This window comes from Phragmites australis, chromosome 8 (genome assembly GCF_958298935.1).
Source record: "Phragmites australis chromosome 8, lpPhrAust1.1, whole genome shotgun sequence".
NCBI lineage: Eukaryota > Viridiplantae > Streptophyta > Magnoliopsida > Poales > Poaceae > Phragmites > Phragmites australis.
In genome coordinates, this window is record NC_084928.1 from 27,815,364 (window position 1) to 27,887,452 (window position 72,089).

A 72,089-nucleotide genomic window follows, 5' to 3' on the forward strand; every position below is an offset into this window, starting at 1 on the left:
GCTTCCTTATGGACTCATGGACATGCATTACAAGTACTAGATTTGAGTAGGGGTGGTTAAAGTTTAGTTTTTCTCTCTGTCACCGGAATATCTGAGTTGAATCCGGAAGTTCCGGTTAAGGTTGGAAATTCCGGTATCAGGTCGGAACTTCTAGTTTTACTAATTTCCGCTGCAAGTTTAAAATTTCAGATAAACGCTTATTCATCCCCCTCTAGGCGACATCAAGGGTCTTTCAGCAGGTCTGTGTTCACATGCATGATCCTTAGGAACCGCATCTCATTGCGGTGAAGTGCATCCTCTGGTATCACCATGGCACCCTTAACCACGACCTCCTACTTCATCAGGCTCCACTGACGGATCTTGTCATCTACTCCGACGTTGTTTGGGCAGGTTGCCCGCACATGAGCAAGTCCACTTTGGGATACACTGTGTTCCTTGGTGATAATCAGAGATGCGGTTCCTAGGCACCTAGAACACTATCTCCCGCTCTAGTGCAACGGCTGAGTACAGGGTTGTTGCCAACGCCGTCGTTTAAGCCTGCTAGTTACACCAGCTTCTTCAGGAGCTTCACAATCCTCTTCACCGAGCCACCATTGTCTAGTAGCTAAGAGGTTGTCACAACCCAAATTCCGAACCTAAAAGAAATAAAAAAAAGATATTTTTAGAAAGAATAAAAAACTTTTGCAAAACTAAATAAGTCCTAAGTATATGTATGTGTATACATGCATATGTACATATATATAGTTATGTATATATGTGTATAAACATATATGTATGGAAGGAGCTATTTTTATTTTATGAGTGTGTGTGCATGTATATCTCTACTATCTTAGAATTTTGAGTTGGTGGTGGTGATGGTGGTGGTCCGTCTCCCCTCCCCTTCATTTTGGCACCGACATGTGGGCCACCCAACCAAGCTAGCACCCCACCCCCTTTGCCATCTCCATCCGCATCTCTCTTGACCAAAAAAAAAGATAGATCTCACTCAATCTCCTTTGGTGGCACTTGACTCCCTCCCTCACGGCACCCCTCAAGCTCTCCTCCTTGGCGAGGTTCTGCCTCCGTGAAGCAAGGGCCTTGGTTCCTCGACGGCCTGCGCACAAGCGGCTACATCTAGATCCAGCGGATGGGGTGAGGCGTTTGGGTGGGGAGCCGCTCGCAAGCAGTGAGGTGACATAGGCTCCTGTCGGTTGTGCGCGAAGCGAGGGGAGGCTATGTGGGCTCTACTTCTTGCCTGTTGTCGCACGTGAAGCGAGGGGAGGTGGCGGGGGCTCAGCTTCTTGCTTGTTGTCGTGCACGAATGGGGAGCGATGGGGAGGTGGTGGTGATGGTTGTCCATCATTATTCGTCCCTGAGAGGAGGCGCGCCGATAGGTGGGCCCTGTAGCCCTCTGAACCCACCCGCTCTTCAGCCCACATGAGTTGCGCTTGCCCTTCGTCTTCCGCTCCTCCTTCCCAAGTTGCCTCGGGCTCCTCCTATGCGACACCGCCTGCAAATCGAGATCTCCGTGTCTCCCTTGCTCATCTTCAAGACGTCATCACCTCGAATTGCTCTCTGCCATTTTCACGTTGATGTTGCCTGCCTGAAATCACTGGTGCTCAACGTTATCAGCTAGATCCCGCATGTGCCACTAGTACCGGCACTGCATGTTCGGGATTAGACTTTTCCTAGCCGCCGCCGCCGCTGGGTCACCCGATGTATGCCACCACTAACCTCCCCCTGCTTGTTGGATCTCCTGGAGGAGTTGGCTTGGATCCCCATGATAGAGAGTAGATTGGGAGCTTGAATCAACTTAAGTACAGTGAATGGATTTGTTGTTTTCTCCCCCCATCTCTACTCTCCCTTCCAAGAGAAGGAGTTCGATTCGGATATGGATTTGAGAGAACTTGAGGCTAGAGTTGAGGATTTGATGGGAAAAAGGTGGTGGCGGTGTTGCCGTTCTTTTGAGAGAGAGCATGATGGAGGAAGGATATCAATGGGGAACAATACAATATGGTTGGGGATTTTTTTTATTGTTTGTAGGTCCCATGTTGCAGTAGGCATCGATGCCGAACACTACTACGACCAAGACGCAATTCTAGCTTCGAGGTGACATGGCGGAGGAGAAATTTTCAAGCATCAACTACTCTGTGGATAGGGTCCACTCCAAAGGGACAGACCTTAGTGTGCTCTGATTTTTAATTTGAATGTACTTAAAGTCGCCTAGAGGGGGGGGGGGGGTAAATAGGTGTTTCTGAAAATTAAAACTCAGTAGCGGATTATTCAGAGCCCGAATACTCCAGTGAAGGTCGGATACTCTGGTAGTCCGGACTATCTGGTCTTGTCCGGATTATCCGGGTTATACAGGATTTCAAAATCAAAATGAATCTAAGCAAGCTTATTAGAATCTAAGAGATACCACAAGTTCTACTAGGAGTAAAATACTTAAACAATAATACCTTGCAGTAAGATTCTCACGAATAATAGAATTTGGGAAAAATCCCAAAACTACAATAATTAGTAAAGCTTGCACAAAAATAAGGAGACAAGAATTTATCTCGAAGTTCGGCCACCTCACAAAGAAGCACCTACGTCTCCGTTGAGGAGCTCACAAAGAGTCGGATCTTTTTCAATCCTATCCTCTCCTAGCGACCACAAAGATCAAGCTAGGTTTTCTTACTTAAATTGATGGCGATTACAAACTTCCCGTGGCACTCTAGAATTCTTGGGTGCTCTACGGGCGACGTCTTGTCGTCTAGGAGCACGATGCTCCAAGAGAGATCACAAGTGAATGCTTGATGACGAACTCAATGCTCAACAACTCAAATTACTCTTCCAAACTTAATCTCTCAATTTTGTAGCAAACTAAACACTAGAGAGGTTTGGAGGGCCCTTGAATGATCTTAGGAGGCTTTGTGAAAGTGTAGCTTATCAGCAACAACAAGCATTTAATGCAAGGAGGTGTGGGGGTATATATAGCTGACCCTAAAAAACTAGCCGTTACTGTTCTGGTTCACCTAACCCGGAGTATCCGGCCATAAATCCAAAACGGGCTCAGAACAGTGTCAAAACTAGTCGTTACGATATTGTTGAACTGCCTGGAGTATCCGGTGAACACCGGAGACTCCGGGTGGCACTTAGTCACCACAGAGAAAAAGCTCGGAGACTTGCTGGACTCTCCGGCCTCTCCAGGTACCGGAGTATCCGGTGAACACCGGAGATGCCAGACAATTAAAATTAAATGCTAACCGAGACTCTCTGGCGGAGTCTCACTCGGAGACTCCGGCCTAAAACACTAAGTATCGGAGTATCCGGTAAACACCGGAGACTCCGGTCATTTTAAAATAAATGCTAACCGAGGCTCTCTGCCGGAGACTTTCTCGGAGACTCCGGCCAAAATTCACCAAGCACCGGAGTATCCGGTGAACACCGGAGACTCTGGACAATTAAAATTAATTCGGAACCGAGACTCTCTGGCAGAGTCTCACCCGGAGACTCCGGCCTAAACACTGAGTACCGGAGTATCCGGTAAACACCGGAGACTCCAGACTCAGAACACTTTGCCTATTTCTTGGTGTCCGTGGGTGAATGTTTCTCTCAACATTTAGTTCTAATAGGTTACTTTGAGCATTGAGATACCATCAAAACTAACAATTGCATCCCTCTTGATAGTACGGCTTTCCTAGACTCAATTTCAAAGATAAAATCAAATTGAATCCTATTGAGTACTATAAACCGCTTCTCTTTTCTTTTCGAGGGACGTCAATGTCGTATATTTTCACCAATGAGGCTAAAACCTATTCATAGCTTCAATAAACTCATTAGTCCCTTAATCATTTTGTCATCAATAAACCAAAATCCACTTAGAGGGCCTAGATGCACTTTCATAATTGGACCACTGTTATTGACTGTGATGGAAAAGTTAGGTTAGTTGGATTAAAATCAAAGATATTACTATTCACTTCAACTTCATGTCTTTGTGTTCCAAACACATATTTCCCCTACGTAATTCCTTTTTTTATATGATAACTATTCATGTCTTTATCGTATTCCTACATTCCAAAGAGATTCTTATAAATGAACTGCTCAGTATTGACATGCATCAGAGATGAACCAATCGAATATATTTCCATGTAATGTCATCATTAAGCTACCTGGAGTATTGATCAAGAGTCGAGGGCTTTTTGTAAATGTAGGAATAAGAAACACGACAATAGGAAAAATCTTAGAAATAGAATGTCACATAACGTGGAATCACACATGATTTTAAAACATATTAATATTAGAGGGGATAGTGTTTAGAGTTTTGGAAGAAACATTAAGAGAGACAGTAGCGGAGAATTGGAGGCATAAGTAATTATTCCAAATAAGCTTAATAGGAAAAACTGACTAGGATTGAACTTACTTATTTGCCACTGCTTTTAATTTTCATTCCTTCATGATTTATTCATATCTCCTGATTTATTCATCAAAATTCTGCGTTCAAAAACTGTATGGAAGCATCAAATTTTTTTTGCACAACTTATAGCACATCACATTCTATGATTCGGTCTCTAAATAGCCCTAAATTTTGATTAACTGTTGGTGGCTCCCTAAGGGTAAATATATCTCTTTTCTCGGTAAAATGCGAAGAAGGAATGGAAATTAGAAGCAGTGGTAAATAAGGACGTTCATTTTTTGCAGTGGCAAATAGGGCACCACAGTATCTTCTAGTGGCAATAGGCAATTCTCTCATAAATATACGGCCAAGGACCTCTCCGAGGGCATCCCAATCTATTTCCCCACATCATTGTCTTGAGTTTGGTTGTAGAACCTCACCTACATCGAGCTCTGAAAGCCGCCAACACACCTCGCCACCGCCAGCCCTCTATGCAGCCTGTCGTTGCCCACATGTAGATCAAACGGACTCGTCAGGACCCAAGGATCATCTTCCGCCAGCGATGGACTAGCACCGAAACTTGGTTTCCAACGAGCTCTAGCCGTGCGCCGCCGTGGTAGAGAGGTGCCCCGCTATTCTTCACATCGGAGCAGAGAGGGGTAAGTCCACCACAGTCCGATCTGTTCTTGATGGCTGAGATTAGATCGGTAGATACCCCTTCGCGATTTTAGATCCAAACCATCCGATCCATCATCAGTCGCCCAGATTTAATGAGCTTGACAGCGCCGTCTATCGGCTACTAACACTGTTTAGTCACCACATCAGATAGCTGCGTCAGCATGCCACATCGGCTAGATTGCTAAGCTGTCGGGCAATGTCGGAATTAGATACGGAGTTAGCGGGCCAGTCAGTATTTCTTTTTCTTTTTAATTGTTTTCGGTTCTGATGGCGCCATATATACCAATAATGACATAATATGTAGGTTTTAATAATCGGTTTAATTTGGTTAATGATTTAAGTAACGTTTTCTTTAGTAAACTAATTCTAAAAATAAGAATATATTAGAAATAAATTTAATAAATGTTTAATAATGTTTTAATAGTTTTGTTTTTTTATTGTTTTATATATTTTTATAACTCAAATAAATGCTAGAAAAATACAAACAATTCTTAGAAAATCCTAAAAATCATAGACGACTTCAAAAAATTCTAGAAAAATTCATAATCATATAATTTCATATGTAGTTAATCTTTTTTCGTTCTATTTTCATCTTTAGTAAGCTATAACTTGTTAATTGTAGCTCCGTTTTGACATATTCTTTCGCTGGATTGTCCGAAAAAGTGCGACCTTGTGTGTGATGATATTTGTTGTGTGATATTTGGTTCTTTTTACATCTTGGTGTTTATGCGTTGCCTTTTCATTTATGTTTGTGAGTAGATGCAACGTTCCAGGGGAGCTAGAAGGACTTCAGGATCAAGACTTTGAAGATCTAACTGAGTACAGTGATGGCAAGTTGTGTTCTTGAATATATTTGTCCTAGTTTTTTTAAAATTGTTTTTTTTTACAAACATGAATGCTAGTAACTTTGTTGGAATTCCAAGAGTTAGGCTTTGCTCTAGTTTTCTCCTTATCATCCTTATAGCCATGGTATGGTTTTGGGCTATGGAAGGGTAAATGATACTTAGCTTTGCTTTAGGATGGTGATCATGATAATGGCTCTACAAAATACGATAATGATCCTACGGAACAATGATAAAAGATGATGATCTAATTTTTGTAGCAACATGATATAGAGGTTTGAGCAATGGTTTGACGAGACTGGCACAGGTTGTACGGTTGGGACGTGGTAGTATTGCTCAAATCTAAGGATTGGTTCGTGGAGTTATCTTTCTGTGTTAACAGTACAATCACAATTCTGGAATGGACAGACCTAGCCAATTAATTTGCATACCCTCAGCATTGTGTAGATCATCAAATTATGTGGAATGGAAGGGTGTACTTGCATGGTGTTCCATTGGTGTAAGAGGGGGCTTCCATTGATGAAGTATATTCACACGGTAGTGAAACCTTAGTGGGTATGCACGTGCTGAGAGGGGCATTGTAAAAGCTTTTTGTAGTCAACTCAGCGCACACCTTGTGAGTGTCTAAGGTACGGATGAGTACCAGCAAAAGAGTGTGATCATGACTTATGGGTAAAGTATGTAACCTATATAGAGTTAAAACTAAATATTTAGTCGTATTCATAGTTACGAAAGTGCCAAGGAAAACCTCACATGATTAGAACATGATGGTTTGGTTGGTTTGGCCAATCATAGGGGTAGGAATTATAATTGAGGTGTTGTTCAACTTTGGTAGTGAGAACCTTGATTGAGGTGTTGGAAGGTTGGTTAAGTCAAGATGGTTAAAATCTTGAGGTGATTGTTTATTTACAATTATTCACTTAATTATTTTTGCTTTTCAAATACTTTTACTTAAATATTGTTTTATGAAAAAGAGTTATATTGCCATATTACGACATGTGCTCACTCTTGCTACCACCAAACACTCAGTTGGAGAAGAAACTGAAGAGTTCATTGAAGATGAATCATTCTAAAATGCTTTCTACATCTGTCCTATTGAGTATCAGAAAGTATAAAAAAGATATAGGTGAGTATAGCAAGCTCAGACACTGATATCATTGGTCTTAACAATTCCGCATCAGTCCCACTATATTGAAAAAAGGTATCAATCAATTCAAAATGTTGAGCATTCCACAATCGTCTAGCACTAAATTAATGCACAAGGATGAAATTTAGTATTAGCTTGGACCAGATGGTATCCACAGAAAGAGCAAAATACCACAGGACAAAAATACCCAAGTAGCATTATCGGAGGGTGAACTCCTAAAGCAGGGATCCGGAGGGACCCCCTTTGAGATTCGGCCGGGGGGATGATTCTGAATCTGTTTGGGGGAGAAATAAATGGGTGTAAATACGATGGCAGGTGGGATAGAATGATCTAATGCAGAATGCAGTAAATGCACTGGAGGTTTTTAGACAGGTTCGGGCCGCACTGAGCGTAATACCCTACTCTTGTGTGGATGCTATAAATGCCCTGAGAATGTCCCTCAGGGATGTTGCTGGTTACAAGAATGTTTGTCTATCCTAGAGCTTCGGGCTCCTTATTCTTCGGTGGTCTCAGCTTCTGTGCTTGTACTGAACCTTTGTCTTGGATCTTCGTCCGAGAGCGAGAGAGTGTCTCAGCGTTTGTTCGTCTCTTAGTCTCTCAGAATCTTAGCGTCCGTCCTTGTCTGTGCCCACCGGCTCTCTTAAATACCCGCCGGTGGTAGCGTGCCCCGAAAGGGAGGGTCGAGTTTCAAGGCGCCATAAATGGAAAAGCAGCCATCATGGGCTGCTGCGTGAAGTGACGGGGGGGGGGGGTTGAAAACGCATCCCCCACCAGGTTTCGGTCGTCATGATGCGCTCTGCAACGGGCACCGTGGAGAGGGCCCACCGGGCAGCCACAGAGCGGCCCGGCGTGCCAGCCTGGTCTTGTACGCCTGACACAGCAGGGCGGCAGGCGGGGCGCCTTGGGCCTTGGGATACTATCCCGAGGCGCGCCGGATGAAGCGGGATGGGACCCGTGCATTAAATATCCCCACGCCCTTCTGCCAGGATGTGGCAGGAACTGACACCGAGCGTGATTGGAGCAGTTGGAAGTGACAGGCCACGTGCCCTCTTAAATGCGGCATCGGGCCTTTCACTGGCTGACACCTCACCGCTGGACCCCTGTGGGGGCCATTGGCGAAGGACTTCTTGGGCCGTCGGGGAACCGAGTGCTCGGGGGTCACTGTTCACATCCCCGAGCACTCTCTCCCGGAAACGCCCTTTCTTGGTCCTCGGGAAACCGAGTGCTCGGGGGTCACTGTTCACAGCCCCGAGCACCCTCTCCCGGGATTGACTGTTCAGATCCTCGGGGAACCGAGTGCTTGGGGGCTGCTGCTTGCAACCCCGAGCACTCTCTCCCGGAATTACCTTCCTTGGGTCCTCGAGGTACTCGGGTGCTCGGAGGCCACTGTTTGTAGCCCCGAGCACAACCTTCCCGTTACTCGGCTTTTCGGGCCGTCGGGGGACTTGGGTGCTCGGGGGCCACTGTTCATGGCCCCGAGCACTCTCTTCCTGGCACTTGGTCTTCGTAGATCATCGGGGAACTCGGGTACTCAGGGACCACTGTTCATGGCCCCGATCACCCCCTCCCGGGACTTAGTCTTTTCGTACCTCACGGAGATGATCCCCGCGGTAGGGCGCCACGTGGCAAACTGCTGATCTGGCCTCAGGATTCGGGGACCCCTGGTTCTTGATTCACCGACAAGCATGTTATGCATTTCCATGCCAACTAATCATAAAGAACTGAAACGATTTTCAGATACAAATGATAAACAGCCTGCATTGTGCACAGCTGAGATGTGTGCACTGTAAATTCAGCATGACTAAAGAAGTTTGATAGGTAAATTGACAATTGGGAAGAGTAGTAAATGAATTATCAGCCAGCCATTGCCTAACATGAAGGATTGAAACGACAAACTAGACTAGTGCTGACACCAGATTGCAATAGTTGACAAAATAATACTTTGACATCCCAGTTGGCAACTTAGCTCGCCGGTTCATGGAATCTGCATTTTGACTATGCTTTGGTAACAATGTTGAATAACAAAAAATTTTAACAGGCGTCGGAGGGCGAGCTGACGAGGAGGGTAGTGGCAAAGGGCACGCTAACTAGAGAGTAGTGATGGGCAAGGGGGAGGTTGCGGATGCGCCAGTGACAGGGGGTTGGAGGTGGCGGCAGTGCATCTAGGAGGTTCTGGCAGCTAGGGCTCGCCATGCATGCGATGCCCTCCTCTGTTACAACCGGCCGTCCTCCACCGTTCTACACGCAAAGAAACGAGCCGCCAATCTTCACGCAAAACAGGGCACCTCCTACATACGCTTCGATCCACGATGCTGACACACTGCAATCGCGCGCCGTAGCTCCCCATGCTACAAGAAACCAGCGACGATTCCCTACATAGGGCACCTCCTACGTATGCTTCGATCCACGATGCTGACACGTTGCAATCGCCCACCACCGATGTGCTGCAATCGCCCGCTGTCGTTCCCCATGCTAGAAGGCGGGCCGCCGCCGACGGAGATGGGCTCCGCGGCGGCCCCGCAGAGCCCCTCGCCGAAGAGGAGGAGGGCAGACTGTGGGCCGAAGCCGTCGGGCCCGGAGTTGAAGATCCCAGAATCGCGATGGCAATACCGTGGACCAAAGTTAGCGTAAGTTTTCTTTTTCCCCGAGCACGTTTCACCCGAAGTAAGTTCGGGCACTAACCTGTTTTTGCTTTTAGGCCGCCCAAAGACACCGCCGGAGACCAGAGGCGACCGGAAGCGCCAAGGCCAGCTCTCGCCCCTGAGCCGAGCGCGCCGGCCGAGCCAGAGCCGCAGGCGCCGCCGTGCCCTGAGTCGAGGGCAGCGGCCGCGCCCGAGCCGCCGGCGCCAACCGAGCCCGCCCCGAGTACTTTGAGGGCAGGGCAAATGGCCGCGGCGAGGGTAGCGCCGACATGGCAGCAATCGGGGACCCCGAGCGCCTCTGCAGAGAGGGCTCGCAGGGGACCCAGCGCCCGACCGCTGTCCAACCAGGCCGCGGAACCCCTCCCGGACGTGCTAGGAAGCGCCCGGGAGGTGATCGAGCGGCTGGAGGTGGCCGTGGCAGGGGAACGAGCATAGCTCGAGGTAGAGCGCGCCACCCTCGTAGAGGAGAGGGGGCGGTTGGAGGAGGTCGGCTGACTTTTGGAGGCCCGCATCGCCTCGACCCGCGCCGCCAATGAGAGGGAGAGGCGCGCGGTGGCTGAGGAGCGAGAGGCCCTGGATGAAGTGCGCGAGGAGGCTGTCGCCGCGCAAGAGGAAGCCACCTGCTTGGGTGAGATATCACGGCGGCGGGCTGCAGAGCTGCTCACCAGGGAGCAGCTGGTGCGCGCTCGGGAGGAGGCCATCGCGCCGCGCGAGAAGGCTGTGGAGGCCTCCCGGGCGGACTTAGCCCGACGGAACGACAAGCTCGAGCGGAGTCGCGCCGAAGTCCACCGTCGGGAGGAGGAGGTGGCGGTCCGCGAGACCGACGTCGGAATCAAGGCGACGGCTCTGGATGCCCACGAGGAGCAGTTAACTCACCGTGAAGCAGAGGCCGCCTCGGCGTCGGCGGCCCTAACTGCTCGGGAGGATCAGGCCGCCAAGTGGGAGGCCGAGTTGACCGCCTGGGAGCAAGCCCTTGCTGCCCTCGCCGAGCAGGTGAAGCGGGGGCAAGCCGAAGCCCCGGCGACCAGCGCCGTCTTGACCAGCGCGGCCGAGGAGATAACCCTTGAGGAGCGGCTGCAGATCGCGAAGGACGAGCTCGAGACCGTCGTCGCCGAGCGAGCCAACATCAAGCTGATGATGCGAGACATTCTTCGGCAAGCACGGAGGTCCGTGAGGGTGGCCGGGCTCGGGCGAGTCAACGTGGGTGAGAAGGGGATGGATCGAGAGACCATCGGCCACATCGCCCTCGGCTTCGAGGATATTAGTCGGCGACTGAAGGCGCTTCTCCGGGGAACCGAGTGCTGGGGGGCCACTGTTCACGGCCCCGAGCACTCTCTCCCGGAACTACCTTCCTTGGGTCCTCGGGGTACTCGGGTGCTCGGGGGCCACTTTTCGTAGCCCCGAGCACACCCTTCCTGGTACTCGGCTTTTTGGGCCGTCGGAGGACTTGGGTGCTCGGGGGCCACTGTTCATGGCCCCGAGCACTCTCTTCCCGGTACTTGGTCTTCGCAGATCATCGGGGAACTCGGGTACTCGGGGACCACTGTTCATAGCCCCGAGCACCCCCTCCCGGGACTTAGTCTTTTCGTACCTCGCGGAGATAATCTCCGCGGGAGGGCGCCACGTGGCAAACTGCTGACCTGACCTCAGGATTCGGGGACCCCTGGTTCTTAATTCACCGACAAGCATGTTATGCATTTCCATGCCAACTAATCATAAAGAACTGAAACAATTTTCAGATACGAATGATAAACAGCCTGCATTGTGCACAGCTGAGATGTGTGCATTGTAAATTCATCATGATTAAAGAAGTTTGACAGGTAAATTGACAATTGGGAAGAGTAGTAAATGAATTATCAGCCAGCCATTGCCTAACATGAAGGATTGAAACGACAAACTAGACTAGTGCTGACACAAGATTGCAATAGTTGACAAAATAATACTTTGACATCCCAGTTGGCAACTTAGCTCGCCGGTTCATGGAATCTGCATTTTGACTATGCTTTGGTAACAATGTTGAATAACAAAATTTTTTAACAGGCGTCGGAGGGCGAGCTGACGAGGAGGGTAGTGGCAAAGGGCACGCTGACTAGAGAGTAGTGATGGGCAAGGGGAAGGTTGCGGATGCGCCAGTGACAGGGGGTTGGAGGTGGCGGCAGTGCATCTAGGAGGTTCTGGCAGCTAGGGCTCGCCATGCATGCGATGCCCTCCTCTGTTACAACCGGCAGTCCTCCACCGTTCTACACGCAAAGAAACGAGCCGCCAATCTTCACGCAAAACAGGGCACCTCCTACATACGCTTCGATCCACGATGCTGACACACTGCAATCGCCCGCCGTCGCTCCCCATGCTACAAGAAACCAACGACGATTCCCTACACGGGGCACCTCCTACGTACGCTTCGATCCACGATGCCGACACGCTGCAATCGCCCGCCACCGACGTGCTGCAATCGCTCACCGTCGTACCCCATGCTAGAAGCAAGAGCGGGCTGTGTCGTTTTGATCGGAAACACATCGTTGAAATGGATCTGGATCCCCTGACTTTACTAGCGTGAAGTCAGGGGGCGCACAATAAATTAGAAGGTGTGGTACAGTATACTGACATCAAACACTGTAGCATTAGATAAGTTCCATCCGTATCCGACGACTCACAGCTGAGTCAGTCAACTGACTTCACTCTCTCCATCCCGTTGGAATAGGGCTAGGCAGGGGTGGGCACATCTTAAAAATCTAATAATTAGTTTAAATAATTACGTGGCTGCTTTAGGATTCGTGTTAATTTTAAGGAAGGGAGTACCGGAGCACTTCTCGGTAGTTGGCTGGCTCATGAACCACGAGAAGTATATGAGATCGGGCAAGATCCATGGTTGAGCTCTCTCCACGATATGGTCGATCTAGAACATAAATACATGTGCAATTTGATGTCCTTTCCTTCTAGAAGAACAGTACTGTATTTTCATCTCAATTTATTTCTTCGCCCCACTGGACGTCGGCTTGATTTTTAATTTCCACATGTCTATCACAGATTTTTGCAGTGTGACCACATCACATTATTCAGTGTCTGCTACCGCGTTATGCATTTGTGACGCAACAGATACTTTTGTACTAGACAAACCATTTTTTTGGTTGCCACTTTGACTGTTAATTTCAGTATAAGTAGCTTGTTCAATATTTCACACCAGACCAAAGACATATCCTGTAAATACATAAATTTAGTTTACTGCTCATTGCTAAACAAATTGCATTTAGATAATTCTGCGGTGTTCGAAACCCTGAATTGTGACTTGTGAGTTGTGAAATTGGATTCTACTGAAGACCTCAAGCGAGCAAAGCATTCCCATTTTTCATGGACAATCACATGCTGAGTACTTGGATTACTAGAAAAAGATTATTTTTGAAGCTGAATATCCAACCACAGATAAAGATAATTAGGAGTGGAATTTCAAGTTAGCATGCATTTTCCGCGGCTATCCATCAGGCAAAGAAAAAAAAAATACTATCGAACATTCACATTCAGCAATGTTGGATGTTTTGCATTATACAAATCCATCTAGTTTTTCTCTTGAAATCCACTTCGCCTTGGACTCATATTGAGTATACATATAGTAGGATCATTTCCTATCGTTTTCCTTAAAGAACACTTGAAAGGAACATTGATCAGACAGTATTCAGACATTTCATAATTTTGTTCAGAGTATCCTAGTATCATAGCAACAGCCAAAAAGAAAAGGACAATCTTGCACGACATATCGATTGGTAACAAATTTGCGAGTCAGATGACTGAATCTCTGATGCAGACGGACATCAGGCGGAGAGAGAGAGAGAGAGAGAGAGAGAGAGAGAGAGTGAGAAGGCTGGCATCAGCCATGATCGAAGCTGCACATGCATGGCACCTGCAGATCGCTGCAAGAAATTAAAGAATAAACTGGCTGCCCTATAACTATCACAGATCAAGGTCTACGTTTGTCACGACTTGCCTAAACAAGCCAAGATGGTATTGGCTTTGATAATTGGTAATTTGTGACAAAGATACTGTCGTCCGAGAGTAATAAGAAGTCCGTGGCTGGTAGTGCAATATTCTGTTGTGGAAATGCTTGCTTGCTTCAATGGCGTCATGTATTTCTAAACATTGTCAAGTGCATTTTTTTTATATACTCTCATTTTTGTTCGTTACCAGAAGACATAGTATAAGCCGTTGGGCATGCACATCATATCTATTTATCTACCTATATATATATATATATTATACCTATACTAATCACAAAACTCTAAAAAATTAGTCCCTACATTAATTAATCAGAGCAAAAGGAAAAACACAACCGTGTTTCCACCGTGGGAATGAGTTATAAAAATTATATCTAGCCAATATTTCTGAGTTATAAACCAGGTAGCATCTAAATCCAACGTTTGAGTGGAATTTCAGCTCATATAATCCATGTGTATTAGTATATTTCCGTAAATCAATTCTATGCACATGCTCCTTTCGTGTTGGACGAGGACACAAGTCCAACTAAATTAAGGCACTCTCTTTGATTTGAATTATGAATTCATGTCTTGGTAGAATCTTCAAGTACTCCTTCCAGTCATAAATACTTATCATTTTTAACTTTTCACGATATTTGATATGCAATTTTGATCATTATTTTTATTAAAATATAATAATAATATCTAATAAAAATATAATATTATGAAAATATTTTTCAAGATAAATGTACCAGCGTTATTTTTATGATTCCAAACTAAATATTTTAAGAGTTATTAATGATTAAAATTTTAAAAATTTAAATGGATGTTAGTCAAAGTGATACGTATTTATGACTGGAGTGAGTATATGTTTATTTGTCCTGATGCTTTTAAGTGCGTAGTACTCAAACAAGGACTTCGTGTGTGTGCTTATTGGTTGATGCTTCGATTAATCTGCACAAGAGTACGAATGCATGTTCTCTAGGGAAGATCGAATACAGGTAGGACACGTGAATATGCATGAATACGTGTGGAACCCGGTTTGTCCACGACAAGGATCTTAATTTCGAGATCTTTTTGTACGGCTTTATTTATCAAATCAGAACCAACAGACTGTGTTTTGCTTTGGACCAGACAAACCCCTTTCCAATTTGGGCACCTGACAGCAGAAAGACTCATTGATCCATGTATTTCATTGTAGGCACTAGAATTATATAACAAAACTTTTAACCACACAAGTTAGAATGGTTTAAACGAAACGACGATTCTGAAATCTAGTTCGACTATTCAGCTAGTGCATATAATGATTGTCTGTTTGAATAACTAGTAGTAACGGTAGCCCTTAAAAAATTTAAAATGATTCAAGTTAGAGATTTTTAATGTCGCAGTCATGAAAATATTTGGGTTGACACGTGATTAGTTTAGACGTGAACAAGTCAGCATGAATGTACAGTCCTACCAACTTTAGACGTGATTTTTCATTTATTTGGTGTCTGGAACAAAAAAAATGGAGGGAAAATCATGGAGGATTGAACACTACAAAGGGTATTTTTTTCTACAAGGGAGTTTACTATGTAGGTTTGCTTCAAAGAAATTCTCCACACATTTTACTATTCCTTTTTTCCATTTCCTGCATTAAACTAAATAACATAAATTCGATGGGGGCACGACCGTCTTACAAAATCAGAGGACCAGTCCAGACCAAAACCTGCATCAAGAAACGATTATAGTAGTATATTCTATGTAATCACATAGTCGATGAGAGGTGGGCCCCACCCGTTAAATGTGTTTTACATCCCGATGATTAACGAAGGTTTGTTTAGGCATTTTATATATTATAAATAGTTCCACCTCGATCGAGTGCCAACACCCATCTGAGATTCCATTGGGACTGACAAGTTTGTAATGAAACAGGGTTTTCGTTTACGCATGATCCGATCCTGACTATTCAAAGAGCCCATGCATGCATGATCTAATCTGAAGCGATGCCAACCACAGCCGACTTGACTTTGTGTCGGCTCTTGGTTGGTCTAGCCAATGGCGAGACCTACCACTGCTACTCTCATCGTTTTAAAATATATAACATTTTAGAGTTACATAAGTACTAACGTGAAAAGATAAAATAATTTGTTATGAAATTAATTTATTTGGTTCATGTTAAACTGAATTCCTGGTTTCGCCACCGGTAGGTACCTGTAACGAAGTAGCAAAGTGATCGACCGGTACGAGTTGTTGGAGGAAATGGCGCTGCTTTACCTCTCTGGGTCAGCGTGCCTCATTCATATAGATGTTTGGGAATCAACCAATCAAAGGAAAGATTACATGCGTGGCTCATGGCTCACGGCAATAGGAGACGCAGCTCCAATCAAGGGATTAGCTCCTGCTAAATATACATGATGCGCATATAGCCCTTGCTAAATATAGATGATACACTTCTATGTTTAACACCCCCCCTCAATCTGGACGGTGGAACACCAGGTTCAGATTGCGCCGAATATTACAGTATGGAGTAGTCGGCAGTGGCTTGGTCATGATATCGGCGACTTGGTCCTTGGATGAAATGAATCGAACATCCAGTTGGCGAGAAGCAACACGTTCCCGAACGAAATGATAATCAACCTCCACATGCTTTGTGCGCCGATGAAAGATTGGATTGGCGGAGAGGTAGGTGGCACCAATATTGTCACACCATAGGGAGGGAGGACGCGGTTGGGAAATCCCAAGTTCGCGCAGCAGGACTTGGATCCATATAACTTCCGCGGTAGCATTTGCGACCGCCTTGTACTCAGCTTCTGTGCTTGATCTTGAAACAGTTGGCTGTTTGCGCGAGCTCCAGGATACAAGATTGCCTCCAAAGAAAATGGCATATCCTCCTGTACTGCGTCGGTCATCAGGATTGCCGGCCCAGTCGGCATCAGAGAACGCACTCAATAGTGAGGACCCGGTCTTGGTGATGCATAGCCCCATGTCCAAAGTAGAATGAAGATAACGCAAGATGCGTTTAACCGCCGCCCAATGAATTGTTGTTGGTGCGGATAAAAATTGGCACACTCTATTAACAGAGAACGAGATATCCGGCCGAGTCAAGGACAAATATTGGAGAGCTCCAACAACACTGCGATAGCGTGTAGTGTCTTCACTTGATAGGGGATCACCACTCTTGAGAAATAATTTTTCATTAGGAAGCATAGGAGTTGGAACATCATTGCAGGAGGACATGTTTGTGCGCTGTAGCAATTCTTGAATATATTTGCGTTGTGTCAAGACGAGGCTGGTGGAGGTGTGATGTACCTCAATACCAAGAAAATATCCAAGATTACCAAGATCTTTTACTGCAAAATCAGTCTCAAGTTGAGTGAGAAGGCGATCCGTAGCCGATGACGAAGAGCTCATAATAATGATATCATCGACATAGATGAGAATATACATCTTAACACCGCCTTTGTTGAAGAAAAATAGAGAAACATCGGCCTTGGAAGCATAAAACCCCAGCTGTAATAATTTGCCGCTCAGGCGAGAAAACCAGGCACGAGGGGCCTGTTTGAGACCATATAATGATTTATCAAGCTTGCATATATAAGTTGGATGAGCGGAATCAACAAAACCAGGTGGCTGCTTCATATATACATCTTCTTTAAGATGGCCATGTAAAAAGGCATTCTGAATGTCAATCTGGCGAAGAGACCAGCCACGAGAGACTGCAAGGGATAATAGCAACCGGATGGTGGTGGGTTTGACAACCGGGCTGAATGTATCATCATAATCAACTCCATATTGTTGCTTAAATCCCTTGGCTACCAGTCGGGCTTTATAACGATCAATAGAACCATCAGCTTTGTGCTTGAGTTTGAAAATCCACTTGCAATCAATTATATTGAGACCGGGACGTGGGGGTATCAAATGCCAAGTCTTGTTCTTGATAAGAGCCTGGAATTCCTTATTCATTGCTGACTGCCATAGGGGATTTGCTAGAGCGGTGACATGTGATGTGGGAACTGCATCAGTAGTTCGGACTGCAGAATAGGTAACTGTACCATCAGTGCGTATTTTTGGTTGCCGGAGATTATGACTTAATCTTGTGCGGTGGGGATGTGCAGGAGGATTGTGTGGAGCTGCTTCCAATTCTGCAACAGGCTGAGGCGCGACATTTGGCGTAGGGCCCGCCTGGTCTGCTGACGCGGGGCCCGCCTGATCTGCTGACGCGTCGGGTGGCTGTGCCGCAGGGGACACGGGCGGGGAGCGCGGGGAGCGCTGGCCAGCCTGGTGCGCGTCCGCGGGCGAAGACTGCGGAAGCGGTTGTTGGCGCGGGGTACCAGGCACGGCAGTGGTCGGTGCTTCCATCAAAATAGCTCCGGGATTTTCAGCTGCATGCATAAAATTTCCAGGGAATATATGTATATGGTTAGTGTTCAAATTAACGCTGCTACTGTCCATGTTGGGTGCAACGTTGGATGAAGGAATATTGGAGAAGGGAAATTTTGTCTCATCAAATATGACGTCGCGCGAGATGTAGATGCGACCCGAATCCATGTCAAGACATTTGTATCCCTTATGAAGACCACTATAGCCCAAAAACACACAAGCTTTGGATCGAAAGGACAGTTTGTGTTGATTATAGGGTCGTAGATGTGGCCAGCATGCGCAACCAAAAATTCGTAGCATAGAATAATTTGGTGGGGTTTTGAAGAGGCGTTCTAGCGGACACAGGTTGTCAAGGACTCGGGTGGGTAAACGATTGATGAGATATGTGGCAGTGAGAAAAGCTTCATCCCAAAATTTTATTGGAACCGATGCATGAGCAAGGAGAGCAAGCCCAGTTTCCACAATGTGACGATGCTTTCGTTCGGCCGACCCATTTTGTTGATGTGTATGCGGACAAGAAACATGATGGGCTATACCAAGATTTTTAAAAAATTGGTTATGAAGTTTTTGATATTCTCCCCCCCAGTCAGATTGAACACGTTTGATTTTAGTGTCAAGGAGACGCTCAACATGGGCTTGAAACTGTAGAAAAATGCGTTGAGCCTCAGTTCTATCATGCATCAAATATATCCAGGTAAACTTAGTAAAGTCATCAATGAAACTTATATAATATTTGTAGCCACCAACAGATACTGGAGCAGGGCCCCAGACATCAGAAAAAATGAGTTCTAAGGGAGCAGTAGAACGATGAACAGCATGTGTATAAGGAAGTTGATGACTTTTGCCTAATTGACACGCATTACAAACTGAGGAATTGGACTCCTTGACATGGGGAAGTTTATTCAAATGTAAAATGGATCGCACGACGGGGGTGGAAGGGTGGCCAAACCGAGCATGCCACTGTTCAGACGACACCTTGGCAGTAAGGAGGGCTTGCTTGAAGAACTCAACATCGGAGGGCTTGATGGGGTAGAGACCGGATTCAGATCTTCCTTCCAGAAGAACTTGCTTCGTTGCCTTGTCCTTTATAAGAAAATGATAAGGATGGAATTCAAAGAATATATTATTATCACGAGCAAGTTTATGAACAGAAAGAAGATGTTTGGATATATCAGGAACATGAAGCACATTATTTAGGGCAATAGGACGTGTAGCAGTATTAAACGAACAAGAACCAATATGCATAATATTCAAACCTGTCCCGTTGCCAATTTGCACCGATTCGCCACCGTGGTACTGTTCCCGAAGGGCTAGGCGGTCAAGATCACTTGTTATGTGATCTGTAGCCCCCGTGTCAACGTACCAATTGGGGTCGATCTTGTAAGAAGAGGTAGTAGCCATCGCAGCGGACGGTTGATCTTCCTGGAACGATTCATCCATCCTGTACCAGCACTTGATGGCCGTGTGACCAGTGCGCCCACAGATCTGACAGGTGGGGCGAGAGGAGCCTGGCGAGGAGGCGGGTCTGTGCCCGCGACCCTGAAAGGGCGCCCCACCGCGGCCTCGGGAATCGCCGCGCCCAGGAAAACCGCCACGCCCACGTCCGCGCTGCGGATGGCCGCGACCAGCAAAATTGGCCTGGGCGCCAATGTTGATCTTCGTCTCCGCCTGAGACTGCAATTGGCGAGCCTCGTACGCCAAGAGATAGGAATAGACGTCGTCAAGCGACAGCGCCTCCGTTTTGGTGGTCATCGAAGTGACGAATGAATCATAATCCGAGGGGAGGCCGGCGAGAAGATAGGCGATGATCTCGTCATCGCGGAGAGGCGCGTCGGCTGCAGCCAATTCAGACGCGAGCGACTTGATTTTGCGAAAGTAGTCGGCGGCGGAGAGATCATTTTTCTTGGCGACGGCAAGATTAATGCGGACTTGGACGGCACGGGCGCGGGTGGCAGAAGAGAACATCCTCTTGAGGATGTCCCATGCTTCTTTGGATGTGGTGGCGGTAACAACATCTTGGAGCATGTCTTCCGACATGGAGGAGAGGAGGCCACTAAGCAATTGCTGGTCTTGGTCATACCAGACGCCATAGGCGGGATTGGGGACGAGGTCGGCACCCTCGGCAGTGGAGGCGGGAACTTGCTGTGCCGGCGCGGTGATCGTCCCGTCAATGAAACCGATCAGTTTAGTGCTCCGAAGATACGGCAGAAGCTGGGCGCGCCATAAAGTGTAATTGGTTTTGTTAAGCCGAATGGTAACGGCATGATGGATGGGGATAGGAGCGAAAGTTGTGGTGGAGGAGAGACTTGTAGAGGAGGAGGAAGAGGAGGAGGAGGAAGAAGAAGTTGTTGTCGACATGATTAGACGACTGGCTCTGTTACCATGTTGGAGGAAATGGCGCTGCTTTACCTCTCTGGGTCAGCGTGCCTCATTCATATAGATGTTTGGGAATCAACCAATCAAAGGAAAGATTACATGCGTGGCTCATGGCTCACGGCAATAGGAGACGCAGCTCCAATCAAGGGATTAGCTCCTGCTAAATATACATGATGCGCATATAGCCCTTGCTAAATATAGATGATACACTTCTATGTTTAACACGAGTAAGTAGCAATGATGACTAGCAAAAGAAAACAGCAAGTAAAACAAAAAGTACTTCAAAAGATATGTATACTAAAATATAACTCTACCTAAGGCGATTAAAACACAGTTTTCTATTTAGCTCATGGATCACGAGCCTTTGCCAAGTACACTGCTCCAAATATAGTACCACAAATTTCCATCGTCGTTTCAAGGTGAGTTCCTTGCCGGTGTTCACTCTCACCGTTGGTCCATGGATTAATAAAGAGGATTAATAAGCGGCACGGCACTGGTCGCACGTGCCACGGCAGTGGAAATCGAACCGATCACCTCTACGTCGCTCCGTTTAACCAGTGCAGTTGCCGTCCTCGACGCCAGCAGGACAGGAACCCCACGGCGACGGCGAGTACGACAACGAGTAGTTGCCACTGAATTTTGGTACAATCCGGTCATTTTCTGCTAGTTACACCATCTTGTTCAAGGTGTACTTGTGTCTTGTATCTCGCTGGTAGAAAATGCATCGAATACGTACGCGGGCCTGTTTAGAAACCGAGAAATAAAGAGGAAAGAAAGGGGAAGATTGTGCATCTAAAAGGTTGTGTTTGTGATGTGTCTGGTGAGAACTCTAGAAATCTTACGCAACAAAGAACAATTACGGAGAATTAATATATGTATCTCTTAATAACTAAGAGAACATGTCTTAGATCATTACCGAATCATGTCTAGCTTAGACGAAGAGATGACGTAGAGATCTTGTAGCTTCGGAGGACGACCAACCTAAGAAGCCAGTCATTGTATTTGTAGACAGTGGCTCTTGAGTCATCTCGAAAGTTGATGGCTCTCTCACTCTCAGCAGACAGCTGCCGCCGCGTGCCACGTCATGCCATACGCCAAACCGCTCAGCACGAGGGGAAGGGCGGAAACAGGCATGGTGCCGGCAAATTTTGTATTTTAGACAACATACGGTACCGTATTTGCGAAAATAGACAACAGTTTAGCGTATTTACAAATTTAGCACTCGTATTCGGAACCTCAGTTACCGAATACTCGATTTTGGAACCTCAGAATCCGAAAACAGCACGGACCCACTGTTTTCGGCAACTCAGTTACCGAATACGGTACTGTTCACCGTATTCGGCAACTCAGTTACCGAAAACACAGTAAACAGTACCGTATTCAACAAAAAACACAGTAAACAGTGCCGTATTCGGCAACTGAGTTGCCGAATACGGCCTGTCAGTCTGCCGCGCCGGGACGAGTGGCAGCGCTACAGTAAAGAAGCTAGCAAGCTAGCGTCTGAGCTAGGAAGGCATAGAAATGCCGGTTTTTTTATTTAATTCGTGAATTTTTTTAGTACAAAAATAGTCCAAAAATTCTAAACGTTTTCATGAGCAAATTAGAGATCACTAGCAACCCATTTTAATTAGTTTGGTTCAAAAAGCCTGAGCCAATATTTAAATAGAATTATCCTAATAAACCAACTTTTATAAACTCTAGCAAATTTTAATACCTCAAATAAATTCACAAAAATCTAGAAAAATTCACTAATATTCTTCTAATGTGGTGTAATAATTTATAAAAATATTTTCAACCCTATGTTATTTGGTGAAAAAATGAGTTCCTTTGTAATGATCTATTTATATGCATTTTCATCATTTCATGTGATATTCGCTTTTTAATTCAATTTGAATAAAAAAAATTCAAATATACACAATACCTTGGTTTTCAGATTAATTAAAAATGCTCAATATAATATGTTGCCGGCACCAAGCTGACAACGTCAGGCAATAAACAGTTGGTATGAACAGTTCCTGGAGTCTCATTTGGCCTCACCTCAGCTTGTGACTGAAAAAGACACGTGCCGGCAACATATTATATTGAGAATTTTTGAATTAATCTGAGAACCAAGGTATTATGCATGTTTAAATTTTTTTATTTAAATTGAATTAAAAAGCGAATATCACATGAAATAATGAAAATACATATAAATAGATCATTACAAAGGAACTCATTTTTTCACCAAATAACATAGGGTTGGAAACATTTTTATAAATTATTACACCACATTAGAAGAATATTAGTGAATTTTTCTAGATTTTTGTGAATTTATTTGAGGTATTAAAATTTGCTAGAGTTTATAAAAGTTGGTTTATTAGGATAATTCTAATTAAATATTGGCTCAGGCTTTTTGGACCAAACTAATTAAAATGGGTTGCTAGTGATCTCTAATTTGCTCATGAAAACGTTTAGAATTTTTGGACTATTTTTGTATTCCAAAAAAATTCGCGAATTAAATAAAAAAACCGGCATTTCTATGCCTTCCTAGCTCAGACGCTAGCTTGCTAGCTTCTTTACTGTAGCGCTGCGACTCGTCCCGGCGCGGCAGACTGGACAGGCCGTATTCGGCAACTGAGTCGCCGAATACGACACTGTTTACTGTGTTTTTGGTAACTCAGTTGTCGAATACGGCACTGTTTACTGTGTTTTCGGTAACTGAGTTGCCGAATACGGTGAACAGTATCGTATTCGGTAACTGAGTTGCCGAAAACAGTGGGTCCGGGCTGTTTTCGGATTCTGAGGTTCCAAAATCGAGTATTCGGTAACTGAGGTTCCGAATACGAGTGCTAAATTTGTAAATATGCTAAACTGTTGTCTATTTTCGTAAATACGGTACCGTATGTTGTCTAAAATACAAAATTGCCTGTCTCGCACATCCTAAATTAGTCTTCAAAGTAGATTTCAGCTTAAGGATGCGGTGCTAAAAAATAAAATAAAATAAAAAAAGGCCGAAACGGCAAACATCCCTATGAAAATCTAATTCGACATGATTGAAAGTGTTGAAAGTGACGACAGACAAGTTTGAATTTTGTAGAAGAGAAAATAATTTGAGCTAAAACGGTGATAAATCGGTTTATCACGTCTACCGGTGAACCGAATAAAACAATTTACTATTTTTATCAGTATTTTATTTAAATTTTTTTAAATTTATTTAAATTTTATTGGTATATCTGATAAAATATATTTACCCGTGCTCTCCAGTAAATCCGGGAAAAAAACCAGTTTTGCAGAGCATCCACAGGAGCCACGATATAACAAGGTGGAAGAATAGAACGAAACGGAACGACCACACCAACCAGTAAGGCTCCTCTCCTCCCGTCCTGCCAAGAATAGGCGACAATGGCCGATAAGGGCGATACGGCGGCCATGGCCGTCCTTGGTAAGAACTAGGAGGAAGAACTTCTTGATTATTCCTGTAAACCCTTTCTGTTTCTGGCTTTCTTGTTTGCTTGTTTGATTGACGCTTCGATCGGCTTATTCATCATTGCTTCCTCGGATGCACGGCAGGCTGGTCGCCTTCTTGGATTTGTGGGCGGCAGGACGGGTGGCTCACCGTCGCATCGCTGTGCGTGCAGAGGAGCCTGATCGACTGCGTCAATGTGGTGCTCCTCGTCGCCTACGTCTCTGCGCTGGTTGCCGCCTGCGTCCCGCTGCAGCGCGCCGGCCGGAGGAGCAGCTGTTGCGGGTGGCGGTGGGAGGTGCTCATGGTATCCGTGTGCTGCGTCGCGGCTGCCGCAGGGTACGGCGTCACCGGTTTCCAGGATGCCTCAAACATCGCGGCGGTGGCTCCTTACTTCGTCAGGGGGTTGGTCTGGGTCGTCCTGGCGGCTTCGTTGCACGTCCAGCCGACGAGGCCGGCGAGGGCCGTCGCCGTCCTCTGGTGGGGCCTCTTCTCGTTGCTCATCACCGCGTACAATGTGGAGCTCCTTGCCGGGGGCCTCCGGCTCGACGTCGCAGAAGCAATAGCGTGGCCGGCGAACTTCCTCCTGCTTCTCTGCGTCCTCGACTCACTGCTCCGGCGAAGCCACGGGCACCACCAGGACGCCCCCAACGACGACGGCTTGTCGGAGCCTCTGATCGACAAGGACAAAGCGGTGCAGTACTCGGAGCTGTACCGGGCTGGCCTGTTCAGTCAGCTCGCCTTCTCCTGGCTGAACCCTCTGCTCCGTCTCGGCCGCTCCAAGGTGCTAGACCTCGCCGACGTCCCGCTCATCGCCGGCGAGGACAGCGCGCAGAACGCCTCGCAGAAGTTCGCCGAGGCCTGGAGCCGCCATGTGCACGACAAGGCGAGGAGCCGCCGGAGCAGCAGCCTCGCCCTCGTCTTGTTCAAGTGCTTCCTCGGGGAGATCGCGCTCACCGGCTTCTACGCCTTCCTGAGAATGCTGTCTATAGCGGTGTCCCCTCTACTGCTCTTCGCCTTCGTGTGGTACAGCAACCAGGAAGAGAGGGACCTCCGCGCCGGCCTGCAGCTCGTCGGCTGCTTGCTGCTCATGAAGCTCGTCGAGTCGCTATCGCAGCGGCATTGGTTCTTCGACTCGAGGAGGACCGGGATGCGCATCCGGTCTGCGCTGATGGCGGTCATCTTCCAGAAGCAGCTCAGGCTGTCTAGCCAAGGGAGGAAGAACCACTCCACCGGCGAGATCGTCAACTACATTGCGGTCGACGCGTACCGGCTTGGCGACGCCATCAGCTGGCTGCACATGGGGTGGAGCTCGCCACTTCAGCTAGCCTTTGCAGTGGGCACGCTCTTCTGGGCACTGAAGCTTGGGGCTCTTCCCGGTCTAGCCCCCCTCGTCATCTTCGGCTTCCTCAACGTGCCGTTCGCGAAGATCTTGCAAGGGTACCAGGCAAAGTTCATGGTTGCGCAGGACGAGAGGCTCCGGTCGACGTCCGAGATACTGAACAGCATGAAGATCATCAAGCTGCAGTCATGGGAGGAGAAGTTCCGGCACGTCATCCAGTCGCTCAGGGACGCCGAGTTCAGATGGCTGAGCGAGACCCAAATGAAGAAGGCCTATGGAGCGGTCATGTACTGGATGTCCCCGACGGTCGTCTCCGCAGTGATGTACACCGCGACGGCGATCATCGGGAGCGCACCCCTGAATGCCAGTACACTCTTCACTGTCTTGGCCACCCTGAGAGTCATGGCTGAGCCGGTGAGGTTTCTTCCTGAGATCCTCACAATAATGATCCAGTACAAGGTGTCGTTAGACCGTATCGAGAAGTTCCTCCTCGAAGATGAGATCAAAGAGGAGGATGTGAGGAGGGAACCTTCTAATGACTCTGACATCAGAATTCAAGTCCAAGATGGAAATTTCAGCTGGAATGCAAGTGGGGCTCATCTGTCACTTTGGAATGTTAACCTTAGCATCAGTAGAGGCGAGAAAGTGGCCGTCTGCGGCCCGGTTGGCTCAGGGAAATCTTCACTCCTGCATGCGTTACTTGGGGAGATACCTAGGATATCAGGATCAGTAAGTGACAGAGAAATCGATGCTCTTTAATTTTATGCAGGTACAAAGATTTCAACTATATATGTTATACCTGAGAACATGACAAAACTGTGTTTTGCAGGTTGAGGTATTTGGCTCAGTGGCATATGTTTCACAGAACTCCTGGATACAGAGTGGGACTGTCCGCGACAACATACTCTTCGGGAAGCCGTACAACAAGGAACTGTATGAGAAGGCAATCAAGGCTTGTGCTCTGGACAAGGATATAGAAAATTTTGATCATGGAGACCTGACAGAGATTGGTCAGAGAGGACTCAACATGAGTGGAGGCCAGAAGCAAAGGATTCAGCTGGCTAGAGCCGTCTACAATGATGCAGATGTTTATCTCCTGGATGACCCTTTCAGTGCAGTTGATGCACACACCGCTGCGGTTCTTTTCTATGTAAGCTGCAAATGTCCTCCTTAATCTGTATCCCGTAAAGCAAGCCGTTTTCTGCTGCACGCAGTTCTAATGGCAATGTTCTTGCAGGATTGTGTAATGACGGCACTTGCAGAGAAGACGGTTTTTCTTGTGACCCACCAAGTTGAATTTCTAACTGAAACTGATAGGATTCTGGTAAGTTGATCTTCCGAACATGATTGTTTATGGCTCTTTATATCGAAGATCCTTGTGTCATAAACTGCCTTTGCTGTGACAGGTAATGGAAGGAGGTAAAGTTGGTCAACAAGGGAAATATTCAGAACTACTGGAATCTGGGACAGCATTTGAGAAGCTGGTTTCTGCTCACCAATCTTCGATCACAGCATTGGATACTAGTGCCAGCAACCAGAACCAAGTTCAAGGGCAACTGGTGTCTGATGATAACATAGTGCCAAGTGCATTGCAGGCTACAAGGCAGGCTAGCGACATCGAAATCTCTGCAAAAGGGCCTTCAGCAGTCATCCAGCTGACAGAAGAGGAGGAGAAGGGGATCGGCGTCCTGGGATGGAAGCCATACAAAGACTACATAAATGTCTCCAAGGGCACTTTCCAATTCTCAGGCATGTGTGCTTCTCAGGTGCTCTTCACATGCTTTCAGATCATGTCCACATACTGGTTGGCGGTAGCTGTTCAGATGGATAACGTCAGTGCTGCACTTCTAGTTGGGGCCTATTCTGGGCTCTCCATCTTCAGCTGCTGCTTCGCCTACTCTAGAAGCCTTTTCGCGGCTACTCTGGGGCTCAAGGCCTCCAAAGCATTCTTCAGCGGGCTAATGGATTCTGTTTTCAAGGCTCCAATGTCATTTTTTGACTCAACACCAGTGGGAAGAATTTTAACAAGGGTATGGGCTTTATTTTAATCGTCTTATTTAAAAAAACTCGATCACCCTAAAAGAAACTAGGTAGTATTATAAATAATAAGAAATATACACTTAAATTCGCGTCGAGGAGAACTCAAATCTACATACTCAACCAACTGAGCTTAGCTCAGTTCCTTATTGTCTTATTTACAAAACAAGATCATAAAAATAACAAGCTAGTTCTAAATTTTCAAAAAGGAAAAGGTTAAATTCAAGTCCTTATCTACGCAGGCATCTTCAGATTTAAGCATTCTGGACTTCGACATACCTTACTCCATGGCTTTTGTGGCCACGGGCGGTATTGAGGTTGTAACTACAGTACTGGTCATGGGTACTGTAACTTGGCAAGTCTTGGTTGTAGCAATCCCAGTTACAATCACCATGGTATATGTTCAAGTCAGTATACATTGCTGCAAACAATTACTCTAGTTAGTTAAAAGAATGTATCTTGCGACTTTTCTGTGCTAACGCATAATTGTCAAAATATGAAAGAGGTACTATGTTTCATCAGCCAGAGAGCTAGTAAGAATCAATGGAACGACGAAGGCACCTGTCATGAACTATGCATCGGAATCAATTCTTGGTGTGGTGACGATCAGGGCGTTTACAGCAACAGAGAGGTTCATCCACAACAACATGAAGCTCATCGACACCGATGCAACGCTGTTCTTCCACACCGTTGCTGCGCAGGAGTGGGTGCTCATAAGAGTAGAGGCACTGCAGTCCTTGACAATACTTACATCAGCATTGTTCCTTGTTTTGGTTCCTCCAGGAGTAATTTCACCAGGTATCAATACAACCATTACGATGAGATCTTCCTTCTCAATTGTATCTTCGGGTAATCAGGGTTGATAAAACATTCCCATTATGAACTTTTTTCAGGCTTTGCGGGACTTTGCCTCTCCTATGCTTTGACGCTGACTTCAGCACAGGTCTTCTTGACAAGGTTCTATTCCTACTTGGAAAACTACATCATCTCAGTCGAGCGAATCAAGCAGTATATGCACCTCCCGTCGGAGCCACCAGCCATTATACCAGAAAATAGACCTCCAAGTTCATGGCCGCAGGAGGGAAGGATAGACCTGCAAGATTTGAAGGTAAATAACATAATAAGATGCTGAATTCTTTTTCACATAGTCCTATTGAACATCTCTGAGAAATGGACTCGGTGACTTGTACTTCATGAGCAGGTAAGATACCGTCCAAATGCACCACTTGTTCTCAAAGGAATCACTTGCGTTGTCGCTGCTGGGAACAAGATTGGGGTTGTAGGAAGGACAGGGAGCGGGAAATCAACGCTTATCAGCTCATTGTTCCGTCTCGTTGATCCTGCGGGTGGGAGGATACTTATTGACAAGTTGGATATCTGCTCTGTGGGCCTCAAGGATCTAAGGACTAAACTGAGTATTATCCCTCAAGAACCTACACTGTTCAGGGGAACTGTGCGCAATAATTTGGATCCCCTTGGCCTTCATTCCGACCAAGAGATTTGGGAGGTAAAAATTTCATGCCTGCAAAACTATAATGAGCTTAAGAATGGAAACATAAATTCCTGCATAATACATTTCCTAATACAATCATGTTAAATTAACCTTCTGTTACCATAAGCAGTAGATTATATTTTTTAAAGATGTCATCATGCAAAACTAAACTTTATTCTATATGCCTATATGAACAGTTACAGTTCATGTATTCTGATAGTACACTACTTACGATGAACATTTCAGGCCTTGGAGAAGTGTCAACTAAAAACAGCAATTAGCAGCACCCCTGCCCTTCTTGATACAGTAGGTAAGTGAAATTAGAAATTTTACCCTAGAAAAGTTCTGAGACTCATAAAAGAGACTGAACGTATCTGGTCTGTTCTTGTGGAATAACACCATGGCAGTGAGCGACGATGGCGATAACTGGAGCGCTGGACAGCGTCAGCTCTTCTGTCTTGGCAGGGTTCTCCTACGCAGGAACAAAATTCTAGTTCTAGATGAGGCAACAGCTTCCATCGACTCTGCAACAGATGCGATACTGCAGAAAGTCATCAGGCAACAGTTCTCGAGTTGCACAGTGATAACCATAGCTCACAGGGTTCCAACTGTGACAGACAGTGACAGGGTCATGGTACTTTCCTACGGTATGCTTTTTGACGGAAACTTTCTATGGTATGTTATACAGGACATTTCAGTCATATAGCATCTGCGGAAAGCTCCAACCCATTCCTCAGACTGCTCTCAAAAAAAGAAGGAAAAAATCCATTCCTCAGATTACCAGTAGATAGATAAACTATCAATGTCCTATATGATCTAACAGGAGATAGCTAATTCTATAAGGACGATATTTTCATGATGGTGATTTTCCAATTATGCAGGGAAGCTTCTGGAATATGAGACACCAGCCAAGCTGTTGGAAGACAAACAATCAGCCTTTGCTAAACTTGTGGCGGAGTATTGGGCTAATACCAGACGGAATTCAACATGATTCTACTATTGTGTCAGGGCATGATAAAAGATACGATCAATTCAATTAAGATACTGAAATCTTCTCAAACTGAATCTGTGAGAAGACTGGGCATGACCTATTCATTATTTGATTGGTGGAATTGCTGGAAATAAAGAAGTCAACAAAAAAAATGTAACTCTGGCAGTGGGACCAATTTTCGGAGTTAGGGTTGATGGACAGAAGCTGGTTAATTGAACTACTCCAAATAAGCTATAAGGTGTTCAACTATTCATTTCAAAATGGAAAGGAAGATCCACTTTCAGAATGATAAATGGCATTTTCAGATCGATGTAAGATATTTTTTAGTAAGAAGAAAATGGAAGGTCGTGATTCAGTAGAATCTGTAGCCAAAGTATGCCACAACAATTATTACCATGTTCCTTGTGTACGCAATATTGATAAACTTAAAGATGATGGCTGTATAGAGTGAGAGGCGTATTGTTTTTCAAATAATTAAAGGACAGTGCCGAGATATAAGTTCAGCCTTTTATGTATTACAGTCATACCAAGATGATTCTAAATAAATTAAAATTACAAGACTTGCTCTTATCCAATTAGGCTTGCTCTGTATTACTTATCTGACTTCTCACTTCCCTTGGTTCTATGGCTCTTTCTGACATGGGATTTGATTGTCTGGCTTGGAATGTGATTGTCCCTAGACGTGTCCCCCTCCCCTCCTTATGTAGGGGCTGTTTGGCATAACACCAGCTCCGAGATCTATGTTAGATCTAGCGTTTGTATGATAAAATAAAATAGTTTAAACTTATATTTTTAATCTAAAATAAAAATTAGATGGCTCAATTAAATACTATCAATCCACCTATAGCTTTAAATCCAAGATTTTATGGAACTAGGTTTGACCAACTCCAAAAAATCTTGAATCTGAAGCTATGCCAAACAAGATCATAGTCAGGCTAGGGAGACATACCGTATCAGGAATCTCCGAGTGTAACATTCCCGATTGTATTATTTTCAAATATTTGGAGGATTCTTTCCTAATCTGAGGATGATTTTTGTATAGAACACGATACACTGTCTGGAGTATTGGTATATGTCTTATTTACCTCATGATGAATATAAAACTTAACACATCGTATGAAAGACATGTGTACGGTGGATATTCGTCTCTAGGATATACTATATTTCTAGTAAATAATTTTTTAAAAGCATTTCTGCTCAGAAGAGGGCAATTGGATCATATATAGTCAAGGATCCGACAGCAATAGATCTCACTAAGTCGGGAATAATCCTTGGCCAATAATATTCTTCCTAGCCGGGAATCATTTCTGAATGAATAGAACTTTTTCTAGCCAAAAATCTCCTCCAACCGAATAGGTTCTACTCATGGAGACTTAGTCAGGAATTACTTTGGACCGCAGAAGCCCAAGAGCGGCCTCCTCTTTTTCTGCGTACTTAGAGAATATTCTATTAAATACGCATGATTTCTGAGTGGACTTGAAACAATCATGACAATGAAATGGTACTTTGAAATTTGAAACATCAAGGATGCCGTTAACTGAAATGGTAATGCCGGCGTCCATTACGGAACAATTTTTAAACCCCTCTCCCTTATAAATAGGAAACAATCCTCTCCCTTATAAATAGGAAATCATCCTGACATTATCTTCAGCCCTACTCTCACATTCTCAAAAATTATTTGCCTTTCTTCAATCTCTAGCCCCCAAGTTTCCAATGGTGTCTTCTAGCAACTTGTGGGCAACTTCGGAGATGTTGAATGATTGTATCCAAAAGTTAGAGAAAGAGGAGATGATCGCCCCCGGTGGAGGGGGAGGATCTTCCGAGTCCAAACACCGGAGAGAATGTGGTGTTCAAGGCTTTCTTCCCCTACGGCTTTCACCTCCCTACTTCGAATTTCTTCATAAAAATCCTATCCTTCTACAGCATAGAGCTCATCAACCTCAACCCCAACAACAATCCTTCTGCGAAGCTTTTGTAGCGGTGAAGCCACTCGTGCTTCTCTTCTGCTACTTCTAACCACTGAAGCAGATCTCAACCATTGTCGGATGAATCTAATTGTGGCACGACTCTATCATGGATATCAATGGAGATATAGATAAAAATCTCAGAAGGTAGCAACATTACATCCACTGGAAATTTATGCATGTGAAATAGATTGCAAAAGGCGTGGATCACATTGCCAATTTGTTCGCCAATTCACGAAAATGTAGAAGAGCGCATGGAATTACAGAGAAAGACAGCAGAACCCTGACTTGGGACACAAGAAACTATAATTCATAATGCCACGGTCTGCAGAAGTTAATGTTGCAATAACTATGTCAGGCAATAATGTCTGAGCATTAGGACCACAATGTCAGAGCTCAAGAGGACAATGGTCCCATGTCCTCTTCTAATAACAACCTATCTTACTTGTGCAGAGGACTAAAAGATCCTCATCAGCAGCCAGCAGATATCTTGGGTTCTCAAAAATGGTCATGGTGATTGCATGGTCAGCCTGCCTGAATTCCTTGGTATACTTTCTTCAAAGAGAATGATTACTGAAATTGAATTAGATAGCACATTGCTAGAACCAAATATGCAGATCTCTACTTATAGCAGCTGGCAACACTGCTTTACCTATTGATCATAATTGTCATTATTCCAGGCACTTGTGTATATATATCTTTAATCAACTCCAATGTGTTCATGACTTCCATTCAGTGAATATATTTTAGGAATAAATAGGCAAGGAGATCAAGCATACATGTCAAGTAAGACATCATGGTTCTGAGGAGAAAAAATGATTAGACTCCTCACAGGCTGGAATACCCTAGTAATAACTGTAAGTGGAACACCATTTCTCCCCGTTGAGTCAACTTCCAAACTGACCAAGTTTAGTGGCTTGCTCGGCCAAATTTGTAGCTTAGGAACATTAGTCACAAAACAATGCAAGTTCCTCGATTGAAGTAAAAAAAACCCAAAAACATCACTGAACCCTAATTTCCATGATTCAACAATGGCCGGGTCGAAGTAGGCACCAATTACCCATGATCGCAACAACGTAACGCCACCTATTACAGGCGATCGCATCAATACCGCACGAAGTAGCAGCAGCATTAATCATCAGAAACTCACAACAAAAACCAAAATAATGAAAAGTAATCCCGACGGTGATTTTTTTCTCTCCTGTGGAATCATGAGGGAAACATGATTCGAGAGATGGGGATTGCCAATTGGCTTAGAGCCCGTGGAATCTAGAGTCGGAGATGCTTGAGGAGCAATCACCTGTAATTGTGGTCTCGAGAGGCAGGAAGCGAGAGGCACCTCCCCACTTTCCACCTCGCGTTGGACCGGTGGCATGGAGCTTGGAAGAAGAGGAGTCACCGTGTTGGGCCTTGGCTTTGGTTCATAGAGAATTCATTGAGCACACTAGGCTCATCTTATATTTTCCCATTTTTTTCAAAATCAAGTCGCTTGGGCTACAAACTCAATCATGTGTTGAATCCATTGGACAAGATTAAGTTTGTGTATACAATTACTAATAGATTAAATTTCACTTTACACCATGTATTAGTGTATTTGGTGCACTTTGAAGCACCTTTAACAATAACTTCCACTTCAAATCATATATATGTGGCTAATATTTTAATTTGCATCGTGTTTGAGGAATGGACCTTGGATCATGCTCACGTGACGAGTTGTTCCACCCATCTCAACTCCACATATTCATCCGAGATGCCATCCTACGTGTACTTCGACCCTCTAATTACCTATTCACTAGCATTGCGAAGATAGGTGGTGGACCAACAACGAGCTAGGCATAGATGGGTGCTGTGGTGGTGTAGGTGATGACTTGAGGTGAGGTAGCTGCAAGGTAAACATGGCTAGAGAGAAGCGGCCGTCCAAGCGGCAACTTGAGATGGTAGCGCCAGTGAGGAATATAAGCAGATGACGAAGTCCACGAGTACCACTTATAATCTAGAGGCCCGATATGGAAAGGTGGCTCTAGCAACTTGAGGTCAAAGCGGCAGCAGGCAACGAAGAGCAAATTAAGAGGAAGAAAGCTTGGGATGGAAATAGATGTCCATCCTCCCAATTGAATCCATGGAGCTGAGATGGATAGAACTGCTCGTCACATGAGTATATTCAAAGGCTCAATCTTTAAACATGGTGCAAACTGAAATATTAACGTAAAAATATGGTTCAAAGTGACACCTATTGTTAAATATGGTTCAAAATTCACCAAGTGTACTAATATGTAGTCTATAGTGAAATTTGCTCTTACTAATATATTCTTGTGCACCATGTACTTACTCATGAAAAATATGATTGTTGGCTAAATATTACCAAAAAAAAAAACCGCATCTCCCCTTAGCTTTTAGCTGTCACACTCGTGTTTTTCGATAAAAAATAAATAAAGAAATAAAAATTCAATTTTCCCCACTCTCCATTTTCTGCGGATTTCACCGCTGCAAATTCTAGGCCTCACCTCAGCATTACCACACGCTATCGTGAATCCCACTTGCACCCCCCTCCCGCAAATTCGGCACACATCATCCACCACCTCGCACCTCACGCCCCACGCGTTGTCTCGTCGTGGGAGCTTGCATGGTAACACGCGGGGCACCCATGCTGTCATCATCTCTCTCTCCCAACCACCTAGAAAAGGCACCAAGATTCTCCGCTTCTCCCCGCTCACCCCAGCACCACCTCCTCCTCTTCAAACCATCTTTGCACCGCCCTAGCCGAACTCATCGCCACCAGTGAGCTCACCCTTCTCCCCTATCTGCCCTCCTTTCTCTCTTTCCATCTCTACCTGAGACCGGCCTAAACCCTAACCCTAAATGGACTAAGCCACTTACCTCACCATCGTTGTCACTAGAGTCTTCCTCTGCCACCACCTCCATTTCACCGATTGCTGTAGACCTTCCACCTCTCCCACCGTCCTCACCACCTCCTTCACCCCTCTCTCCCCTGATCTGATCTGTGTGAGACCGAATGGGCCCCGTCACCTTATCCTCCCACCGGATTGACCAGAGGGCCTCACCAAGTCGCAGCACGCGAGTGCCAAGTGGGCCAGCTAAAACCGAGCCAAGACAAGAATCGAGTTGAGCTGCCAGTGAGCCAAGACGAGAAAAAACTGTACCAAGCTGAACCTAGGAATATTCTCCCCCTTTTTTTTCCCCAATTTAACCTCCCAGTAAATCTTTCGAAGCCCATTTCTCCTCTACTCTAACTCCATTTTTAATGATTCTTCCACCAATATTCATTTAAATTCAAGATCTATCCAACCACATTAATTTCATAATTTAATGATTTTTAATATAATTTATTTACCTTGTTTATGCTTTGTTGTAAGTCTAGATTTAGCCCTTTTAGCTAGTTTAAGAGTAGTTTTAATTATAGATAAATTTAAATAGCCATGTTTTAGGCTTTGAGACATGTCTTAGCTCATAGAATTTGAAATTTAATTTATAAATAAAAGTGATTTAATTAGGATAAATAGTAATTTAATTAGACTAATTAATTAGTTAATACCTATTAACTAGGTAAAATAATAGATAATTATGAATTAGGGAAGTTGACACACGTGCATTCGTAGACTCATCGAAAACCCTAGTAGCCACCTCCCAATTAGTAGATCAGCAAACTTTCCTTAATATAGTATAATTTGATCAAGCTTTTATCTTCCAATTGGAAAATAATTAGAGTAATAACTAATCTGGTTCTTGCCAGGTAACTGTGTATAGCACACTTAATAGTGTAGAGTAATCACTTAGACCTCATACTTCATATTCACGTAGCAGTAGTTAGCAGTAGAATTTATCCCTCTAGAATAACTATCTGCCTCCCTTAATGTTCATCCTTTACTTAGAGTTTATTAGATTATTGATTGAGTGCTTATCAACATTCATTTGTGTATGTTAGAGGAAGGAACATTCGAGGAGTACTTAGAGGATCCAGACTACGAAAGGGAGCATAAGAAGTCTACTATGAAGGCAAGTCCTACACTTTGACCATATTGTACTTATGATTTCAAACGCAACTAGTAGAGCCATGTGTAAACTATAAAAATATTCATGCTTCGGTTATTAACTTTAATTTAAAATGCTGAAGTAGTTGTGACCTAGCTTATATATGCCATGCCTTATTATTATTTATCTATATTCCATTGAAACCCTAGAAGGTCCCTAACATCAACTATATTCATTTATTGGATAATTACTTGCTTACTTGCATGCTTAGAATTTCTTTGCTAAAATAAAAGAATCAGGATAAATACTTTTGTTAAGCATGTCTTTTCGAAAAAGTGTGAAATGTTGTGTGCTTGATGTGTGTGTGGGATAAGAAAGGTGTTAATGAAACCCCAAAAGATTGATTTGACGGGAGTGAGTAAGATACCCCACGACAGTGGGATTTGCCTTAGGAGCAAGGTTCATCTGTGTGGTGTTCTTGCTGGGAGACACTTGGCTCGGTCATATAAGGGCCAGTTTATTGTGATATCCTACCTAGTATTTAATCATATAACCACATGTCCTATATGTGGAAGGAATTGACCCAACACCTTTGACTTAGCTCGGTACCCACTAGTAGGCTGGTAGTGGCAACATGAGTCAGGAGAAGACTCGAGCAACCTATGTGAAGTCTTGTGATCCACTGGAGACTCTAAGTGAGCCATGTGTACATGCACTCCTGGTTTAGTGTCGTGTGGGTAGATATCATGGAAAAGTAGGGAGGGTGTGATGTCTCGTTAAGCCAGTTCCGCCAGTTGCTAAGGTTGAAATCTGTGCATATATTATGGGTAAAGTGTGCACACTCTACAGAGTATAAACCTATCTAGATAGCTATGTCCACACTTAGGGACATGCTATGGTTCGATCACAATGATTAGCTCCATTATGTGAGTATCTCCTTGATGCATGGATGGGTTGTGCCCGTGTTTTGGAAGAGTGGGCTGGGTGCCTTGGGTTAGCTAGCACTATGTGTCCACCAACTATTAAAACTTGAGAACTGGTGTGCTGGATGTATCTCCCCCATGACTAGTAGCCCCATAATCTCAACTTGACCATGTTTTCCTCAAACTGCTTTGAATTAAGTTTTACAAACCAAACCCTTACATTAAAAGCTGGTTTCCACAAAAACCTAAGACTCTCTATATAGCCATATCCTTGTTCTACCATTTTATGCATCTACTTATCCCCCTTGAGGTAGAACTTGCTGAGTACCTTATATACTCACACGTGTTTATTTGGATTCAGATGAAGACCTGAAGAATGACTACGTAGAGGGTGGAGATAACGAATGAGATAGTTAGGTTTCGTCTGCACTCAAGCTGCCTGTAGGGCTTAGGTCTTGCTATTGTATCCGGTATTTTTTAAACCCAGCTTAATTATGCCTAGATGCCTTTGATATATTGAACCCCGTATTGTACCCTAAGTATTGCACTCTAATCAAAGAATGCCTATGATATCCAAATTCTATTGGTGTTGTGCGTATCGGTTACTGATCTAGGGGCCGATATAGGATGCACAATGGAACCCTAAAGAAGGGGTCCGACATTAGAGCTCAGAGAGACAAGAGTGGTACGAAGAGAGAAGAGAAATTGGAGAAGTCTTGTCGGATGGAGAGGAAATGTGTAGGGGATTTTCAAAAAGGTTTATTTGGCCAAAGTAACTAGACAAGGGAATAGAGCGAAATCTAGACATATCAGCGAACAAGAGCTACATGATAAAAAAAATGAAAGTTTTTTTCAGATGGAATATGTCATCCGGAGGTTTGATGAAAGTGTAAAAGGGGCATTTTGAAGCTGGTACTCTTATATGTAATACAATAGTAATATAGAAAACAATACAGTGAGCCAAACCTTTTCCATCGATACACAGTTGAGGAGGCCTATGACATAACATGTGTGGGAGCGATCTAGGAAGTCAAGGAACCGTTCTTGGTGGGAAGAAGTCCTATTTGCACATTCCAACTGTTAATTGTGTTTTATATTCACTCTCAATTTCAACTTCAATATCACTAAGATTTATATTGCTCAATTATTAAAACAGAGCAATTTACTCCTCAACAGTAGTTATTTGAGGGTGGTTTTGCCATGTTCGCTGCTTACATCATTGTATTCTACCATGCTAATGACTGCTTAAATGGGAAAAATATATTCTCATTGTTCTAAAAATCATTGTATATTGTTTATCGAGTAAAAGATATTGCTTACTAGACAACCAAACTGGGCAAATTTAGGTGGTGTAGCACAGGGATGGCAACGGGACAGGCTGGGGCCGGGATGCCCCTGTCCCACCTTGATCCCCGAAACTATAAAATGCAGATCAGGGCAAAAACCGGTCCAGTCCCCGGCCCTGTCGGATCCCTAAACTCAGTTAGGTCCCCGTGGGGGATACAATATTGCACGGTAGCAACACTTTGAGGAGCTGAAGATGAGAGGGATGAAGGGAGGGAGGGCATGGGGACAGACTGGGTGGAGGCATGGTGGTGCTAGTGCCCTGTGGTTGTGAGTCCCCGAGCGGCCATGGAGGGCTGGAGGCGTTGGTGCCCTGCGGCTGCAACTGAGGACTAGGTGGAGGCGTTAGGGGCACAAGAAGGTGAGTATATATGCCTTAGAAACTAGGCTATTAGACTGCATATGCGTAGATGGTCCACAATCAATATTCATGACTTTGGGGCCACATAGATCCCCGTGGGGAAAAAACTATCACCACTCCCGCCCGACCTGAACTCAAGGCCCCACCCCATAAGTCTCATAGGGAAAAACTATCCTCGTCCCTACCTTGTTCGGGGTGGATTCCTACATCCACAGGGAAATTGCCATCCTTATGTAGCACTGGTGAAACCACCCTAAGTTAAGATGCTCGGTTTTAATGGTTGAATAAATGCATTGAAATTTAGTACGAAACTTAATGTCTCTTTGGAATGCTAGAACTAGATAACGCTGAAATAGCACTATACCAAAACACCTCATCAATACTGATTCAAAATCATCATCAGTGCCGGGTATGGAACCGGCACTGAAAATCACTATCAGTGCCAGTTTGTGGCTCCAACCGGCACTGATAGTCGGTCTGGATTCAACGTTTTTCGGACCGAAAAAAGTTTCAAACTTTTTTTCGCGACCAGAGGCACCTGACCAGAGGCTGCCTATCTAACCACGCTCAATATTCGCAAAGTCATGTGATATTCGCTCGCACACGGCAACAAAGACTGAAACTCAAGACCTCATAGCATGTGCGTACACATGACCCCTCTAACCATCTCAGCTAAATCCTTTTAATATATTCTAATCGAACATTTGAATAGCTATTTGGATATCTAAATGATCTTAAATAAAAAAGTGATAAACTATAAAGTTGTAGATCTCATCGAGAGCTACAATTTTCATATAAAAATTTTCCCCATCCGATTTCGTGTGAAAAAGTTATGAATTTTTTAATATGAGTTGTTATCGACAACTGCTGTAACTTTATTATAATTATTTGGGCATTTAAATGACCTTAAATTAAAAAGTTTTCAACTACAAAATTGTAGATCTCATCGAAAGCTATAATTGTTATATAAAGTTTTTCCCCATCCGACTTCGTGTGAAAAAGTTATGAATTTTTTAAGATAAGCTGTGACAGTAACAATTATCAATACCGGTTCATAAATCAGTGCCGGTTCCAGCAACGAATTGGCACTGATAGTGACGGTTTCAGTGCCGGTTCTTATCTCCACAGCTATTTTTCGCGCGCGGAAGTTTAAAAACCGGTACTGATACGTCTTCAGTGTCGATTATTATCGAATCGGTACTGATAGTGCGCTATATATGTGATGTTCTGTAGTAGTGTAGAAAAAATGCAAGGATAGACACTTACGGTGGAACCCTACCGAATTTCAAAACATAAGAATTTAAGAGGCGCTTTGATTGCATGGTTCACATGCAACAGAGGACATGAATTTTTTTTAGAGAAAAAGTGCATTGAACTTCTCAGAAGAAAAATAAAGTGAGGTTTGAGCTCATATCTATTTTTCTGTGAGATTGGGGGCATACAAGAAAGAATTCCGAAAAGAAAAAGCTGACTCGCAAGGGAGTTTGTCGTGATCCGCTAATTCATATCTTGATCGGCAACCCTTAATTTCATTCTCCGAAAGTTGAAGAAAGGTTATGCGACCACTAGGGACAAGGGAGCACTATAGCAGCATCAGGCACCCTGAGTCACTACAGAAAACACGCGGTCCGGAGTGGAGAGCGTAGCCCTCCAACGTCGACGAAAGGTAAAAGAAACAGACATCTAACCCTCTTTCCCATTTTTTTAGGAGGAATAAATCCTGGAGCAAGCCGTGAATTTGTTTCCCAGATTGGCCAGCCGAAATTTCCCTTGAAAATCTTTCGATCGAAAGAGGCTCTAAAGTCTAAACCGAGGCAATGACATTTGGACGTTTCCCTTGCGGATATCAGCTTCTAATACTCTCTCTGATTGTAAATATAGATATCTTTAGTCTACTCAACTATTCTCTAAATATAAGTTATTCTCAAATTTTTATATATTTTTTTCTTTTTTTTTCTTTTCTTACCCTTATTTAATAAATACTATTACTCTCATAAATAAATGGGTTATCTTTTCTAATACAGAATAAATAAAAGATAATAAAATCATTTAATCTATTTTTTTAATTCTTATGTATAAATTAAAATAACCTACATTTGTAATATGTAATAGTATAAAGCAAGCCCCTTCCAAATGAAGCCAGCGCGTGTGCAGTGTCAGCTCTGCCGTCTGCACGCAGGCAGAAACTTCATCAGACGTACGATCTATCGTCGCTAGTCGGCACGGACGGCGCCAAACTCCGGGACGGCGCGCGGCGGAGTGCTGTTCACGTGGCCCGGAGCTGGACCCCGTCTTGTCCGCTTCCCCGGCCAGCCAGGAACGCGACGCGCGCGCACCCACAGCTCGATCGCAGGCGCGCAGTGTGGTCTCGTATCTATCTCCCACCAGCCGCGACCAGATCAGCGCGGCACCCTTGTCGCCGCCCCATTGGACCCCGGCCGCCGCCCCGGCGCCGCTGCATCCAGAGACGTCCAGAGAGAGAAGCTGAGGTGAGCTAAGCTCCAAGCAGCGCAGCCTATCATAGCATGCAGCCTGTGTATGTAAATATGTATGCAGGCAGGCAGGCATGCGCTGCACCGGGAGCCGTGGTCGCGTCACGACTGGCGGCGTACGTCGCGGAGGGCGTTGGGAATCACACTTCGGCGGCCGAGCGCGGCGTTGGAAATCGGCTTCGGCCGTTTCCGCGAGGGGTGCACATGCCGACATGCGTACCGGGAAAAATCTCTTACATACGTGCACTCCACTTTTTACCATTTGCAATTAAGAAGATTCACACACACAAACACACTCCTACACTCACACACCCACGGGTGATCTTCCCGGGCCTACAAACAAAACTGTTAAAAATACTTATTTATTTGAAAATCATGAATTAAACTGTAATGGATAGAGTTCGTACTTATTACCTATTACGCGAAAAAGAGCATTTAGTGATGGGCGATAACTGTCATGAGTGACAGGTCCTACATTCATCACTCTTAATACGTTATTGATGTGTTATCATTAGTGATGGTTATGACCTGTTAACCGTGATCTGTCACTAATAATTGAATTTAAGTAACATGTTGTAACAGTGATCTGTTACTTATCACTGATGAATGTTTTTTTACACAAAAATATCAAAAAAAATATATTTTTACCCGAGCCATACCAACGTGAGGGCTCATTGCATATGCCCGACAAACCACGCTATTTATCAAACTATTTTTCAGTCTACGTTCCGTAGGTCTCGAATCTGCAACCTCCCCTCGCACGCGTAGCTCTCTTACCACCTCATCTATCTCGTAGTTATGATAGAAATTAAATATTTTATCTCTTTAATATTCATTGCTGAAGGTCATATGTAACCGTGACCCGTCACTAATGACTGATTTGTAACCGTGACCTATCACTAATGATTGATTTTGCAATTTGATAGGCTCGGAGTGCCTTCAGTAAAATGAGCATAACTTTTGCATTCGAACTCTAATTTTGATTTTTTTTTTACTCTATGGACATCTATAAGAAAAGTTACATTTGTTATCTCCTACTTTGTTCAGTTTGAAAAAATAATTCAAGGCCAAATTCGGCCGGGAAGATTAAGTTCTCACCCTTAAAGTTTCTACACTGTTTTTGAAACACGTGTTTGTGTCCTTAGCCGTCACCCCTCACATTAAATTTGAGTAGAAATATATAATAGTTCATATCTAGTGCTGGTGATGTGAGAAATAATAAGAGAAAAATAAAAGAAAAATAAAAAATATAGCATAATGCTATGCACATATTTACCATATAGGCATTCTATGCACAATTACTACTTGTATGCATTTTGCTTTGTGGTGAGCAGTAAATACTTTTCTCTAACTTATATTAAACACCATGTAACATCGAAAAAAGAACCCATAAACAACAATACCATCATGTAACCGAAACTGACCAAAGTATTTGTGAATACCGTCATTAGTAACGAGTGACAACTTGACCCATCACTAATAACTCGTCTAGGATAACCCATCACTGATGAGTTAATTATTAGTGACAGGTGTAGGGATCAGTGACATCCTAAGAGGGGGTGAATTAAGACACTTAACTAAACCAGCTCCGAAAACTACACAAGATAAACATATATCAATTTCTTTCTAAATGTGCTCTAGGTTTATCTAGAGTGTCTATTCTACCGTTCTTGCAACCTATTTAGGAAGGTAAATTGCAAGAATATAAATACAGAAGCATAAATAAGGTAAAGAGCAAACTCAGCAAAAGAGATTTTTATCCCGTGATATCGATAGTATAAATATCACCCCTAGTCCATGTTAGAGCTCCATAAAGGATATGCTCCCGGTCGGTACCCGGTCATGGCCCTTGAGCTACTAAGGGCTCAAGTTGGATGAGCTACTAAGCCACCAAGGTAAGCCTCATTTCTGGTCGCTTGCCACCATGATCACTTCAGAGCTTGAGTCACCAAGCCACCAAGGTAAGGCCTCACCACAAGCCTCTTTTTCGATCGCTTGCCACCATGATCACTTCGGAGCTTGAGTCACCAAGGTAAGGGTCTTCACGTCCCTGTACATGTGTCTTACCGCCACTCCACACCAAGTCAGAGGGTCAACAAGGTGCCGGTGAGTCATTAAGACTCCAGGGCGCCAGTGTACCTCTCGGTACACAGCTAGAATCACTCCTTGATCCCCTCTCAAAATCGCAGCACCTAGCTACAACTCTCTCTAGGTCTATAAACACTAATCATTCTCTAATCTTGTGCTTAATTGCCTTGGATGATCACTTTAAGCACTATAGTGACTTGAATGTCTTCTCAAGTGTCTATGAACGTCTCTGGACAACCACACCTTCAAATGATTGAGTGGAGGGGTATTTATAGCCTCAAACCCACCAATTAGCTGTTGCCTCAATGGCTCAAAAAAATTGTGAACACTAGATGATTCAGTGATAACTGTAATACAAGCACCGGATCATCTGGTGAGTACAATAGAAGAAACTAGCCGTTGGAACCTACTCAAACTCATCTGCGAACACCGGATTAATTATTCTGTGATGACTCACTGAACACCGAACAAATACACCGGATTATCCTATGTGCATATGTTCATTTTGGAGCTCTCTAGAAATAATAGTCCGGTGTGTTCATTTTGTGAATACCGGATCATCCGGTAAGGCATAAGACTCCGCTCCATACTTTCTGTGGACACCAGACTGTTTTTCATTGTTCTCACCAAATTATATGATGTAGCACCGAACTAATTTTAATGTGAGCACCGGATTATCCGGTCAGATAATTTTCAGCAGAACAACGTTATGTATTTTGGGTATAACTTTTCACTCTGAACTCCGATTTTGATGATCTTGCGCTCTATGAAAAACTTGTGAAAAGCCCTAAATTATTATATAGAAATCCATCCTATTTTATTATATAAAAATTTATAGAACAAATCTAATTCATTCCTATCTTTGTTCCGGCTTCAGTGACTTCTCTTTTGTTGCATCCATGAGTTTTGCTAAAGCATATACTTGATAAACATATTAGTCTCATTGCTTATGTTGTCATTATTCACCAAAATCATATACTTGCCATAAGATGTTCCTCTATAATTTTTCGAAGAGCATGTTCGCTACAATCTCACTCTTTTTGGTGATCGATGACAACACAACCAAAGCAAAAGGTAAATTAAAAAATAACACCAATTGTAAATGGCCGAATGTGTTACCCCTTTGCTTGGATACTTGTTCTTACCACCTAGTCCCCCTTTTGTTTTGTGACTACTTCTTTCTCCATTACCACTTTCTCCCTTGATCGACCCATGCAATAGCTCCCTCTTTGTAACTTGAACTTGCAAGATCTCCCCCTATGTCAACACTTGCAACTTTAACTTGCTTTGGTCACCATAATTCTTCCCCTTTATCAACAATCTTAAAAAGAGCTATAAACATATGTTGAACTTAAGGAAGAGTGTTAGAGCATATGAGAGAGAGCTTCACAAATCATGATCCAATAAAAGATACCACTTGTAGGAAAATCCACTTTTAGGGATACAATTCAAGAATATGGTACCAATTGAAATGAAAGCACGTTGATCACAATTCATGAAACTCACATAATATGATTTAAACTCCCTATATATTTGTGCGTACATATGATGAGAAAGAAATATATGCATAACTAGACAATATATCAAGATAGAAAGTTTAAGTCATATTATGCATGAAGGTAGCTTAAATAAATAAAAGATTTGATAATGATACCAATTGAAGCAATTAAGCATTGCATACCTCCGGAGATATGTTGATTGCTCCATGAGACTACAAAAGATGTCACTAGAAATAAATGTTAGTCTCAAAATCACAACCTATAGGATATACTCCTCCTAAAGGTGTGCATACAAGTATTGAATACTTGTGAGAAATATATATGCACTTGTTATCGATAATAATAGGGATTTATCCTATAGATTGGATCATGACACATAAAAGATACCAAATGTAAAAACTAGTGCCATGTAAAGAACCTACAACTAATAAACCATATAGGTTGCTCATAGGTTAGAAATAAACACAAGCAACCTACCAAATGAAAACCTACACTAGGCGTTGCAATAGATTGAAATAAGCATATGTAATTCTAGACAAGGCAAATGAGCTACGACAATTAAAAGATTTTGCATTTAGCTCCATTACCACTTTTACCTTTGTAAGGAGATTTGGGTATGTGATGATCGTGATCTTCATCAATGCGCCCATCTTGTATACTTGGCTTCTTTGCTTGATCCTTCACTTTATCTTATGAGCCAAACCTCTACATACCCAAGTCGACTTGTGCTTCAAGTCTTCTTTGGAACCCAAACCGATTGGAGCCTCTTCATATTGGTGATGACTTCCTTGGGCATCCAAATAGGTTGGTTCCACCTCCGGTCCTTTCTTTCAACTATGTGTGCAACCACCTTGCCATTGTCCTTCTTCTTGATCTTGTAGTGGTTGCTCTTGGTCTTGATATTGTAATTGGGCTTGGTTTAGAGGTTGAAGATCTTGTTGGAGATGTTTGCCATCTTCTTCTTTTCCTTGGTCTCATTCTTAGCTTGCTTGCATTGGAAGGACTTATAGCCTTTTTGATGGTATTTGAAGCATGTCACGGTGAACCCCTCCGCAAGCTTCTTCACCATGATTTCACAGTTATCTTGAGGATGTTGGACATGATTATTACCTTTTAGTCTTGCCAAGTCCTTCGTGAGATTGTCCACTTCTTGCTTAAGCTCATCATTCTCTTGTGCAATGACGTTGTTAGATGATTCTACAACAACATTCTCAACACAAATCTCATTACAAAGGGGTGAGCTAGATAACGCAATTAAATTATCACAAGAAGTGGAAGCATCTACCTTATGATTATAATTAAATATAGAGGTAGATTGCTTCAAAGGCACCTAAGTTTGAGATCCAATGCACTCAAATTTAGCTTTAAGCTCTTCATGCTCTTTATTTAGCAAATTGAATTTGCATAATAATTTTTCATAATTAGAAACAAAGGTAGCATAAATATCATTAAGTGTATTGAATTTTTAAGCTCTTTAGATTATTTCTTAAGGACCCTTTGTTGCTCATTGATCAAATGAAGAAGTTCATCATAGGAAGGAGAATACTCATCGGATTCATCATCACGTACATCTCTATCCATACATTTGGCCATAAGGCACTTGTGAGATGACTTACGCGATGACTTGTGTGATGACGACCTTGAGGAAGAGTTTTTCTTGGAGGGTAGGATGGTGAAGCTTTCGTCACTTGAGCTTCTATCTTCATCGTCGCTCACCCATCTCTCTATACTTGCGAGTGCCTTGACTCTTCCTCTTGTCTCCCTCTTCTTGATATTGGTCTTCTTCTCTTTCTTGATGTGATCAATTGTGTTGACCAAGTCTTCAATGGAGATAGGATGATCAATCTTAGTATTGATCCTCTTTATGTTCTTCTCTAACTTTGATAAGAGCCTGGCCATCTTAGGATCAATCCCTTCATCACTTGATGTGATTTGATCATTCTCTTCGCTTGAGCTTAACTCTTGCTCTTATCTTCTCAGCCTCCCCTTCATGTGTTGGAGTTAAGCTTACTTGCTTGTGAGAACAAGGTTTTTGGTGTCAGATGAGGAAGGAGCTTCCACCCCCATATTCATTGTTATCTCATGGGCAGTGATCTTTATGAGCACTTGACTTAGAGTTATCTTCTTGATGTCATTATTGTTGTAGATGATGGAGACCATCAACTTGTACTTCGGAAGAAGAACTTGAAGCATTCTTCTCACCACTTGATCATCTTCAATTGGCATCAAACCTAACCCATTGATATCATTGACAAGAATATTCAAATATGAGTACATGTCATTAGAACTTTCATGGGGTAGTTCTTTGATACCATTGAGCTTAGTAACAAGCACATGATATTTCTCATTACGCACATCCTTTGTGCCTTCATGTATTTCAATGAGACTAGTTCAAGTATCATGTGCATTGTTGAGAGAATAAACACGATTAAATACATCAACACATACAGATGATAAAATGATACGATTCTTCAATGCATCTAATTGCCACTTCTTGCTGGTGATGCGTTGCTTCATCCCTTCCTCGGTGACTCTCCAAACATCTAACCCTCTAGCTTGCAAATAACAAGTCATTAGAACTTTCCAACAGGGAAAATTTTTGCCATCGTTAAGTGGAGCACTATGAGAATCCATCCCTACCCCGAATGTCACAACTCTCTAAGCAGTGAAACCTAAACCGATAATAATGAGACTAAGGTTCAAATGCCACTATAATTGGCTAAACCTTGTGAAAGGTGTGAGGCTCTAAAACCAATTTTAGAGTCAGTGAGAGCCCTAGCTCTAATACCACTTGTAGGGATCGGTGATGTCCTAAGAGGGGGGGGGGGATTAGGACACTTAAAAACTAAATCAGCTCCAAAACTACACAAGATAAACCTATATCAATTTCTTTCTAAATATGCTCTAGGTTTATATAGTGTGCCTATTCTACCGTTCACAAGAGACTACAACCTATCTAGGAAGGTAAATTGCAAGAATGTAAATGTGAAAGCGTAAATAAGGTAGAGAGAGCAAACTCGGCAAAAGAGATTTTTTTCCCGTGGTATCGATGGCATGAATGCCACCCCTAGTCCACGTTGGAGCTCCATAGAGGATATGCTCCCGGTCGGCACCCGGTCACGGCCCTTGAGCCACTAAGGCCTCAAGCCAGATAAGCCACCAACCCACGAAGGCAAGGCCTCACCACAAGCCTCTCTTCCGGTCGCTTGCCACCATGATCACTTCGGAGCGTATTTAGGATTTTTATTTGTGAAAAATCTGTTAGTTTATTTTCTGCTGTAAATTTAGGCCAAAGGTAAAAAGGGATGAATTTTTGTAAAAATTACTATTCACCATCCCTCTAGGCGACATCATTTTCCTTTCAATTGGTATCACGCCAAGGCTCTCTTTTAGGGTTTTACTGTCTAGAGAGTAAAATGTCGACTAGTGGATTACTACATATAGAACCACTCCTATTAAATGGCTCTAATTATATTGAGTGGAGTACTTGTATGCTTCATAATTTTAGTACTATAGGTACTCAAATTGAGAGTTGTAGATGTGAGCATTTCTCCTCCTAGTGATAAAGTCATATCATTTGATAAGGAAGAGAAATGCATGCATCTCAATGCTCAAGCTACTAATGCTTTGAGCGAAGATGTTTTTGACACCATCATACCGCTTGAAGACGCTCATCTCATTTGGACTACTCTTAAAGAAATATATAACAAGCCCAAATATGATGAAGATGTTCTTCTTCCGGAGACATCATTTGGAGAGTGTTCTGCTTCATCATCACATCATGAAGAGAACCAAATGACTTTCTTCTTTGTCCAAGAGGATGTCACTCCATCACCCACATCACCAACATTTAACAACACTCAAGGTAATGAAATAGTGAGTGTGATAAGTGACTGTCCAGTCCTCTCTTCAGAGTCCAACTACAACACTAGTAATGAAAATTCCATATTCGTTAGTGTTGTTAACCCTTGCATTCCATCTAGTGCAAAAATATCTATTCATCATGACGACATAGTTCTTTGTTCTCATAGAGATGCATCTATTTCCACCAGTACTTGTGAGACTAACACTTTGAAGGAAATAGCACTCTATGAGAGACAAAGCCTAGGTGAAGAAGCCACAACAAAAATCAACAAGAAAGCTTTATCTAGGAAAAGAAGATCAAGGACAAACAATGTGTGTTATACTTGTCACCAACATAGACACTATAGCATTGATTGTCCTCAACTTGAAAGTGAAGCATCCACCTCTCCAAGATGTTCATCTCCTCATTTCAACACCCACATTAGCCTTATGGCAAAAGGTAAAAAGAAACTGGTAAGTGAGGATGATAGTGATAGTGCTATTGACGGACTTGAGTTTGATCATTTGAGCAAAAAGGATACGTCTAAAATGATCAAGCTCGTTACTACCATGGAAGGCTTAGAAGATAGCCTTGAGGGGCAAGATGAATTTCTTATCTAGAAAATTGAGGAACTTAAAGCTTTAAATGTGAAATATAAAGAACTTCAAGAATCTCATAGTTCTTTATCTAATCTTCATGGAGATCTTAAAGTTAAGCATATTTATTTGCTTGATAAATTAGATGTTATGCCTCTAGTGGATTTAGAAATGCCATGTCCTAATTGCAATATTTTATCTAAGGATAAATTCACTATTTCTTCTATTGATGATGCTTGTGCTACTAACTATAATTATTGTGTAGCATCTTTGGAGAAAGAAAATGTTGAGCTAAGGGCTCAACTTAAAAATCCTACTAGCAAGCATGTGAGACTAAAAAAAGTTATGGCAAGCTTTTGAGCACTTATGAAGATCTTGTAGATTCTCATGTCATTCTAAAAATAGCTCATGAGGTAATGGTCATCACGGTAAAATTCTATGAACCTCATGTGGATATTAGCACTTCTTTTTTGCTTAATGAAAAGTTGATTTTTGCTAGTCCTAAAACTGATCCTTGTTGTTTTAAAGCTAATATTTTCCTTAGTGTTTCTTGTAATATTGAAAGTGAAGGGAAAATCAAGAAGCTTAAGGATCAAGTGCATTCAACAAATAAATGTGAACTTGGACTCAATTCCATCAAGAAGAACAAGTCCAACAATGTGAAGATCAAGGGGCAAAATCAAAAGAAGATCAAGGCTCCTATCACTTGCTTCAATTGCAAGAAAGATGTTCACCATGTGAGATATTTCCCTTTGAAGAAAGAATAAAAGAAGATGAGAAAGAAAGAAGAAAATGAGAAGAATCTTGCTCACATCAAGTGCTTCAAGTGCACTAATTCCATACACTTTTCCTCAACTTGTCCTAGCTAAGTAAATGATGAAGCAACATTTCCAAGAAGGAAATCGAGAATCAACTAAAGAAAGTGTTATGGTTGCAATGAGAACAGGTATGAAATTAGATCATGTCCTTACAAGAAGGAAGAAGCTTCATCAATATCAAGAATTCAAGCAAGCTCTCATCATGATGACAAACACCAAAAGAAAAGACCCCAAGCTAAGTTAAGATCACATAAGACAAGGGGTAAAGCAAAAGGTAATCACGGTGAAAAGCCTCAAGTGAAGAGCTTTGGCGACAAAATGTGTTACACATGCCGTGAAAAGGGACATATTGATAAAAAATATCCCAATGGTAACATTCCTAAGCATAACTCTTCCGATAATGATCAATATTTGCTTAGGAAGGATAAGAGTGGTACTTGTGTTGCTAAGATGATTTGTTCACCTCATACTAATGCAAGGGTCATTTGGGTGCCTAAGTCTCTCGTGATGAACCTTAAAGGATCCAATATGGTTTGGGTACCACAAAATGCTTAATTCGCTAAATAGGTAATTGGAGATGCATTGAAGACTTAACTTACTTAAGAAGAATTATATTGCATATCTCATATCAAGTTTCCTTTCAAGTGGTATTTTTCATCATTTGTGGAATGGACACCAAGTATGAAGATTATTATTTCAATATCAAGAACCAATGACATCTCAGTAACAAGTACCTACTTTGAAATATCTAGTCTTCTTAACCTTGTGTAGGTGTGAATCGTTCACAATCTTTGGTGATTCTGAACACTTGAAGTTGGCTAGGTAGTTTTTGCTTAAAATTATATATTATTATAAAGTGGTGCGTTAATAATGCTCTCTAGAGCGAAGTCTTATGAGTGATGCAGACAATGAATACTTGGTGGTGGTCATAATGAAAATATCAAGAAAAGATCAAGACTCATGAAAACCCCAAGCATCTTGGCTTTTCTGAATAATCCTGATATTTTGGATTGAATCTGGAAGCTTCGGTCTTCGTAAACCAAACATTTTAGGCTAAATTCGGAAGTTTCAAAATCTGCAGAAGGTTGGAGGTATGTTAAGATGAAAAAAAAAAAGTAAAATTTGGACCTCCACCTCAAGTGCTTCGTTCAGGAGCTCATCAAGTGTCTAAGAAACTATTCCATCAATAATGTTCAAGGAGATATTTGAAAAAGAGATGGTAATTGCTAAAAACTCTAGTTATAATTTCTTAAGAATTTTACCTTTTTGTGCCTAAAAAAAATACTAGAGGATTTGGACTTGGTGATGGCTATGAAAGATGAACTTAAGCTACCATGTTGGACTTGGTGATGGCTATGAAAGATGAACTTAGCTACCATGTGAAGAAAAAGTGAGTTAAAAAATATGTAGATTGCCAAGCCATAATTCACATCTTGTGGTAATCTACATGATCTCATGGTTGTAAGTTTATTCTTGGCAAAAGTATTTCCTTTATCTTAAAATATAGGGTAAGCTTCTCTATATTCTTGAATGATCTAAGTGAGTATTAAAAGTAGTTCAAGTACTTGGAAGCACATATTTAGGGGGGGGGGGGGGTCATCCTATGTTTTGTTCTTTGAGACTAATATTTCTTTATGTGAAATTTATGTTTAGTCTCTTGGTGAAACGGAGGGTGTTGGAGACTTAGCTAAATTTTTTGAAGATTTATCTAATTGATTAAAGAGCCAAGTTATGTGAAATTATATTTATTATCTATCTAATGACATTCTATGAAGGTAACATTCTATCACAATATCCTTAAATTCATAGTCATTATCTTTGTGATAGATTTATTGTTCTACATAGTTTTCTGGAATTTACAGAGTTTAGCATATCCGAGTTTAACTCGGAAGTTCCAGATGCTGACAGAAATCGGAAGTTCCAGGTTGTATCCAGAGATTCTGGATTATGGAAGTTCCTAACTCTTTGCATGTGTAGGTTTTGTATCTATGCTTATTTAGAGTTTTTGCTTATCCTAGCATGTGTAAACTGTGTAGACTTCATTACATTCTTGACATGATCTTATTTCATATCCTATCATGTCTTGATTGCTTACTAAGTGTGCTATGAATTTCCTTCTAGCGCATATAACTTTCCTTACCGACTAGTATGTGTAAGTCATATAACTAGTATGTGTAGGATGCATTGCACATTCATTTATTGATTATGTGGTTTTTGAGCCTTATTTGATCCTATTCGTTTCATTGAATTCTTTTTGTCTCTTTTGGAGATATTAATGGATTATCACATTGTGGGGGAGTATTATACTTTGTGGATCTTAAATACCCATAAAGTTTAAATATTTGAGCAATACCATTTAGAATTGATATAATTGCTTATTTAGCATTCATGTGGTATGTCAAGCTCATATAAAGCTCAATCTCGCAAATATCCATTAATTGATCCTCATTTGGTTTTAAATTAAAACTTGAGATTTTTGGTACTTCTTTAGTGATCTATTTAATCTCAAGATTTTAATTTGGATCATTTTCTTATTCGGATCAAATCAACTATTATTTTTTATATGTTTACTTGCAATAGTTGACTTCGTAAAGAATGCATTTGAAGCATAATGCTTAGTTTCTAAACCTTCTTTATATGCTTCTTTGAAAGAAAGTTGATCTATATCTTGTTGCAATTACCAACTTGTGATATCTCCATATATCATTATTTTCTTACAATTAGTAATAATACAAATGGTAATCCTTATTGATCATCTTTATTTTAATTTTTTGCTTCCAAGTGATTTCTTTCCTTGCGAAAGATTTTTATTTAACTTCTATGTTAGGAAATTTGCCTTTATGGAGTTCTTGGTGATGAAATAATGGAAGTGAAAGTTTGTGCAAGTACTTGTGTGAATCTCTTGTGCTACCCTTTCTAGTTTAATCTCCCTATTGGCTCCCTTGCATCCGTTTGCATGTTTTCTTGATTTTCTTTTGGTTTCATTTTTGGATGAGTTCTTTGTGTGTGTCAAAATGGCGATATTGATCTAGCTATGATCTGAGTGTAAACCCCCTATCACAAGTGAAGATTTTGGAGTTTCTGCCTGGTTTTCCTGGGTTAAGCCCTTTCATGGTGAAATCTCCATTCCCTTGTCCTTTTGTTTTGGTGATGTTCTTGTTGAGTTCTTATGAGCTATGACAAGTGAGAAGCATCTCCATAACACCTAGTGTGTCCATCTCTCACGAGCTCACCAAAAGTTCGAGTTTCTCGATATTTCTTTTAAATCATCAATGTTTGAAAAGCTCTAATCTTTCTCATGATTCGGAGTTGATTCTTGTTGGAAAAGGGTCTTTGAACTCATATCCACATGTCCTCCAAGTTTCATGAGGTTTGGAGTTGATTTGGTTTGGTTTCTAGATTTTAGGAATTAGTTTCGAGATGAAATTCTTCTCTGCTAAATTTTTTTGTGAAGTTCGAATGCACCGTACCTAGTGATCTAAACTTCACAAAATCAGTCCAGATGATCCGGACTGTGTAAATCCTTTTTGAAGTGTTTCTATCTAGTTGGAATTTTTGTGAAGTCCGGATGATCTGGCCCAATAGATCCGTACTTCACAAATATAGTCTAGATCATTCACGCTTCACAAAGTTGATTTTTCAACTTGTTCTATCGTTATCCGCACCAGTTTGGATGATTCAAATCAATCGTCCACACTTCACAAAAGGTTTCATGAGATTTTCACTTGTTTTGTCAAGTGATCCAAATCCGGTCCAGACGATTTGAACCAATAATTTGCACTTCACAAAAAAGGTCATGAGCTTTTGACCTAGCTTTGTGAAGTGATCCTAACTGGTTTGGATCATTTGAATCAAGTAATCTGTACTTCACATATTTTTGTGTATCATGTTTCTTTTGGTTTTTGTTTCTTCTGTACGTACTTTGGTTTTAGGGCTTCCTAACTTAATTCCTAAGGTTAGTAACTCCGTTGTGACTATGTGGTTTTGATATGTTAGAAGATATGCACGTTAGGTAAAAACTAGGAAAGGCCATCCACAAATTTGGTGAGACTTGTATTCACCCCCTAGTCACCTTGGGTCTTTGTGGCTCTTCATTTTGTACTACTAGAACCCTTATCACACGTGAAGAGACCAATTGAGTTGATAAAGCTGAGTTAAATGCTTCCCGACGCTTGCTTTAGGAAGTATCAAAATATGCGAATGCTTCCAAACGTCGGGTAACTATGAACCTATTCATGGCATTAGGGCCATGTTAAGTAAATCCTAGATTTTCAGTCATAAAATACTTTATATCACGCCATTGGCATGTATATAGTTACAATGTATACCTTAGTTAAGCAAATATCTATCCAACATCATTATTCATCAATATGTGGCCTCATATCATTGGCCCATTTCAAATCCATCCTATTTATCATTTGCAAAAAAAATGATAATATAAGAAAAGGAAATTCAAGTGTTTCATCATTTGCATCACAACATGCAGAAACCTATGACTCTTTCAGGAAAGTTTAGTACCATGTGAAAACAGTGCCGATAGACTTCTACACTCACCAAAGCTGAAAACAATGGTCTCCTCTTTCATCCTTGTATGTCCACAGAGGAAAAGCAACACAAAAATGTATTAGAATTAGGATAGCAACACATACCATGTGACAACAATTCACTCTTCTATAATTACATACAGAATTAACTGAATGCAATGACACTCACACACCTAGAAGTGTGTCTCCTATCACATTCCTGGTGGATATAGTTGTACTCTCACGTCTCCACTACCACACCAAGATGTGGTTTCTTGTTACATGCACTCCAAGGCGCTATGGCGGCACAAGTCATACTAACGTGTTATAGGTCATAATTGGGCTAGCCTTCCAACAACTTTACTTATACAAATTTAAGGACCTATGTATGAGCTAAAGAGTACTAAAATAGGAAGTTTATGGACATGATAGAACAAACGAAATAAGTTCAGAGATTCATGGTGTATCTTACTGTCGAATATCTAACTATGGGGTATATGCGTATAAGGAGTACATCATATACAGACAAGATATATACGATGCATATTCGGCAGCTTCAGATATCACAGAACCGAATCAGTGGTACCTAATACACCTAGAATCAAGGAAATACATACCGAGAAGGATTGGATTGGTTACCCAAACTGATACGATCTGTATTCAAAACAAGTATATCTACTTGGAAGTCAAGGAAAATAACTCCCTATCGACTATGTCTGGATATGAATCAGTACCTCACCCCTATATAAGGCGGAAAGGCTGGGGGGAGAGAACGAGAACACACGAACAAGGAAATATGAGCAACACGAATAGCAACAACAGATGAGTTACTCGACAACTTTAGGCCTACAAAAGATTAGATCCAATCAACTCCTTGTAATAGTCTTAGCCACCTTGCTTGTACTCGAGATCATCAATACAAGACAGCAACACCCCCACATGACGTAGGGTATTACTCCAATCAGAAGCTCGAACCTGTATACATCATTTTGTCTCTCTTAGTGATTAATCTCTACTCTTGAAGGCACCCAGTCAATTTACGGACATATTATTGGGAACTAATCTTCGATAGTTGCCGTGCCAGGTAGGAGCCTTCTTCTATCTTGTAGGATTAATCATGTCTCAGACTCACTCTTGCATCGGATTTTCCGACATCGGCTTCTACGCCTGCTTCGAGTCGACCGAGGACGTCTTCGAGCCCCCTTCCGTCGACTCAGAAATCATCTTCAAAACTATGGTTTTTCCGTCAGAACAATCAAGGTGGACTGATCCACACCGGTACCTTCGAGTCCATACCATTGGATGCGTACCACGAGATGGGACATCTCGAGTGGGATCCCGCAGAGCCTAATGTTCTCCACTGCATGGACACTGAAAGCGACGAGGGTGGCGATGGTGACTCTAACGCTAGCCAGAGTAGCTAAACAGATCGATTGTGTTTATGGCTAGAGGCGACGACCCCCCATCGACTGACCCAATGGCAGTAGATCCAAACATCATGGTCGATAATGACACAAAAATCCTTGGAGATCCAGCGATAGCAGTCGATGTCGATAGTACTGGCGTTGAGTTACCACTCAAATCATTCGCATCTAGAGCCATACGTGCACTCGGCACGGCCCTCCACCGGTGGACCACAGGAAGGCAGATGCCTCCGGGCCTATTCCGACGACTTCCAGTGGGTGTACCTACGCCCGCAATAGTCCACGGCTCAAGGGACAAGTTCCCTCCGAACAATCATCGTGAGGCTTCATTGTCTCAATCGCAACCGAGCCTCGGTAGTGACATATTCGGTACTCTAGATGCTAACGTGCAAGGAGCTCCTCTATCGGTGATATGAGATCCGGGGGTTCCTGAGTCCCGAGGCTAGGACAGCGCAGTGCCACATGGTGCCTTCCCTCGGGGACCACCTCCCCGAGGACCCGAGAAGGGCCAGGTCCGGGAGTGGGCGCTCGGGGCCAAGAGCAGTTGGTCCCCGAGTACCTAGAGTGCCCTGAGGACCCGAGAAGAGCCAGGTCCGGGAGTGGGCGCTCGGGACCAAGAGCAGTTGGTCCCCGAGTACCTAGAGTGCCCCGAGGACCCGAGAAGAGCCAGGTCCCGGAGTGGGCGCTCGAGGCCAAGAACAGTTGGTCTCCGAGTACCCGGAGTGCGCCGAGGACCCGAGGGAAGCAAGGTCCGGGACTGGGCGCTCGGGGCCAAGAGCAGTTGGTCCCCGAGCACCCAGAGAGCCTCGAGCACCCGGCAAGCCCCATGCCGGTGGACCCCATAGGGACTCCACGATGAGGTGTCGGACAGTGGGAGGCCTGATACTGCATTTAATGGGGAGCGTGAACGGTCACATCCAACCACTCTCCCCCACGCCTGCCGTACTGAATACGCCAGCCCCTGCTACCGCTTGGCAGGGAGGCGTGGGCACAATTAATGCGGAGGGTCCCATCGCATGTCCCCATGCGGGGCCCATGAAGAAAGACAGCCTGAAGATATTTTCAATGGGCTTGAGGCTTATCGCCTATCGCCCTGTTGCATCAGATCATGTCAGACCTACTCTGACTAGACGGGTATGAGAGAGTACTTAGAGGTTGGCTGGTGGGCGCCCCTGCGCCTGTTAAAGCTGGGACGTGAAGACCGATGGGACCGTCCGAGGGATGCATTTTCAACCCTCTGTAACATCAACTATAGACCCATGATGGTTGCTTTCCATTTATTGTCTACGGGAACTTGTGCCCTCATTCTGGGCACTCCCTGGAGGTGTTGGTAATATGCCCTAAAGGCGATCGAGTTTGCGGATTGGATCTGCTAATGGGCTTTAATGTTGATTAAAGGACCATTAGGGTTTAGAGTCATAATGGGCTTTAATGTTGATTAAAGGCCCATTAGCGTGCTCTATATAAGAATAGGCAGGGGCCAAGGCGCATTGAGTTTTTCAGAAACCCTGGCCGCCTCCTATTCCCGAACTCCCTTCGAAACCCTACCCGGGCGCGCGGTGCTAGCACACCGGCGCACGGCGATTCCATCCTTGTACGTGTGGATACCGTAGAGGCGCTGCTACTATTGCGGTGCTGATCTGCTCGGGAGTACTCGGGACGTACCCGCGAGTACTCGGAAGGTGCTCAGGACGTGCTCGGGACGAGGTTGACGATCGACTACTTGACGCGCACGACGTTGGATTGGTCTGCTCCAACTCTTCTTCCGCTGCACTACTCGTCAAGTGGTAACGATTCATGATCCCCTACTCGCATGGCTTCCTGGTTGAATGCGGTAGAGAAAATTTATTTTGTGCTAGCGTAGCCTACCCGCAACCCTTCAGGAGGGCCTCCCCCCTGGTAGATAAAAGGGGGGAGCACTTCGTAGAAAGGGACCGGGAAAACAGAGCTCGATATAGAAAGATAGCCTTGAACCTTGTAACACAGAGAAAAACGAGAGAGCTAGAGATCCAGAGAAATGCATTCGAAGAGCATTGATAACATACTAGACACATAGGAGTAGGGTATTACACCTCCGTGCAGCTTGAACCTGTCTAAACCCTTGGTGCATTCATTACTACTAGCCGACGATCATTCGTCCCACCTAAGTCCCGCACGCATTAACCCCACATACGAGGTAGTTCCAGGACCAGCCCCCCAGTCGAATCTCAAAGGGGGTCCCTCAGGATCCCTGCTTGCGGTGTTCAACCACCGACATCATCTGATTCTCATATCCCTTCCAGAATTGGATTCGGCGAATCCACTAACTCCCATGGTCAATCAAGTCAAGATCCTACTCGATGCAGCTCAGAATCATGTCGCTCGAGCAAACAATCCCTGTAACGCCAGGCCCCTCAGTCAGAACTATATCGGCTCAAGGAGCCATAGGTGAGAACGCGCTCGAGTAGGGGAATCCCAGATAGGAAGCTCAGGAGGTTGAGACCAAAAATGATATTATGGGCTAAATTGTAGCTACCCTATCCATAGACGTGGGTATTAGGAAGAAATGAGGAATCGTATTCCACACAACCGGCGTGATCTATGTATGGTGATTGAAAACCACCGTGAGGAACTCCGTGAAGTTAATCGCCGCTACTGCGACTGCAGATCTACAGGACGAGATGGTCGATATGACTCCCCCGCTCGGAGAGAGAGGCATGGTAGTCCTCCACCACCTCCTCCTGAAGAGTTCGACGGGGGCTGTGAGGCTTTCGTATGTGAACTCCAGTTGATTCGGTTGCCCAAGAATTCCAAAGCGGGCTCGATCCAGAAATACGACGGGAAGATCAATCCCAACGAGTGGTTGCAGATCTACACCACCGTAATTCGAGCAGCCGACGGTGACAATCAAGTAATGGCCAATTATCTGTTAACTGTCCTAGATGGACCCGCAAGGTCCTGGTTGCTAAACTTGTCGCCCAACTCAATTCTTTCGTGGGCAGAACTCAAGGCTCAATTCATAGCCAACTTCCAAGGCACATTCGAGTAGCCAGGAATGGAGAACAACCTCTACCAGCAGCACCAAGGCAACAATGAATCTCTTTCAGATTTCATCCGCAGGTTCAGCGATAAGCATAACACGATCCCGGACATCTCAGATGAATCGGTAATTATCGCCTTCAAACGAGGTGTTCAGGACATAGACTTGCATGGGAAGATGGCTACTCGGAAGATCCGCATGGTCAAAGAGCTTTATGAGTTGGCTGACAAGTGCGTGAAATGAGCAAAAGCGCAAGTGTGCGCTAAAAAACCTCCAATCTGGCAAGGACAAACCCGAGTCCTCGAAGAATAGAGGAAAGAAGAACAAACCCAGTGACAAGCGCAAGGGTCCTGATATGACTGTAGCCACAGTCAATAGGAGCATATTGCATAACACTGGGGACAACAAAGGCCTCAGTCGAGGTGGTGGAAAGTGGTGCCCCATCCATCGGAGCAACCAACACGACTTTGACGAGTGCTTTATCTTCAAGAAGAAACTTGATGAGAAGATCAAGGCAAATGCTGAGCGTGGTAGTAAGCAAGTTAAGCCTAATGTTGAGGGTGGCAAGGCCCAGTTCCACGAGGCGGACCATAGCTTGGCACACATCTTTGGAGGATCCACCACGTATGAGTCCAAGAGATAGTACAAGGCGGTTGAGCGAGAAGTTAACCTGGCCCTAACTGAGTCTACTCAGTATCTCAAGTGGTCAGAATAGCTGATCACCTTTGATTAAACCTACCATCCGACCGTGATACCACATCCTGATCGATACCCAGTCATAGTTCAACCGACCTACTCAACATCAAGGTTTCCAGAACTCTCATATATTGAGGTAGTTTGCTCAACTTCAATTTCTCCGAACCTTGGACAAGATGAAAATCGAGAGGTCAGAGCTTAAAACTGGAGTCGTGCCTTTCCATGGTATAACTCCTAACTCATCGACCATCCTCTCAGCCAGATCAAGCTGTCGGTCACGTTTGGCACGCCTGACAACTTACACACACAAAAGCTGACCTTTGGTGCCACAGATTTCGACACGGCATACAACGTGATCCTAGGCGGCCCAATGCTAGGCAAGTTCATGGTGGTGGTTCACTATGCCTACCAAGCACTTAAGATCCCGGGTTCCAACGGGGCCATTACGGTTAAAGGAGATCAACGTGCAGCGGTTAGATGCGACAAGCAAAGCCTGGATATGGTCGAACACTTCAGTCGAGTGTCCATCACTCCTAAGGACGCAAGTTCTAAGTGTCAAAGGCAGCAAGTTGTTGTCGAGGCCAAAGACTACAGGCTCGTAAGTCTTGCTGGTGCTACCAAATCCGACGATGCCAAGGGCAAGACCCACGGCGGTGTTAGCAACAAAAAGACCAATGGTTGCATCAAGGCAGTGCCCCTCGACCTGTCTGAACCATCCAAGACAGTTAAGGTTGGGGCCAACCTCTACTCCAAATAGGAACTTGAGCTCGTCACCTTCCTCCAGGCAAACCAAGACGTGTTCTCATGGCAACCGTCCGATATGCCTGGGGTCCCCAGGGAGGTGATTGAGCATAGACTGGTTGTTAAATCCGATGCCAAACCTGTGGTGCAGAAGCAGCAATGATTTGCGGAAGACATGAAGCGGGCCATCCAGGAGGAGGTTGATAAGCTCCTAAAGGGGGGCTTCATTCGAGAAGTACGTCATCCTACATGGATTGTGAATCCCGACCTCGTTAAGAAGGCCAATGGCAGATGGAGAATGTGCGTCGACTTTACCGACCTCAACAAGGCTTGCCCGAAGGATCCTTTTCCTCTCCTGTGCATCGACCAGATCGTCGACTCTACGGCAAGCTGCGAATTCTTATGTTTTCTAGATGCCTATTCGAGGTATCACCAAATTAGCATGGGATTAGAGGAGAAAACTGCTTGTACTACTCCTTTCGGTGTATTTTGTTATGTAAAGATACCTTTAGGTTTAAAAAATGTTGGTGTACGTATCAAATATGTATCCAAAACTGTCTGCAACCCAAAATTGGGTGCAATGTAGAAGCTTACGTCGATGATGTTGTAGTCAAATCGAAAACCAGAAGCGCATTGATTGACGATCTCAAAGAAACATTCGACAACCTCAGAAAGTATCGCATAATGCACAACCCCGAAAAGTGCACATTTGGTGTGCCGTCCGACAAGCTTCTCGGCTTTCTGGTGTCGAGTCAAGGCATTGAGGCCAACCCGCGCAAAATTGAGGCTCTCGACAAGATGTGGTCACCTCGAACACTGAAAGAGGTCTAGAAATTGATAGGTTGCATTGCTGCTCTTAGTCGATTCATTTTAAAGATGGGTGAGCGAGGGATGCCTTTCTTCAAGCTGTTGAAGAAACAAGATCGGTTTGAGTGGACAGAAGAAATGGAGCATGCCTTCCATGACTTAAAAAGGTACTTATCGTCTCCATTAATCCTTACACCACCTAATAAAAAAGAGAAGCTCTTTTTGTATATTGCAGCTACCCCACAAGTTATAAGCACGGTACTGGTGGTCAAAAGGGAATGTCCCGAGAGAAAGGCCAAGGTCTAGAAACCTGTTTACTACATGAGAGAGGTTCTACACAATGCTAAGCTACGGTAACCGCAAGTACAGAAGCTGATATATGCAGTCTTGATGTCTTCCCGGAAATTACGGTATTATTTTCAAGCGCACAGGATCACCGTCATGATGATGTACTCGCTGAAGGATGTAATACACAATCGGGAAGCTACTGACAAATCATGCAATAGGCGGTAGAACTAAATAAGTTTGACATAAGCTACGCGCCACGCACCACGCACGACCGTGAAATCCGGAGTGTTAGCGGACTTCATCGCCAAATGGACAAGCGTTGAAGAAGCAAGGCCAAACATGATCGAAGGACTTCATCGCCAAATGGACAAGCGTTGAAGAAGCAAGGCCAAACATGATCGAAGATCACTGGACGCTTTTCTTTGATGGGTCGCTCACGCTCCAGGGTGCGGGGCTGGCATTATACTCAAATCTCCAATGGGTTATGAACTTATGTACATTGTTCAATTAGATTTTAAAGCCTCTAACAATGTTGAAAAATATGAAGGACTGGTAAACGGGCTCCGCATAGCTACGTCACTTAGAATTAAATGACTTCTTGTGAAAGGGGACTCACAGCTAGTCGTGAACCAAGTTCAAAAAGAGTACCAGTGCTCAGACAACAACATGGTGTATTTACTCGAGGTACGAAAGCTTGAGAAAAAGTTCGAAGGGCTAGAAGTGACACACATCAGAAGGAGTGATAACTCTGGTGCGGATGAACTTGCTAGACTCGCTTATTCTCGAGCACCAGTACTCATAGTACTCTTCGTTGAGAAACTCCTTAAACCATTTGTCCCAATAGTTCGGCGAACGGATGCTGTCCAACCTGACCTAGCAGTCTGGCCAGGTCAGCGAGGCAGAACCCGCACACATGGATGCTGCACTACTTGAACGCCACCCAACTTGGATGACTTTGTATCAAGCCTATCTCAAGGGTTGAGACATCCCTGATAATGATGCATCTTCAGAGAAAATTGCTCGTAAATCTAAGCTCTACGTTTTGGTAAACGTCAAGCTCTACAGAAAGGGGAGTAACAGAATCTTAATGAAGTGCATCACTCAGGAAGACGGCAGTAAAATACTGCTCGATAAACATGAACAGACCACCTCAAGCGGAAAGTTACTCCGAAGAAGGGCAGGAGCAACTATGAGCGGATGACATAAATTTACTCAAAGAGTACCGAGATCGAGTATCTATTCAAGCGACTAAGTATCAGCAGGCGTTGTGTAGATATCAAAGCCAGAGAATTCAACCTAGAGAACTCGCTGCTGGGGACCTCATCCTACGAAAGGTGCAGAAACAAGCCCGGTTCCATAAGTTATCACCTAAGTGGGAAGGACCTTACATTATAGTCGAAGTAACTCGACTTGGGCCAATACGTATGACTATCTACTCTGAACGGCGAGATACTCGAGCCCTCGTGGAACATCAACCAACTTCGAAAGTTTTGTTCATAGAAAAGGTAGATTACAGGTAAGTCAATTACATTTGATTTGGTTAGCTACTTGATTACATAATCTTTCCTTTTTCCTCTAATTCGTGTGGCTAGGACAAAATTAGCAGAAAGGATCCGCCTAGCTCTGGCAAATAGTGAAGATCCACCACCTCCGAAAGTTTGGAAGCGTATGGATCCTCATTCTCCCTTGAACGAGTCGAGGAATATTTTATACTCCTCCCTCGAGCGGCAGCTGATCACCCCAAGAATTGGCCACCGACCAGCGTAAGGGCCAGGAAAAGTGGCCGAGGCGAAGGCCCTGCTGGAGCTGCTGACCGACGTCGATGATGCCGAGTCGTCTTCTGCCTGCCGTGAAGGCTATCTGGCGGTTGTCAATGGAGAAGGCGACCGTGCCTCCTTCGCCAATGATGACTCAGGGGCTCCACTACCGATGACCTCAATGGCGGCTTGGTCGATGATCCGGTCGAGATCACCACCATCCCATTCCTCTCTGCATCGAAGCATAGATCTTGATGTAATGGCGAACGCACTGAGTGAGAGGACAGTGACGATCTATGGTGGATGCTTCTTCCCTCTCCTTCCGAGGCCCACTACTTGAGTCCTCGTCATCGAAGGACGTGATGATAATGACCTCAGGAAGTATCATGGCGAGAGGTCTAGGGGAGAGGACTTCTTGGATTGGCTCAAGAGGCAGAGATGGAGTGGAGGCCATGGCTTCAAACTCTATGAGTCTTAGGAGGCAATAGGCAAAGGAAACAAAGGAGATGACGGACAAACAGCTTTGAGTTCCCTCTATTTATAGTGGGGAAACGGGTTGTACTGTGTAAACGTAGCTATCAAGATCCAAAATGATGGCATCGCTTCGGGCGCGTGGCATGTTTGGTGGAAGTCATGATGGTGTTATGGCTTGTCTCATCTCTACAAAGAGGGATGGGCTGCCATTATGACGCGTCAGATCAATATTGCGGTGAAAACAAGTACCAATGAGAATGGGATATTTTAATGCCCACCTGCCCAGTGGTTCGAGTTCACTCGATAATCATATTGCAGTCAAAAGCATAACACTCGGGGACTTGCATTCTTGAGTATTCAGTCGATAATGAGCCTCACTCTTTGACCGACTCCATGGATGAATACATGGTCAAGAACAAGCCTTACTCTTTGCCCGACTCCATGGACGAGTACATGATCGAGAACGAGCCTTACTCTTCAACCAACTCAGTCATCGAGTACATGGTCGAGAGCGAGATTTGGTAGAGTACAGAGTTCTGAGCTATAACACTGCTCTCCAATCAATGTACAGGTATGTCCTTTTCTACTCTCGGATCGAGTAATTTCTTCCTCAACCATAGAGTTGGGGGATACATCATAATACCATAGAACCAAAGGAGGCATGTGTTGGGTCGATGATGGATAAGTATACCTCAGGAGTCATAACGACATAGAGATTGTCAGACATCTCATGCCTAACGGCCAAAAGGGTTCTGAAGTCCTAGTATGCCTTGCGTGTGCTCTCTATCGCATTCATGTTTGTATGCTGATCGAATGCGAAAATTGATAAAAGTTCGCAAAAAAATCGATATGCTCTTTTTTTAGCTCTGTATTAGTCTTTTCCTCACTATTACGGTCTTCTCGAGTACTCGAGGGCCACGCATCTAATGGCTTATCTAGTTAAGATTTCAGGTGTCGACGGATGCGTAATCGTATGGTCTTGAGAACGATGACAACATGTATCTGTCAGTTATTTCATCTACTTATGCTAATCCTATTTCATCGACAAGGCAATAGTAGATAAAAGCATAATAGACTGGCAAAATGTAGTGTTGTTGCGTGCATTCTCATATTATAAAATATGTTTTACAAGTGTCAGAGCAGAATGGACCAACAGTTCGAGGGACTCTCCTCACTATCATCATTAGGCAGACTAAGCCTTAATGACTCGACAAAGGCGGGAACCACTGGTTGGATGCTTTCAACAAGTTGTGCGGCCCCCTCGTTAGTACAATTGAACCCAACTATCACTAATGAGGTATCGAGCGCGGGGTTATAGCTCTTGAGAATACCTAGCAATGTGCCACGCTTGCAGAGGCTACTTGTGACATGAGGTCGAGGGTCTGCTCCTTCAGCTCTTGAAGAGCCAAGACAACAGCATCCCTTTCAGCCATCATCGCCTTTTTTTTCAGCTCAAGCGGTGTTCACTTGATTCTTGAGTCTCTCCCGAAACTTGACATCATCGTTAACCTTCTTCATTGCATCAGCAAGAAGCTTTTCCTTGTTGTTGCAGGAGGACTCAAGGCCTAAAAAGGGTAAATCAAACAATAATTCTTTGTTAGTCACCCAATAATCGAATCACGCACTTGTGATCCAAAACAGACTTACGTTCAATTTTTTTTCCTCTTGGCTTCGAGCTTCTTGTGGTGGTTGGCCTCGGTGGCAGCTACCTAAGCGCTTGTAGCCTGAAGATGAGTTTTTATCGTCACCCACGGATTATCAGTTGGAATTGATATTGAAGTTTCACTTCCCCTAAGTTGCGGGTCTTCTTCGGGTGCGCTCGAGGTAGGATCTCTAATTGGAGCCGAGAACGAGTCAACCGGGGAAGTTAGCCCCAGATGACTAGTCGAGACGCTGGTAGCCTTGGTTTGTGTCTTGATCGATAGTTTGTAATCAACAGAATAAGAGAAGTGGAAAAGAAAGGACTACTAATCGACCAGTCGAGACCAGAATCGAGGAAGGACAAACCTCTTTGAAATCGGAAAGTGTGAAATGATGCTTGACTTTAGCCTTTTAGTGGTCACCTTCTTTGATCTTGGTTTGATAGGCGGAGCCAATGGAGGAGTTACACATGGACCAGGTAAAGTCAAGTTATTAGTAGCCTGCAAAGAACCAAATAATAAGAATGCATTATTGAGTGAAAGTATGACCAACTAAAGAGCGATAATTTGACTGAAATTACCTCTCTAATCGAGTCATCGGGCATAACGATCCCTCGAGTTGGCGATTGCGAGGACACGCCAGACGTCCCCTAAAACAGAGCCATCCATGCAACTCATCATTAATAGAATGACCGAAAGGAAATCGATAACTCAAGAAGAGTTACCTTTTTGGCCAGGTCATCGAGAGCGGCGGTTGCTCGAGGAGGCGAGTGGGCTGGTACGCTTGCTGTTCCCTAGCTAAAGGCCACTCATCCAAACCGAATGCATTCAGGTATCTACTTGATAATTTAAAAGGAAATAAGAAGATAATAAAAACTTCAATCAGCATACCCGAGGGCTCCTTCGCTTACGCTTGAAAGGGCACGGATCCGACAATAGATGAGAAGACAAGGATGATCTCTTCGATCGAAGAGACCTCTCAGCCTCCTTATTGGTCGATCCTTTCCCCTTGTCAATGGCATCGACGGATGTAGTGCCATCGAGATCAAAGACCTCGCTTGAAAGGATATGTTCTTGACGGAAAACTGGAGCTCACAATCACACAGACAAGTCAGAACAAATAGACAATAACATGTCTTACTATTCCATTAACAAAATCCTTACAGCTGGTCAAGGATTCGATAAGGAGTAAGGCGCAATGTCACACTCTAGTGTGCCGGACGAAAAAAGCTTGTTCAGCCGGGTGGTGACATCCTGTGCAGACAAGGCTGAAAAAGAAAAGAAAGGTTTACTCGACAAAGCTCGAAGATCATAGCCAAACAAAAAGGGAAAAGTGTTAACTAAGCCTTACATCCAGCCGCATCCCTGGAAGCATCCTCATCCCCACTGTACTCCCAGGCCAGACACGTTCGCACCTTCAGGGGACTCAATATCTTAGTAATGAAGTCTCTGGCCACATGTCACCCAGTAAGGCCACAATGCCTCAGCATGCCAATCTTGTTGGTGAAGTAGGTGGTGTGGCTGGACTCTCGATGCTCTTGCGTCCAAGAAAGATTTTGGACGGGAAAAAGACCTCTATACACTAAAGGAAAACATATCGGGTCGGGATTGGAGACGTAAAACCAAAGTTTCTACCAATCCTTCGACCAAGAGGAAGTTAGGGGAACCAAGATAGAGGAGTTTCTCATTCCACTCCTTGGAAACCACACCCCGACACATTTATTCTTGGTAATCCTTTTTAGTTTAAAAAAAATACTAAAAAAGATTCAAACTTGGCTCGATGTCAAATAAAGCCACACAAAGATGAACAAAAAGACTCAACATGGTAACTGAATTGGGGTTCAAGTGGTGGAGTTCAATCTGGTATCGATCGATCACATTGAGCAGGAACTTGGAAGGAGGGATGTTAAATCCGCAACGGAAGAAAGACTCAAAAACTACCAACGCGTGCTCGATCTTGCAGGAAGGGAATATCTCACCCGATGCCATCCTCCATTCGACCAGGCTGCATGGCGGCTCCACTCCTTCCGCTTCGAGTTCCGCTAGTCGAGATTCTTGCATCGCCGAGGGTGTCCAGGCCTCGATCATGAACCGCGCCTCATCATACTGATTGGGCGAGGCGCCAATGGCTGTTGTGTCCGACTGCTTCTGTGGTGAGGAGGAAGTCGGAATCATCGAGGGAGGGTTGGGATCCATGGATCTAAACTTTTTTCTGGTGGTGGTGCATGCCAAGGCACAGAAAGTTGAGAGGCTTGTGCAGGAAGACTGATGGCAAAGGACAAAGAATGGTTACTGCAAGTTACGGGTAAAAAACCGAAAAGTTACCGCCGTTTCAACCACTCTCACCTTTACAATGCCTCGATCGACACAAAAAAAAGAATGATAACGATGTGCGAATCTCTACACACCCTTCTTCCCGCATTAAATGCGCCCATATCCGCCGTTTTAAATTTTGAAAGGTTTTTTTAACTCTACTCGGAGTCGGGTGTCGATCGGTTGAGTTCTTTAATCTTTTTCTTCAAGTCTCGAGTGTGGTTAGCCACAAGGTGCTCGACTCGACTAAGCAAATTTCACAAAACTACACATATGTGTAAAAGATTATCACAAAATTATGTTTTTACCATGCTCCTCTCATAGAATTACATAGACCTTACACGATTTATAAGCATAATACAATTTTTTCCCTGGCCTTAATCCTCCATGTCTTCCTTTGGTCTATACGACTAGACAAATTAGCCTAAAGGCACTATGTCAAGCTACTAAACCAGGCCCCTCCTTGTAGTACGATCAAAGAAAATAAACATATCTACACAAGTAATATTTTTAACACCATGATCACTTTTCTAAACAATAGATCCTTGTATATTAAATTAAGCCCTTCTTTGACCTTGATATCCACTACTACACAGAGACTTATCCCATATGGTTTAGAAACCCTCATCTCAAATGGTTTTCATGCCATCAGAGATTGTGGGTCTCAGACCGGTACGAAGTTGTTTGAGATAACAAGTATCCCTGATAGTTCCAGTCTGGAACCGTTTGGGATACTATTTTTCAGAAAAGAAGCATTTGGATGCCAAAAATTGAGGAAAAAATAGAACTAGAAGCCTCATCGAACCTACCCACAAGGTTGCGCATCACAAAATCATGCGGTTGCTAGAACTCGTACTCGTGACCTATTGAATCTGTGCGACCCTCTTTAACCAACTCACCTAACACACATTGCTAGGTGCTTAACCATTATTTTATTACTACTCGTTAGAATTGACCCTATTTAACCAATTCATATATCATCATCTAACTATATTATTGCTACCATTAGAGTTCACACTACTTAACCATTTCATGTATCAGCACTTCATTATGTTCTTACTACCGTTAGAGTTGATCCTACTCTACTTCATATATCATTATTTCACTATGTTACATAGTATGTTATGACCATTGTAGATGGAAAAATTACAAAAACCACCTGCAACTTTGGGGGTTTGTCGGAAAAAAACATATCAGCGTTGATGGTATGATGCGGTGCATGTATGACTTACTGTGTTATAGGGTGGTGTAGCAATGTCTAGCATCACTTCTCACATCTCGGGGACCATTTAAATCAGCATAGCATTTGATTATTTGGGCATTTTACAATTTTTCCTAGTTAGTTAGTATCCTTATTTTAAACCATAATTATAACTATTTTTAATTGGGGAAATATTTTTCATAAAAAGTATTAATTTTAAAAATATTTTTTATCAAACAATTAATTGTGAAAATATTATCCCAAACGGTTATATAGTAAAACCATTTGAACAATTTGGGATATCAAGTTATCCCATATGGTTGTAACCATTTGAAATATATCCCTGATGGTTATTGTTTCGAACCGTCTAGAATAATATATATAGGTTATCCAATACTGTTCTTGTTTGAAACCATCAAAGGTAAACCACTATCTTAGACGGTTCCAAACAATAAATTATTCATGACGGTTCCCAATTCCAACCCGTCAAAGATAAATTATCTTAGACGGTTTCCTTTGAGGTGTTTGCTTGTTACCCTAATATAATTAAGTTCATCACCTAGCATCTATAACATTAAACCTTCACACACTAGTAAACCTTGTTAGTCTCATTGGTCATGTAAACTTTAATCACTAAAATCACATTAAACCTATGCTAGAGTCATTGATCTTAGATCCCTTTATTTTCAAACTGGTCCGATGTCTCTAGTTCTTTGCATGTTTTACCCGAAAATTGTTCTCGTCTGACAAATGCACGCCGCATATAACCATGGGTATTCTCAGTTTGTTTTTCTGAACGCGCACACACGCACGCTGGCACCATCATCGATCCATACATGCACCGTGCAAAAACACAATTAACGAATCCTCAAGTGAAAAGTTGTTGCTCGTCGGCTTCCTCCTAAAATGGCGAGATCCCTCTGCCCCACCCTTGTGTTAGTAGCTAGCACTAGTATATAACCAACGCGACCCATCGTGGCCATGAACACGCAAAACAAACGAGAGAGAGAGAGAGAGAGAGAGAGAGAGAGAGAGAGAGAGAGAGAGAGAGAGAGAGAGAGAGAGAGAGAGAGAGATGGAGGCGCACATGGAGCGGGTGCTGCGAGAGACGCTGACGGAGGCGGAGGTGCGTGCGCTGGAGGGCGCGGTGCGCGAGCGCCACACGTTCCCGGGCCGGGCAAGCGCTGGTGCGACGTGCACGTCGCTGGTGGCGCAGCGCGTGGCGGCGCCCGTGCGCGCGGTGTGGCCCATCGTGCGCAGCTTCGGCAACCCGCAGCGGTACAAGCACTTCGTCCGCACCTGCGCGCTGGCCGCCGGGGACGGCTCCAGTATCGGCAGCGTCCGCGAGGTCACCGTCGTGTCGGGCCTCCCGGCATCCAGCAGCACCGAGCGCCTCGAGGTGCTCGACGACGACCGCCACATCCTCAGCTTCCGCGTCGTCGGCGGCGACCACCGACTCCGGAACTACCGCTCCGTGACCTCCGTCACCGAGTTCCAGGCCTACGCCCAGCACCCCTACTGCGTCGTCGTCGAGTCCTACGTCGTGGACGTGCCCGAGGGCAACACCGAGGAGGACACCAGGATGTTCACCGACACCGTCGTCAGGCTCAACCTCCAGAAGCTCGCCACCGTCGCCGAGGAGTCCGCGGCCGCCAACAAGAGCTCGTGATCGTCTCGTTCGTGGTGGGCGCGCCCGCGCGCGCGGGGGTGACTTTGCACGGTGGGCGCGACGTACCAGAGCGCGGCGCCGACGTTGTTGCTATGTTTGTTTTTTGTTCTTTTCTTTACCTTATCTGTTTTGTATCTTTTTTCCCGTTATGTTGTCATGTTCAGAAGCATTTATTGTGGCACCGTCTCTTTGTTCTTATCTCACGAACTAAAAAATTCTAGTTGCCCTCACAAGTATGGACTATTATGACTATTTATTTATATTGACATTCATATCAAATAATTAGGTGAAAAACCATAAGAATAGATGAGAAAATCAACAATAGCTGAATATAAGATGGAAGAGAGAGACGGATGAGATAACCTATATATCACACCTCCATATGGAGTTATCTCTCCCTTGTCTCACTCTAGCTATGTTTGTAGCAAGAGAAAGGAGGTGGCTAAGCAGAGTCTAATTTAAATAGGATATGAGGTTATATCTTTAATCTTATTTAGATGTGTAATAAGATGTATCCATGTATGTGTGAGCGTGATGTGAGTGTGTGATATGAGGTTAGGGTTAGACAGATGATAATAGCCCTTTTTTCCCTAGTTGTGTTACGTTAGAATTCAACCTAACCTCATGTCCTCATGGCTAGTTTCATTACTAGGATAAGGCGGAAAATGGAAATAGTCCTATTTTTCGTCATTGAGGTGTCGTCTGGCCTAGCTTTGAAACTTAACTTCTTTGCAAAAGCTATAAGAAAAAACGACGAAACACTTTGGGCTTCAAGCTTGACTCCTCTGGAGCACAATGAAAAAGGAAGAGAAAGCTCCTGTTTTGAGGCTCTTCGACTTCTCCCAAGCCGCTTCTTTCGGAAGCTCACTTCTAGAGCATAATAATAAAACATAAAGGATTCGAGTGAGCTCCTTGCTTTGCCCTTTGGAACCCATTCTTTGTTGGAGCAACCCCAGGCTTTGTGACGTTTTTTTTGTTGTGTGTGTGCGTGTTATATTATTCTTTTTTATGTGTTTTTAAGTTCTTCAACTGATTCCGAATGCACAATTTTTCTGTCTTTTTAGTTGAGCGAACTCTGACCAATGGGACTAACATTCTAACAAAAAGAGTTGTTGCAAAAGCAATGGCCACCATTGCTTGGTAACCAAAGCAGAACACTACTTCAAAAGCAAGAAGACCAAGCGGCACACCTCAGGACATGTCAGTACTTTAAGCAAATCAAGTGTTACTACTGTTATAAAAAAAAACAAATATTTTAGCAGCTACTCTCAAAAAAGAAGAAGAAACAGTTAGCAGCTGACTAGCTGCTCAATTATTGGGTGGCCAAGCTAGTCAGCTGCTCAATTATTGGTGGGCTAAGCTCTCCTGTGGTGTCGCTTGTGGCTTCATGGGTCTCGCACTTTTTTTTCCAGAAAGAAAAAAGGCATTCCAAAGGCAACACATGCATGCCATGGAATGGAATACCTCTGGTGGTTCTCACTCACTCACTGAACAGTCAGTTAGTTAAGGTCATGTACAATATGCTCTTATGTTAGGTTGTTACTTCATTACTTGTGTCATCCATCATCTGTATGTTTCTTCTCAGTGTATAGGAGACATTCATAAATGATAGGTAATAGTTATTACCCGTCACTTTTGTTCATCATTGCTGATAGATCCGTACCTGTCACTAATAACTCGTTGAAATAACGGTTACTATACCCATCACCCATAGCTATCATCACTCGTTACCCATATCTATTTTTTATTCGGGGTGACAGTTTAGTGTTGTGTCATTACAATAGATGATGAGAACCACACTTTCCTGTCATTGAAGTGCGGCGGCAAGCCGTACATACCTTTTGCAGCTACCCAATCAGCAAGAAACTTTTTCCGTGTGAAGATAGTGCTAGTAGCAGACTTATATGTCATAAAGGTACTCATTATAATTGCAGCACGTTTCGCA

General features: G+C 43.7%; 3 protein-coding genes across 5 annotated transcripts; all 3 read left to right on the forward strand.

The window, feature by feature from the left end:
• The first annotated feature begins 9,463 nt into the window (after positions 1–9,463).
• LOC133927702 (uncharacterized) lies at positions 9,464–11,766 on the forward strand. The gene is made up of 3 exons (XM_062374130.1): positions 9,464–9,651; positions 9,723–9,924; positions 11,707–11,766. The coding sequence occupies exons 1-3, from the start codon at positions 9,464–9,466 to the stop codon at positions 11,764–11,766; spliced, it is 450 nt and encodes a 149-aa protein (XP_062230114.1).
• Positions 11,767–23,631: 11,865 nt separating this feature from the next.
• Positions 23,632–30,171, forward strand: LOC133926898 (ABC transporter C family member 8-like). 3 transcript variants are annotated; one of them, XM_062373061.1, is made up of 12 exons: positions 23,632–23,790; positions 23,919–25,882; positions 25,983–26,303; positions 26,391–26,477; positions 26,560–27,183; positions 27,433–27,597; positions 27,694–27,988; positions 28,084–28,298; positions 28,392–28,697; positions 28,929–28,992; positions 29,090–29,357; positions 29,564–30,171. In XM_062373061.1, exons 1-12 carry the CDS (start codon positions 23,751–23,753, stop codon positions 29,580–29,582), a joined length of 4,368 nt encoding a protein of 1,455 aa, XP_062229045.1. In that variant the 5' UTR covers positions 23,632–23,750; the 3' UTR covers positions 29,583–30,171. The 3 variants fall into 3 exon arrangements, with proteins under 3 accessions (XP_062229045.1, XP_062229044.1, XP_062229046.1); XM_062373060.1 differs by having other exon boundaries at positions 23,633–23,790; positions 29,090–29,329; XM_062373062.1 differs by having other exon boundaries at positions 23,697–23,826; positions 29,090–29,329.
• A 39,340-nt stretch (positions 30,172–69,511) lies between these two features.
• Positions 69,512–70,342, forward strand: LOC133925931 (abscisic acid receptor PYL9-like). Its single transcript, XM_062371671.1, has one exon. It carries the CDS (start codon positions 69,551–69,553, stop codon positions 70,142–70,144), a length of 594 nt encoding a protein of 197 aa, XP_062227655.1. The 5' UTR covers positions 69,512–69,550; the 3' UTR covers positions 70,145–70,342.
• Positions 70,343–72,089: the final 1,747 nt, after the last annotated feature.

Bases quoted from the DNA above. Each gene is read 5' to 3' on its own strand.
- LOC133925931 (XM_062371671.1), top strand. From the start codon at position 69,551: ATGGAGGCGCACATGGAGCGGGTGCTGCGAGAGACGCTGACGGAGGCG.
- LOC133926898 (XM_062373060.1), top strand. From the start codon at position 23,751: ATGGCCGATAAGGGCGATACGGCGGCCATGGCCGTCCTTG. The intron at 27,184-27,432 runs GTATGGGCTTTA...TTATCTACGCAG, and splicing joins TGGGAAGAATTTTAACAAGG to GCATCTTCAGATTTAAGCAT. The intron at 28,993-29,089 runs GTAAGTGAAATT...ACACCATGGCAG, and splicing joins TGCCCTTCTTGATACAGTAG to TGAGCGACGATGGCGATAAC.
- LOC133927702 (XM_062374130.1), top strand. From the start codon at position 9,464: ATGTGCTGCAATCGCCCGCTGTCGTTCCCCATGCTAGAAGGCGGGCCG. The intron at 9,652-9,722 runs GTAAGTTTTCTT...TTTTGCTTTTAG, and splicing joins TACCGTGGACCAAAGTTAGC to GCCGCCCAAAGACACCGCCG. The intron at 9,925-11,706 runs GTAGCGCCGACA...ATTTTTTAACAG, and splicing joins GGCAAATGGCCGCGGCGAGG to GCGTCGGAGGGCGAGCTGAC.